The sequence below is a fragment of the Mesoplodon mirus genome (assembly GCF_964341445.2).
Source record: "Mesoplodon mirus genome assembly, contig: HAP1_SCAFFOLD_34, whole genome shotgun sequence".
Taxonomy (NCBI): domain Eukaryota; kingdom Metazoa; phylum Chordata; class Mammalia; order Artiodactyla; family Ziphiidae; genus Mesoplodon; species Mesoplodon mirus.
In genome coordinates, this window is record NW_028295813.1 from 1,881,467 (window position 1) to 1,953,555 (window position 72,089).

A 72,089-nucleotide genomic window follows, 5' to 3' on the forward strand; every position below is an offset into this window, starting at 1 on the left:
ACAAAAAAAAAACAGGGAAATTCTTTACAATTCCTTCAGGGTCTCTGTTGAAACATGGAATAACCCTGTCTACAATGACAGCTGGATGTGGCATAAGGCTGGACACTTGGGACTGAGAGGATTGGTGAGATTGGGTGAGCAGATGCAGACCCTTTAAAGCAATAATGCATGGCACCCATTCCATGGGTCCCAACTCTCCAGGTTGAAGGGAATATTACTACAGCTATAACATGTACGGGAAACCTAGAGAATGGACACACTGTGAATAGGAAAGGTCTCTAAAACTCACTGAATACTCCCTCTCCTGGTGTTCCGGTTTGACTTTCCAACTGATTTACTATCAATCTCCCAACTTGGAGAGACAGCCCCTTTAACCTCCTGGTTCTCACAGGTTGTCATTTTGGCAGAGGATGAAAGGGAAGAGGGAGAACCAATGAGAGAGTAGCTGTTAGGCATTTGGACGGGCATATATCACTCTAATTTCCCGGCAGGAAGAAGAATTAACCAAAGTCTCAGCCACCCACCGTGAACCAGTATAGATCCTGAACCAAAATTTTGGACATGCGTTCAGCTCACAAAAAACGAGTTGAAAAATGGAGCTCAAGGGCACAGTAATTCACAAATTGGCAGAGTAATAAAGGACAACTATCATCCCAAAATATGTTGAGGGAAGGAAACGAGGTGGACTTGAAAGCGAGGCAGAATAGCAGGAAACAGATTTCAAGAGGTACGTTGGAATCACCTGTAAAGCACAGGAAGAGGGTCACAACTTCGACAATGATGCACTTGGCCAAAAAGGTCGTATGCATTTTCTCCTGAATATATGCAGGAGAAAACGCATACGCCCCTTTTTGGCCAAGCAAGCAAGCTGGCAATGCAAATCTGCACTACAAAGAAGTATCACTTCCCACCGGTCAAAAGAGACATCCACAAAATGTGTAAATATCTGAAAGGCAAGACAGGCCCTGGAGAACAGGGAGCCTTGTTATGCTGATGGGCGGGATGTAAACTGCCAACTGTCTCTCTGCAGGAGTGCATTGTGTTCCCTAAAACAAGTAAACAACAGAGCTACAGAGCCAAGGGCACTTCCAGTCTAGGGAATATATCTTGGGAAAACTGAAAATCAATAAGACAGAGCCACCCTCAAATTTAGGGCTGCACTGCTTACAAGAACCTCAACTGGGTACACCTGAAATATCCCAAGAAAGATAAAAAATGGTTCAAAAAATTGTTGTACTTACGTACGATGGAATATCAATCAGCCATGAAATCAATGTCATAAGACCAGTAGCAGCAAAATGAGTGGATTCAGGTACGATCATTCTAAGTGAAATAAGTGACACAGAAAAAGAAGCTTATCATAAGATATCACTTATGAAGATCCTGTAAACATGGCTACACATGAACTGAGTTAGGAAAGAGAACAGAGTCTCACATTTAGAAAACACTCTTATGCCTGCTTAAAGGGGAAGGAGAGCTGGGGTGATACATAAAACCAGAGTTTGATATAAGCACAGGTACCGTTCCAAAAACCAACTATGGAATAGACAAGACCTACCTAAACCTTCCTCAGTGAAAGGGACTCAAAACCCCATATTTCTTGCAGAGGAATATATCTGACTAGTAAGAATATTAAAAGCTATGTATTGATATGTCTCCGTAAGGGAATCAAGTGTGTCTAGCCTGGCATAAACATCGCAGCGAGAATCAGCTCAAACCGACTATAAAAATGAATTTAAAAAACAAAACAAAAAAACTGTGAAATTCTTTACAATTCCTTCAGGGTCTCTGATGAAACGTGGAATGTCCCTGTCTACAATGACAGCCGGATGTGGCATAAGGCTGGACACTTGGGACTGAGAGGATTGGTGAGATTGGGTGAGCAAATGCAGACCCTTTAAAGCAATAATGCATGGCACCCAGTCCATGGGTCCCAACTCTCCATGTTGAAGGGAATGTTACTACAGCTATAACATGTACGGGAAACCTAGAGAATGGACACACTGTGAATACGAATGGTCTCTAAAACTCAACGAATAGCCCCTCTCCTGGTTCTCCGGTTTGACTTTCCAACTGATTTACTATCAATCTCCCAAATTGGAGAGACAGCCCCTTTAACCTCCTGGTTCTCACAGGTTGCCAATTTGGCAGAGGATGTAAGGAAAGAGGGAGAACCAATGAGAGAGTAGCTGTTAGGCATTTGGACGGGCATATGTCACTCTAATTTCCCGGCAGGAAGAAGAATTAACCAAAGTCTCAGCCACCCACTGGGAACCAGTATAGGTCCTGAACCAAAATATTGGACATGCGTTCAGCTCACAAAAAACGAGTTGAAAAATGGAGCTCAAGGGCACTACAATTCCCAAACTGGCAGAGTAATAAAGGACAACTATCATCCAAAAATCTGTTGAGGGAAGGCAACGAGGCAGACTTGAAAGCGAGGCAGAATAGCAAGAAACAGATTTCAAGAGGTAGGTTGGAATCACCTGTAAAGCACAGGAAGAGGGGCACAACTTCGACAATGATGCACTTGGCCAAAAAGGGCGTATGCATTTTCTCCTGAATATATGCAAGAGAAAACGCATACGCCCTCTTTGGCCAAGCAAGCAAGCAGGCAATGCAAATCTGCACTACACAGAAGTATCCCTTCCCACCGGTCAAAAGAGACATCCACAAAATGTGTAAATATCAGAAAGGCAAGACAGGCCCTGGAGAACAGGGAACCTTGTTATGCTGATGGGCGGGATGTAAATTGCCAACTGCCTCTCTGGAGGAGTGCATTGTGTTCCCTAAAACAAGTAAACAACAGAGCTACAGAGCCAAGGGCACTTCCAGTCTAGGGAATATACCCTCGGAAAACTGAAAATCAATAAGACAGAGCTACCCTCAAATTTAGGTCTGCACTGCTTACAAGAACCTCAACTTGGGTACACCTTAAATATCCAAGGAAATATAAATATGGTTCAAAAAATTGTGGTACTTACGTATGATGGAATATCCGTCAGCCATGAAATCAATGTCATAAGACCAGTAGCAGCAAAATGAGTGGATTCAGGTTCGATGATTCTAAGTGAAATAATCACACAGACAAAGAAGCTTATTATAAGATATCACTTATGAAGATCCTGTAAACATGGCTACACATGAACTGAGTTAGGAAAGAAAACAGAGTCTCACATTTAGAAAACACTCTTATGCCTGCTTAAGGGGGAAGGAGAGGTGGGGTGATGCATAAAACCAGAGTTTGATATAAGCACAGGTACCGTTCCAAAAACCAATTATGTAATAGACAAGACCTACCTATACCTTCCTCAGTGAAAGGGACTCAAAATCCCATATTTCCCGCAGAGGAATATATCTGACTAGTAAGAATCTAAAAACCTATGTATTGATATGTCTCCATAAGGGAATCAAGTGTGTCTAGACACGCATAAACATGGCAGCGAGAATCAGCTCAAACCCACTATAAAAAGGAATTTCAAAATCAAAACAAAAAAACAGGGAATTTCTTTACAATTCCTTTAGGGTCTCTGATGAAACGTGGAATGACCCTGTCTACAATGACAGCTGGATGTGGCATAAGGATGGACACTTGGGACTGAGAGGATTGGTGAGATTGGGTGAGCAAATGCAGACCCTTTAAAGCAATAATGCATGGCACCCATTCCATGGGTCCCAACTCTCCAGGTTGAAGGGAATATTACTACAGCTATAACATGTACGGGAAACCTAGATAATGGACACACTGTGAATACGAAAGGTCTCTAAAACTCACCGAATAGTCCCTCTCCTGGTGCTCCGGCTTGACTTTCCAACTGATTTACTATCAATCTCCCAACTTGGAGAGACAGCCCCTTTAACCTCCTGGTTCTCACAGGTTGCCAATTTGGCAAAGGATGAAAGGGAAGAGGGAGAACCAATGAGAGAGTAGCTGTTAGGCATTTGGACGGGCATATGTCACTCTAATTTCCCGGCAGGAAGAAGAATTAACCAATGTCTCAGCCACCCAACATGAACCAGTATAGGTACTGAACCAAAATTTTGGATATGGGTTCAGCTCACAAAAAATGACTTGAAAAATGGAGCTCAAGGGCACAGCAATTCACAAACTGGCAGAGTAATAAAGGACAACTATCAGCCCAAAATCTGTTCAGGGAAGGCAACGAGGTGGACTTGAAAGCGAGGCAGAATAGCAGGAAACAGATTTCAAGAGGTACGTTGGAATCACCTGTAAAGCACAGGAAGAGGGTTACAACTTCGACAATGATGCACTTGGCCAAAAAGGGTGTATGCATTTTCTCCTGAATATATGCAGGAGAAAACGCATACGCCCCTTTTTGGCCAAGCAAGCAAGCGGGCAAAGCAAATCTGCACCACACAGAAGTGTCACTTCCCACCAGTCAAAAGGGACATCCACAAAATGTGTAATAACCAGAAAGGCAAGACAGGCCCTGGAGAACAGGGAGCCTTGTTATGCTGATGGGCAGGATGTAAATTGCCAACTGCCTCTCTGGAGGAGTGCATTGTGTTCCCTAAAACAAGTAAACAACAGAGCTACAGAGCCAAGGGCACTTCCAGTCTAGGGAATCTACCTTGGGAAAACTGAAAATCAATAAGACAGAGCCACCTTCAAATTTAGGGCTGCAGTGCTTACAAGCACCTCAACTGGGTACACCTGAAATATCCCAGGAAAGATAAAAATGGTTCAAAAAATTGTGGTACTTACGTACGATGGAATATCCCTCAGCCATGAAATCAATGTCATAAGACCAGTAGCAGCAAAATGAGTGGATTCAGGTACGATGAGTTCAAGTGAAATAAGTCACACAGAAAAAGAAGCTTATCATAAGATATCACTTATGAAGATCCTGTAAACATGGCTACACATGAACTGAGTTAGGAAAGAGAACAGAGTCTCACATTTAGAAAACACTCTTATGCCTGCTTATGGGGGAAGGAGAGGTGGGGTGATGCATAAAACCAGAGTTTGATATAAGCACAGGTACCGATCCAAAAACCAACTATGGAATAGACAAGACCTACACCTTCCTCAGTGAAAGGGAATCAAAAACCCCATATTTCCCACAGAGGAACATATCTGACTAGTAAGAATCTTAAAACGTATGTATTGATATGTCTCCATAAGGGATTCAAGTGTGTCTAGACTGGCATAAACATGGCAGCGAGGACTTCCGGGTAAGATGGCGGAAGAGTAAGACGCGGAGATCACCTTCCTCCCCACGGATACACCAGAAATACAGCTACACGTGGAACAACTCCTACAGAACACCTACTGAACGCTGGCAGAAGACCCCAGACCTCCCAAAAGGCAAGAAACTCCCCACATACCTGGGTAGGGCAAAACGGAGAGATCCGCACACAGAGGATCGGTGCCGAGCGGCACTCACCAGCCCGAAAGGCTTGTCTGCTCGCCCGCCGGGGCGTGCAGCGCTGGAAGCTGAGGCTCGGGCTTCGGTCAGAGCGCAGGGAGAGGACTGGGGCTGGCGGCGAGAACTCAGCCTGAAGGGGGCTAATGTGCCACAGCTAGCCGGGAGGGAGTCCGAGAAAACTCTGGAGCTGCCGAAGAGGCAAGAGACTTTTTCTTCCCTCTTGGTTTCCTGGTGCGCGAGGAGAGGGGATTAAGAGCGCTGCTTAAAGGGGCTCCACGGACGGGCGCGAGGCGCGACTGAAAGCGTGGAGCCCAGTGACAGGCGTGGGACGCTGGGCCTCCTGCTGCCGCCGCCAAGAAGCCTGTGTGCGAGCGCAGGTCACTGCCCACACCGCCCTTCCGGGAGCCTGTGCAGCCCGCCACTGCCGGGGTCCCGGGATCCAGGGGCGGCTTCCCTGGGAGAACGCACGGCGCGCCTCGGGCTGGTGCAACGTCACGCCGACCTCTGCTGCTGCAGGCTTGCCCCGCACTCCGCGCCCCTCCCTCCCTCCCGGCCTGAGTGAGCCAGAGTCCCCGAAGAGGCTGCTCCTTTAACCTTGTCCTATCTGAGCGAAGAACAGACGCCCTCCCGCGACCTACACGCAGAGGCGGGGCCAAATCCAAAGCTGAGACCCAGGAGCTGTGAGAACAAAGAAGAGAAAGGGAAACCTCTCCCAGCAGCCTCAGAAGCAGCGGATTAAAGCTCCACAATCAACTTGATGTACCCTGCATCTGCGGAATACATGAATAGACAACACATCATCCCAAATTGAGGAGCCCGGAGTCAGTGCTGTGCCTCTGAGGTGGGAGAGCCAACTTCAGGACACTGGTCCACAAGAGACCTCCCAGCTCCACATAATATCAAACGGCGAAAATCTTCCAGAGATCTCCATCTCAACACCAGCACACAGCTTCACTCAACGACCAGCAGGCTACAGTGCTGGACACCCTGAGCCAAACAACTAGCAAGACAGGAACACAACGCCACCCATTAGCAGAGAGGTGGCCTAAAATCATAAAAAGTCCACAGACACCCCAAAACACACCACCAGACGTGGACCTGCCCACCAGAAAGACAAGATCCAGCCTCATCCACCAGAACACAGGCACTAGTCCCCTCCACCAGGAAGCCTACACAACCCACTAAACCAACCTTAGCCACTGGGGACAGACACCAAAAACAACGGGAACTACGAACCTGCAGCCTGCAAAAAGGAGACCCCAAACACAGTAACATAAGCAAAATGAGAAGACAGAAAAACACACAGCAGGAGAAGGAGCAAGATAAAAACTCACCAGACCTAACAAATGAAGAGGTAATAGGCAGTCTACCTGAAAAAGAATTCAGAATAATGATGGTAAAGATGATCCAAGATTCTATTTCCCAGATCCAAAATCTTGGAAATAGAATAGACAAAATGCAAGAAACAGTTAACAAGGACCTAGAAGAACTAAAGATGAATCAAGCATCGATTAAAAACACAATACATGAAATAAAAAATACTCTAGATGGGATCAATAGCAGAATAACTGAGGGAGAAGAACGGATAAGTGAGGTGGAAGATAAAATAGTGGAAATAAGTGCTGCAGAGCAAAATAAAGAAAAAAGAATGAAAAGAACAGAGGACAGTCTCAGAGACCTCTGGGACAACATTAAACGCACCAACATTCGAATTATAGGGGTTCCAGAAGAAGAAGAGAAAAAGAAAGGGACTGAGAAAATATTTGAAGAGATTATAGTTGAAAACTTCCCTAATATGGGAAAGGAAATAGTTAATCAAGTCCAGGAGGCACAGAGAGTCCCATACAGAATAAATCCAAGGAGAAATACGCCAAGACACACATTAATCAAACTGTCAAAAATTAAACACAAAGAAATCATATTAAAAGCAGCAAGGCAAAAACAACAAATAACACACAAGGGAATCCCCATCAGGATAACAGCTGATCTCTCAGCAGAAACTCTACAAGCCAGAAGGGAGTGGCAGGACATACTTAAAGTGATGAAGGAGAAAAACCTGCAACCAAGATTACTCTACCCGGCAAGGATCTCATTCAGATTTGATGGAGAAATTAAAAAGTTTACAGACAAGCAAAAGCTGAGAGAGTTCAGCACCACCAAACCAGCTTTACAACAAATGCTAAAGGAACTTCTCTAGGCAAGAAACACAACAGAAGTAAAAGACCTACAATAATGAACCCAAAACAATTAAGAAAATGGGAATAGGAACATACATATCGATAATTACCTTAAATGTAAATGGACTAAATGCTCCCACCAAAAGACACAGAGTGGCTGAATGGATACAAAAACAAGACCCATCTATATGCTGTCTACAAGAGACCCACTTCAGACCTAGAGACACATACAGACTGAAAGTAAGGGGATGGAAAAAGATATTCCATGCAAATGGAAACCAAAAGAAAGCTGGAGTAGCAATTCTCATATCAGACAAAATAGACTTTAAAATAAGGACTACTAGAAGAGACAAAGAAGGACACTACATAATGATCAAGGGATCGATCCAAGAAGAAGATATAACAATTGTAAATATTTATGCACCAAACATAGGAGCACCTCAATACATAAGGCAAATACTAACAGCCATAAAAGGAGAAATCGACAGTAACACAATCATAGTAGGGGACTTTAACACCCCACTTTCACCAATGGACAGATCATCCAAAATGAAAATAAATAAGGAAACACAAGCTTTAAATGATACATTAAACAAGATGGACTTAATTGATATTTATAGGACATTCCATCCAAAAACAACAGAATACACATTTTTCTCAAGTGCTCATGGAACATTCTCCAGGATAGATCATATCTTGGGTCACAAATCAAGCCTTGGTAAATGTAAGAAAATTGAAATTGTATCAAGTATCTTTTCCGACCACAATGCTATGAGACTAGATATCAATTACAGGAAAAGAGCTGTAAAAAATACAAACACATGGAGGCTAAACAATACACTACTTAATAACGAAGTGATCACTGAAGAAATCAAAGAGGAAATTAAAAAATACCTAGAAACAAATGACAATGGAGACACGACGACCCAAAACCTATGGGATGCAGCAAAAGCAGTTCTAAGAGGGAAGTTTATAGCAATACAATCCCACCTTAAGAAACAGGAAACATCTCGAATAAACAACCTAACCTTGCACCTAAAGCAATTAGAGAAAGAAGAACACAAACATCCCAAAGTTAGCAGAAGGAAAGAAATCATAAAAATCAGATCAGAAATAAATGAAAAAGAAATGAAGGAAACGATAGCAAAGATCAATAAAACTAAAAGCTGGTTCTTTGAGAAGATAAACAAAATTGATAAACCATTAGCCAGACTCATCAAGAAAAAAAGGGAGAAGACTCAAATCAATAGAATTAGAAATGAAAAAGGAGAAGTAACAACTGACACTACAGAAATACAAAAGATCATGAGAGATTACTATAAGCAACTCTATGCCAATAAAATGGACAACCTGGAAGAAATGGACAAATTCTTAGAAATGCACAACCTGCCAAGACTGAATCAGGAAGAAATAGAAAATATGAACAGACCAATCACAAGCACTGAAATTGAAACTGTGATAAAAAGTCTTCCAACAAACAAAAGCCCAGGACCAGATGGCTTCACAGGCGAATTCTATCAAGCATTTAGAGAAGAGCTAACACCTATCCTTCTGAAACTCTTCCAAAATATAGCAGAGGGAGGAACACTCCCAAACTCATTCTACGAGGCCACCATCACCTTGATACCAAAACCAGGCAAGGATGTCACAAAGAAAGAAAACTACAGGCCAATATCACTGATGAACATAGATGCAAAAATCCTCAACAAAATACTAGCAAACAGAATCCAACAGCACATTAAAAGGATCATACACCATGATCAAGTGGGGTTTATTCCAGGAATGCAAGGATTCTTCAATATACGCAAATCAATCAATGTGATACACCATATTAACAAATTGAAGGAGAAAAACCATATGATCATCTCAATAGATGCAGAGAAAGCTTTCGACAAAATTCAACACCCATTTATGATAAAAACCCTGCAGAAAGTAGGCATAGAGGGAACTTTCCTCAACATAATAAAGGCCATATATGACAAACCCACAGCCAGCATCGTCCTCAATGGTGAAAAACTGAAACCATTTCCACTAAGATCAGGAACTAGACAAGGTTGCCCACTTTCACCACTCTTATTCAACCTAGTTTTGGAAGTTTTAGCCACAGCAATCAGAGAAGAAAAGGAAATAAAAGGAATCCAAATTGGAAAAGAAGAAGTAAAGCTGTCACTGTTTGCAGATGACATGATACTATACATAGAGAATCCTAAAGATGCTACCAGAAAACTACTAGAGTTAATCAATGAATTTGGTCAAGTTGCAGGATACAAAATTAATGCACAGAAATCTCTGGCATTCCTATATACTGATGATGAAAAATCTGAAAGTGAAATCAAGGAAACACTCCCATTTACCATTGCAACAAAAAGAATAAAATATCTAGGAATAAACCTACCTAAGGAGACAAAAGACCTGTATGCAGAAAATTATAAGACACTGATGAAAGAAATTAAAGATGATACAAATAGATGGAGAGATGTACCATGTTCTTGGATTGGAAGAATCAACATTGTGAAAATGACTCTACTACCCAAAGCAATCTACAGGTTCAATGCAATCCCTATCAAACTACCACTGGCATTTTTCACAGAACTAGAACAAAAAATTTCACAATTTGTATGGAAACACAAAAGACCCCGAATAGCCAAAGCAATCTTGAGAACGAAAAATGGAGCTGGAGGAATCAGGCTCCCTGACTTCAGACTATACTACAAAGCTACAGTAATCAAGACAGTATGGTACTGGCACAAAAACAGAAAGATAGATCAATGGAACAGGATAGAAAGCCCAGAGTTAAACCCACGGACATATGGTCACCTTATCTTTGATAAAGGAGGCAGGAATGTACAGTGGAGAAAGGACAGTCTCTTCAATAAGTGGTGCTGGGAAAACTGGATAGGGACATGTAAAAGTATGAGATTAGATCACTCCCTAACACCATACACAAAAATAAGCTCAAAATGGATTAAAGACCTAAATGTAAGGCCAGACACTCTCAAACTCTTAGAGGAAAACATAGGCAGAACACTCTATGACATAAATCACAGCAAGATCCTTTTTGACCCACCTCCTAGAGAAATGGAAATAAAGACAAAAATAAACACATGGGACCTAATGAAACTTCAAAGCTTTTGCACAGCAAAGGAAACCATAAACAAGACCAAAAGACAACCCTCAGAATGGGAGAAAATATTTGCAAATGAAGCAACTGACAAAGGATTAATCTCCAAAATTTATAAGCAGCTCATGCAGCTCAATAACAAAAAAACAAAGAACCCAATCCAAAAATGGGCAGAAGACCTAAATAGACATTTCTCCACAGAAGATATACAGACTGCCAACAAACACATGAAAGGATGCTCAACATCTTTACTCATTAGAGAAATGCAAATCAAAACTACAATGAGATATCATCTCACACCAGTCAGAATGGCCATCATCAAAAAATCTAGAAACAATAAATGCTGGAGAGGGTGTGGAAAAAAGGGAACACTCTTGCACTGCTGGTGGGAATGTGAATTGGTACAGCCGCTATGGAGAACGGTATGGAGGTTCCTTAAAAAACTACAAATAGAACTACCATATGACCCAGCAATCCCACTACTGGGCATATACCCTGAGAAAACCATAATTCAAAAAGAGACATGTACCAAAATGTTCATAGCAGCCCTATTTACAATAGCCCGGAGATGGAAACAACCTAAGTGTCCATCATCGGATGAATGGATAAAGAAGATGTGGCACATATATACAATGGAATATTACTCAGCCATAAAAAGAAATGAAATTGAGCTATTTGTAATGAGGTGGATAGACCTAGATTCTGTCATACAGAGTGAAGTAAGTCAGAAAGGGAAAGACAAATACTGTATGCTAACACATATATATGGAATTTAAGAAAAAAAAAATGTCATGAAGAACATAGGGGTAAGACAGGAATAAAGACACAGACCTACTAGAGAATGGACTTGAGGATATGGGGAGGGGGAAGGGTAAGCTGTGACAAAGTGAAAGAGCGGCATGGACATATATACACTACCAAACGTGAGGTAGATAGCTAGTGGGAAGCAGCCGTATAGCACAGGGAGATCAGCTCGGTACTTTGTGACCGCCTGGAGGGGTGGGATAGGGAGGGTGGGAGGGAGACGCAAAAGGGAGGGGATATGGAAACATATGTATATGTATAACTGATTAAATTTGTTATAAAGCAAAAAAATAAAATAAAATAAATTAAAAAAAAAAAAAAAAAAAAAAACATGGCAGCGAGAATCATCTCAAACCGACTATAAAAAGGAATTTCAAAAACAAAACAAAAAAACAGGGAAATTCTTTACAATTCCTTCAGGGTCTCTGATGAAACCTGGAATGAACCTATCTACAACTACAGCTTGATGTGGCATAAGGCTTGATACTTGGGACTGAGAGGATTGGTGAGATTGGGTGAGCAAACACAGACCGTTTAATGCAATAATGCTTGGTCTCCATTCCATGGTTCCAAACTCTCAAGGTTGAAGGGAATATTACTACAGCTAAAACAGGTACGGGAGACCTAGAGAATGGAAACACTGTGTATAGAAAAGTTCTCTAAAACACAACTAATTGTCCCTCTCCTGGTGCTCCACTTTGACTTTCCAACTGCTTTACTATCAATCTCCCAATTTGGAGAGACAGCCCCTTTCTCCTCCTAGAAAACACAGGTTGCCAATTTGGCAGAGGATGAAAGGGAAGAGGGAGAACCAATGAGAGAGTACCTGTTAGGCATTTGGACAGGCACATGTCACTCTAATTGCCTGGCACCAAGAAGAATTAACCAAAGTCTCAGCCACCCACCGGGAACCAGTATAGGTCCTGAACAAAAATTTTGTACTTGCGTTCAGCTCACAAAAAACGAGTTAAAAAATGGAGTTCAGGGGCACAGCACTTCACAAACTGGCAGAGTAATAAAGGATAACTATCGTCCAAAAATCTGTTGAGGGAAGGCAAAGAGGCAGACTTGAAAGCGAGGCAGAATAGCAGGAAACAGATTTCAATAGGTACGTTGGAATGGCCTTTAAAGCACAGGAAGAGGGGCACAACTTCGACAATGATGCACTAGGCCAAAATGGGCATATGCGTTTTCTCCTGAATATATGCAGGAGAAAATGCATACGCCGTTTTTGGCCAAGCAAGCAAGCGGGCAATGCAAATCTGCAGTACAAAGAAGTATCTTTTCCCACTGGTCAAAAGGGACATCGGCAAAATTTGTAAAAACCAGAAAGGCAAGAGAGGACCTGGAGAACAGGGAGCCTTGCTATGCTGATGGGCGGGATATAAGTTGGCAACTGCCTCTCTGGAGGAGTGCACTGTGTTCCCTAAAAGAAGCAAACAACAAAGCTACAGAGCCAAGGGCACTTCCAGTCTAGGGAATATACCTTGGGAAAACTGAAAATCAATAAGACAGAGCCACCCCAAAATTTAGGGCTGCACTGCTTACAAGAACCTCAACTTGGGTACACCTTAATTATCCCAGGAAAGTTAAAAAAATTACAAAAAATTGTGGTACTTACGTACGATGGAATATCCCTCAGCCATGAAATCAATGTCATAAGACCAGTAGCAGCAAAATGAGTGGATTCAGGTATGAGGATTCTAAGTGAAATAAGTCACACAGAGAAAGAAGCTTATCATAAGATATCACTTAAGAAGATCCTGTAAACATGGCTACACATGAACTGAGTGAGGGAAGAGAACACAGTCTCACATTTAGAAAACACTCTTATGCCTGCTTAAGGGGGAAGGAGTGGTGGGGTGATGCATAAAACCAGAGTTTCATATAAGCACAGGTTCCGTTCCAAAAACAAACTATGGAATAGACAAGATCTATACCTTCCTCGGGGAAAGGGACTCAAAACCGCATATTTTCCGCAGAGGAATATATCTGACTAGTAAGAATCTTAAAACCTATGTATTGATATGTCTCCATAAGGGAATCAAGTGTGTCTAGACTGGGATAAACACGGCAGTGAGAATCAGCTCAAACCCACTATAAAAAGGAATTTCAAAAAAAAAAAAAACAACAAAACAGGGAAATTCTTTACAATTCCTTCAGGGTCTCTGATGAAACCTGGAATGACCCTGTCTACAACTACAGCTTGATTTGGCATAAGGCTGGATACTTGGGACTGAGAGGATTGGTGAGACTGGGTAAGCAAACACAGACCGCTTAAAGCAATAATGCGTGGCCTCCATTCCATGGTTCCAAACTCTCCAGGTTGAAGGGAATATTACTACAGCTATAACATGTACGGGAAACCTAGAGAATGGACACACTGTGTATACGAATGGTTTCTAAAACTCAACTAATTGTCCCTCTCCTGGTGCTCCAGTTTGATTTTCCAACTGCTTTACTATCAATCTCCCAACTTGGAGAGACAGCCCCTTTAACCTCCTGAATAACACAAGTTGCCAATTTGGCAGAGGATGAAAGGGAAGAGGGAGAACAAATGAGAGAGAAGCTGTTAGGCATTTGGACGGGCACATGTCACTCTTATATACGGGGAGGAAGAAGAATTAACCAAAGTCTCAGCCACCCACCGGGAACCAGTATAGGTCCTGAACCAAAATTCTGCACTTGTGTTCAGCTCACAAAAAACGAGTTAAAAAATGGAGCTCAGGGGCACAGCACTTCACAAACTGGCAGAGTAATAAAGGACAACTATCGTCCAAAAATCTGTTGAGGGAAGGCGACGAGGTGGAGTTGACAGCGAAGCAGAATAGCAGGAAACAGATTTCAATAGGTACGTTGGAATCGCCTTTAAAGCACAGGAAGAGGGGCACAACTTCGACAATGATGCACTTGGCCAAAAAGGGCGTATGCGTTTTCTCCTGGATATATCCAGGAGAAAACGCATACGCCCTTTTTGGTCAAGCAAGCAAGCGGGCACTGCTAATCTGCACTCCAAAGAAGTATCACTTCTCACCAGTCAAAATGCATATCCCCAAAATGGATAAAAACCAGAAAGGCAAGACAGGCCCTGGAGAACAGGGAGCCTTGTTATGCTGATGGGCGGGATGAAAATTGCCAACTGCCTCACTGGAGGAGTGCATTGTGTTCCATAAACAAGTAAACAACCGAGCTACAGAGCCAAGGGCACTTCCAGTCTTGGGAATATACCTTGGAAAACTGAAAATCAATAAGACAGAGCCACCCCAAAATTTAGGGCTGCACTGCGTACAAGAACCTCAACTTGGGTACACCTTAATTATCCCAAGAAAGATTAAAATGGTTCAAAAAATTGTGTTACTTACATAAGATGGAATATCCCTCAGCCATGAAATCAATGTCATAAAACCAGTAGCAGCAAAATGAGTAGATTCAGGTACGAAGATTCTAAGTGAAATAAGTCACACAGAAAAAGAAACTTATCATAAGATATCACTTATGAAGATCTTGTAAACATGGCTACATATGAACTGAGTTAGGAAAGATAACAGAGTACTGAATCTTATCATAAGATATCACTTATAGTGGGAATGTACACGTGGCTATGAATGATCTGAATTACAATCACAACAGAGTCAAACACTTAGAAAACAATATTCTCCCTGCTTAAGGTGAAAGGCGAGGTGGGTTGATGCATAAAACCACAGTTTTAAATTAGCACAGATACCGTTACATAAACCAAGTATGTAATAGACATGACCTACTCCCCGCACAATGATCTCGACTCAACACCCCCTATTCATTGCAGAGGAATATATCCTACTCCAAGAATTTTAAAACATATGTATTATCATGTCTCCATAAAGGAGTCATGTGTGTGTATAATGGCATGAACACAGCACTGAAATTCAGCTAAACACCCTTATAAAAATAAATTTCAAAAGCAAAATGCAAAAACAGCGAAACAGTGGGAAAGCCTTAAGAATTACGTTCAGGGCCTGTGATGCAACCTGGATTGTCCACCTTTACACCCACAGCTGGATGAGACATAAAACTGGACACTTGGGGCTGACAAGATTGTTGAGGTTGTGTGAGCAAAAGAACACCACTTTGAGCAATACTGTGTACTACCCATTCTAGTGGTCCCAACTCTCCAAGTTTAAGGGAATCTTCCTACAGTTAAAGCATGCATGGGAAACCCAGTGGATGGTACACTGTGTAATTGGGAAAGTTTTCTAAAAGGTACCTCATTTTTCCTTTTGTCGTGCTCGGCTTCGCCATTCCATCTGCATTACTAAAAATCTCCCCACTTGGAGTGTCAGCGCCTTTACCCTCCTGTTATGCACAGTTTGAAAATTGTGCAGAGGATGAACAGGAAGAGGGGAAACAAATGAGAGATTAGCTGTAGGTGTTTGGATGGGCACATGTCACTCTAGTTTCCCATCAGGATGAAAAATTAATCAAAGGCTCAGCCTGACACCCCGGAAACAGACTAGGGCCTACAGCCATGCTGCGGTATTGCCAGCTCACAAAGAGGCGAGTTGAAAAATGGAAATCAGGGGCACAGCAATTCACAAACTTGCAGAGTTATAAAGGACAACTATCATCCAGAAATATATTGAGGTAAGGCAGTGAAGAGGATTTGAATGCAAGGCAGAATTGAAGGAAACAGATTTCAAGAGGTAGATTGGAGTTGTCTTTAAAGCACATGAAAAGCGACAGAACTTCGACAATGTTGCCCTTGGCCGAAAAGGGAGTATGTGTATTTTCTTGAATATATTCGGGAAAAAATGCATATGCCCTTTTTGGCCAAGCAAGCCATCAGGCATTGCAAATCCACACTACATAGAAGTGTCCCTTACCTCCAGTCAAAAGGGCCATCCACAAATAGTGTAAAAGCCACAAATGCAGGACAGGCCATGGAGAAAAGGGAGCCTGGTTACGCTGATGGTCAGGATGTAAATTGCCAACAGCCTCTCTGGAGAACTGTATGTTGTTTTCTAAAACAGAGCTACAGAGCATAGCACACTTCCACTCATGGGCGTGTATTTTGGGAAAACTAAAAATCCACCACACACAGCCAGCCCAAACTTTAGGGCTGCTCTGTTTACACGAACCTCGACTTCGGTACACTTTAAATATCCCAGGAAAGGGAAAAAAATGGATATAGATGTTGTGGTACTTATATACAATGGAATGTCACTCAGACATATAATCAATGTCATAAGGCCAATAGCAGCATAATGAGTGGCTTTAGGCATGATGATGCTAAGTGAAATGAGCCACCAAGAAAAAAAAATATTGTAATATATCACTTATAGAGGGAATGTAAACATGGCTACACATGAACTGAACTTCAAATGTGAACAGAGTTACACATTTAGAAAACACACTTATTCCTCCTTAAGGGGAAAGGTGACGTGGGGTGATGTGTAAAAGCAGAGTTTGAAATTAGCACAGATCCCATTCCATATACCAAATATGTAATAGACAAGACCTACTCCTTTCTCAATGAACTGGACACAAAACCCCCTATTCACTGAAGAGGAATATATCTGACTGGTAATAACCTTGAAACCTATGTATTTATATATCTGCATAATGGAATCAAGTGTATGTAGATTGGCATAAACACAGATCAATGGAACAGGACAGAAAGCCCAGAGATAAACCTACATACCTATGGCTATCTCATCTATGACAAAGGAGCTAAGGATATACAATGGAGAAAAGACAGTCTCTTCAGTAATTGGTGCTGGGAAAACTGGACCCCTACACATAAAAGAATGAAATTAGAACACTCCATAACACCATACACAAAAATAAACTCTAAATTGATTAGAGATCTAAATATAAGACCAGACACTATAAAACACTTAGAGGAAACCATAGGCAGAACACTCTTATGACATAAATCACAGCAAGATCCTTTTTGACCCGCCTCCTAGAGAAATGGAAATAAAAACAGAAATCAACAAAAGGGACCTAATGAAACTTAAAAGCTTTTACACAGTACAGGAAAACATAAACAAGATGCAAAAACAACCCTCAGAATGGGAGAAAATATTTTCAAATGAAGCAATTGACAAAGGATTAATCTCCTAACTTACAAGCACCTCATGTAGCTCAATATCACAAAAACAAACAACCCAATCCAAAAACTGGCAGAAGACCTAAATAGACATTTATCCAAAGAAGATATACAGATTACCAAGAAACACATGAAAGGATGTTGAACATTACTAATCATTAGAGAAATCTAAATCAAAACTACCCTGAGGTATCACCTCACAGCAGTCAGAGTGGCAATCATCAAAAAAATCTACAAAACAATAAATGCTGGAGAGGTCTTTATTGGAGAAAAGGGAACACACTTGCACTGTGGGTGGGAATGTAAATTGATATGGGCACTAGGGAGAACAGTACGGAGGTTCCTTTAAATAACTAACAATAGAAGTACCATATGACACAACAATCCAATTACTGGGCATTTGCCTTGTGAAAACCATAATTCAAAAAGAGTTACGTAGAAAAATGTTCATTGCAGCTCTATTTGCATTAGCCAGGACATGGAAGCAACCTAAGTGTCCATCGACAGATGAATGTTTAAAGAAGATCTGGCACATATATACAATGGAGTATTACTCAGCCATAAAAAGAAGCAAAACTGAGTTATTTGTTCTGAGGTGGATGGACTTAGAATCTGTCCTACAGAGTGAAGTCAGAAAGGGAAAAACAAATACTGTATGTTAACAGAGATATACGGAATCTAATGAAGAAAAAAAAAAGATTTTGAAGAACCTAGTGGCAGGACAGGATTAAGGACACAGACATAGAGAAAGGACTTGAGGACACCGGAAGGGGGATGGGTAAGCTGGGATGAAGAGAGAGATTGGCATGGATATAAATACATTACCAAATGTAACACCGATAGGTACTGGGAAGCAGCCACATAGAACAGGGAGATCAGCTCGGTGCTTTGTGACCACATAAAGGGGTGGGATATGGGGTGTGAGAGGGAGATGCAAGAGGGAGGGTATCTGGTGATATTTGTATACGTATAGCTCATTCATTTTTTTATACAGCAGAAACGAACACTCCATTATAAATCAATTACACTCCAATAAACGTGTAAAAGGAAAAAAAAAGAAAGCACAGGGATAAACCTACACATCTATGGTCACCTAATCTATGACAAAGGAGGCAAGACTATACAATGGAGATAAGACAGTCTCTTCAATCATTGGTGCTGGGAAATATGGACAGCTACATGTAAAAGAATGAAATTAGAACACTCCCCAACACCATACATAACAATATATTCAAAATGGATTAGAGACCTTAATGTAAGACCGGATAGTATAAAACTCTGAGAGGAAAACTTACGAAGGATACTCTGACGTAAATCACAGCAAGATCTTTTTTGATCCACCTCCTATAGTAATGAAATAAAAAAGAAAACTAAACAGATGGGACCTAATGGGACGTAAAAGCTTTGGCAAAGCAAAGGAAACTACAAACAAGACGAAAAGACAACCCTCAGAATGGAAGAAAATATTTGCAGACGAATCAATGGACAAATGATTAATCTCCAATATATATAGACAGCTCATGCAGCTCAATATTAATAAAACAAACAACCCAATACAAAAATGGAAGAAGATATAAATAGACATTTCTTCCAAGAAGACATAGAGGTGGCCAGTACGCACATGAAAATCTGCTCAATATCACTAATTATTAGAGAAATGGAAATGGAAACTACAATGAGGTGTCATGTCACACCTGTTAGAATGGGCATCAACAGAGAATCTACAAACAACAAATGCTGGAGAGGGTATGGAGGAAAGGAACCTTCTTCCACTATTGTTGGGAATGTAAATTGATACAGTCTCTATGGGGAACAGTATGGAGGTTCCTTAAAAAAGTAAAAATAGAATTACCATATAATCCAGCAATCCCACTACTGGGCATATACCCAGAGAAAACCATAAATCAAAAAGACACATTCACCACAATGCTCACTGCAGCACTATTTACAATAGACAGGTAATGAAAGCAACCTATGTGCCCACAGACAGACGAATGGATAAAGATGTGGTACATATATACAATGGAATATTACTCAGCCATACATAGGAATGAAATTGGGTCATTTGTAGAGACCTTAATGGATCTAGAGACTGTCATACGGAGTCAAGTAAGTCAGAAAGAGAAAAACAAATATTGTATATTAATGCATATATGTGGAACCAAGAAAAATGGTACAGATGAACCGGTTTGCAGGGCAGAGATAGAGACACAGATGTAGAGAACAAACATATGGACACCAAGGGGGAAATGCCATGCGAGGGTGGTGGTGGGATGAATTGGGTGACTGGGATTCACATGTGCCCACTTATATGTATAAAATAGATATCCAATAAGAACCTGCTGTATAAAAGAAATAAATTTAAAAAAATAAAAATAAATAGCATTTAATAAAAGAAAACAGAAAAAAAGTATTTCCCTTCACATAGACGTCTTTATATTAATGCATTATTTACATGTTTATATCTGCAAATTAAAAAAAAGAGGAATAAATAAAATCTACCTTGAACCAAAAAGAAAAAAAAAAAAAAAAAAAAAAAAAAACAGAACCCACCAGTTATACAGAGGAAAATCTTATCAGGGCACTTGCTCCAGTGGTAAAATATTCTTAAGTTGGTCAGAGGTGGGAAATCGTCTCCCATGCAGTCAGCAGCGCTCTCCCCCACAAGGAGCATCCTCATTGCAAAGCTGGGGGACTGTGTCGAGGCGTCTGTAAGTAAATGTGAGCTGAGCCCCAGTCCTGCTGCAGCTGAACTCTTCCCACCCTTTCCAGGTAAAACACCTGAATATGTACAAGCACTTGCAAGCCTAGAGGAAGGGCTGTGGAACCACACCAGTGACAGCACGCAGGCCGACTTGGTGCCTGCAGGCCAGTCAGGATGGTCCTGGCCCCAGATGCTCTTCTGGAAGCTTTCCATTTCCCTGCCTGAGATACCCATCCTGCCACGGCACCCACTGCTTTTTTACTTCCTCACCTCTGCCTGGGGAGAAATTCAAGAGGCAGGTATGGATGACACATCCTCTTCTTTAGCAGGTGGCAGCCTAGCAACTCCTGTGGAAAGTCCAGCAGAGCCCCACTCACACTGGGCCACCCACAAAGCCACGGCCCCTCACTCCCTCCCACCACCCCAGCCCCGACACTGCTGACGGGGCAGAGAATATGGCGTCAGGCACAGCTACAGGGGCTCTTGCTGACTGGAGAGGTGTTTATATTGACCTCAACCCAGGCACACCTGGGGAGGGCAGGCAGGCAGTGTCAGGCTGCCCAAATCAGCCAATCCTCACCCCTCAGGGGCTCACAGTAGCAGAAAATGAACCTTGCTAAACGGGCCAGGCCCAAGGAACAGGTGTGGGCCATTCAGAGTCAGGCTAGACAAGGGGCTGCAGCTGCCGCTTCTTTTCTTATCATTTTATCTGGTCCATGAGTGGAAAACAACTTCAAGAAGACCCTATCCTAATGAGAGGAACCCTGAGGTCAGGGAGAGGAGTGATGGTGGGTGGAGACAGAGGCCTGGTGCCCTGGCTGCAGTGGAAGTGTCTGGAAGACCAGGCAGAGAGAGACTGCACAGAGTGATAGCCAGGGTCACAGACCTGTCAGAGCTGCTGTTTGTTAGTTCAAGTCCTGCTCTGAGGTGTTCTGTGTCAGCTGTGAGCGACAGGTGATCTGGGGGTTCTCTGCAAGGTGGGCTATGTGCACAGTTCCTGTGTGTCCAGCCTTGCTTGGGTACCTGCCCAGGGGAGCTCTGTATCCTGGGAAGGGCCTGACTATGAGAGCCCCATGGGCTGCTGGGTAGCTGCACAGGGGAGCTCCATACCCAGGGAGGGACTTGAACACGAGAGCCCCGTGGGCTGTGGGGATGGGTGGCGCAGCCCAGGTGAGCTCCATATCTTGGGATTGGCCTGACCACGACAGCCCCATGGGCTGCTGGAGACCTGGTAAAGGATATCAGGACAGTCAGTGAAGCCACAGAGGATATACATCCAGTAGCTCCTATTTCCTACACCCTGCTGCTGATTCTACCATCCACCAGGCCATGGCATTCTGTATTATACTTCAATGATGCCTTCTTCTGTATTCCATTCATCTCAGAGTCACAAGAATTTTTGGCTTCTGAGTGGCAGGACACAACATGCAACAAAACCAATAATGCTGGGCCGTCCTGCCACAACGGTACAAAAATCCCCACACCATCATTGGGGAAATGACCTCTAAAGACCTAAACGTTCTACCTCTGTAAAAGGGAACCCTCCTTCAATATGCAGATGACATTCTGATCGCCAGGCCTACTAAAGACGCCTCTGAACTACCTAGCCAAGAAAGGATAGAAGGTGTACAAGATAAAGGCTCAAATATCACAGGCTCAGGTGACATGCCTGGGCTTCATTCTCACAGATATTCAGAGAAACGCATCCCAGGATAGGGAAGAAGCCATTTGCAGCCTTACCTCTTCTAAAACTAGAAGACAGCTTAAGGGTTCCTGGGGAGTCCAAGGTTTTCTGCATCTGGATCCCTAACTACAGTCTAATAGCTGGGCCTCTACATGAAACACTGACACGAAAAGATGATGATCCTTTTCTATAGAATCCAGAAGCAACCTTTCAAGAATGGAAAGAGCAGTCAATTCAGATCCTTGCCCAGGAACTCCCTAATTTAGCTAAACCCTTTGACCTTTACATACCCGGTCAACGGTTAATTGCCCTTGGAGCCTTAGTGCAAAAACTAGGACCTCTTGAAATGGAGCAACACAAGAATGCCCTTCAGGTATGATAAACTATGGTCACCAAGGGCTTTGCCCACTGACTCATCAGGCCAGGATACTGGGGTATCTAAAAAACAAGAAATCAGCAGCCCACAAGGCCAGCTCCCTCCTAAGGGAAAAGGACCCCACGTGGTGATCCTAACCACCCATCATGTCCTGAAGTTGCAGGGGTCGCTCTGTGGACACACTGACTTCGAGTGAGGAGGCCCTCCAACTCCAACCTCCAGAGAGACAAATGGGGGCAACGGTCCCCCAAGATGACTCGTGTGACCATCACTTGACCTGGAGTTTCTCTCAGAAAACAACAAGACTGTGTCCCGAAAGAGCAGACTACTGCTTCCAGGACTTACTGCACCCAGAGGGGAGCTAATAAGCTTGGCGGGGGAAACGTATATCACGCTTTCACCATAGAAAACCCTACAGACAACGCGGTGATGGTGGCGAATATGACCGGCAGGACTGCTGGCTACTTCTAAAGGCCGTTGACTCAGTGGACGTCATGGTCCTGGATCACCACTGACCCTGGACTGTCTGGGAGTTGCGCGGGCAGGGTTCTGACACATGGTGCTGTTTGTACATTAATTCAGGGACCTAATTAAAGAAAGCACAGACTACTGGTCAGAGCATCTAGGCTGGCAAAAACCGTCAGCCTAAGGTCGCCAAACAAATGTGGGGTGGGGTGAAACCTGCCACCTCAGCATCTCTGTGCATCTCTTTCCTGGACCCTTAGAGGTCATTAGAATCTATAACACTTCCAATGCTGGTGCTCATGCAGACGAGAAGTGAGGCAGGAGGCCTTGGGACAATCAACCTCACCTGGAGGCTGGTGGGGAGACGTTTTGCCCCTCCCCTCAGGTATCAGGGCACCCACCACAGCATGAAGCAGTTACAAAAGAGGGGTCTGCACCCTCAACACCCCAAGAATGGGGAACGGAACAAAAAGCAGAGGAGGGGTTCGTCTCCGGCAACATTCATTAAAAATTCCTGTGAGATAAAAAGAGAATCTGGGCAATAAAATAAAGTCTAACCTGCTTTTCCTTTGTGCTTTGTCTAATTTCACGTGCTCCTAGGGTTCCGCATGCAGAGGTCCCACACCCGGCACTTCAGACCCGATTTCCTAGTGCAGAATGGCTGGGTCGACACCTCAGCTAGCGGGGTCAAATGCAGACTCCACGGCATAGATCCTGAGCTGCAGCCAAACCAGTCCTCGAGAGCTCCATCCCCTCCCTCCCACTGAAGCTGCTGGGATCCCTACACAGCAGACTAGCCCACAGCCCGTGGGGGACTGCACGCTCTCACCTCTCCATTCGGTTTTCAAAATAATGTTTCCTTTGCTTCTGAAGCAAACTCAGTCTTGATCTCTTGGCTCCAATGACACTGGGCACGGGGACTCCTGTTGGGGTCCACTCTGGAGGATCAGTAACAGAAATTGAGAACATTGTAACTTCAATGAACAGATGTGTGAGCCAAACTGTAGTTAACATAGAGCAGTGTGTAATGCTCGGGTAAAATAAGATGTTTCTAAGACTTATATTTGATATTTCCATCACTTTACTATAAGCAAGTTCAGTGAAGACGTCTGTCTTATTTGTCAGGTCAACATTAGAGAAATGAAGTGATTTATTTCCATGGATGTACATCGAATACTCTTGGCTGAAGCTTCAATCTTGTTTTGAATGCTTTTACATTGAAAAGGATACCTCTCTTTCAGCTCCCCCATTTCTGAGAAGTATAAAATCTTATAATTTATTATTACCAAAGGGGAAAGGTAGGAGAAGGGATAAATTAACAGTTTGGGATTAACACATACACACTGCTATGTATAAAATAGATCATCAACAAGGAACTACTGTATAGCACAGGGAACTACACTGAATATTTTGCAATAACCTATAAGGGGAAATAATCTGAAAAATAATAGATATTTTTATTGACATCATCTATCAATGACAGATAAAATGTAACCTAAGCAAGGCCCATGGTGAACGCTTCTGACCCTGAAGATTTCAATCATCTAAAATTTGGGCTCTGCCTATTTCCCAAGGCCTTTAATGAACATACGTGTAGCTGTAGCTTAAAAATTCACCAGTTTGGGGTACGGGGAGGCACTGATTTGGAAAAATCCCTGGTGTTCTCCTTCCATGCACGGGACCCTTCCTACAGCTAAAACATGCCTGTCACACCTAGAGGATGGTACACCGTTTGATCGGAAAGAGTTTGGAAAAGGCACCTCATCTCCTCATCGCCTGGTGCTCGGGTTCACCCCTCCAGCATATTTTCTAACAATCTCCTCACTTGGGGATATCAGCACCGTTAACATCCTGTTGCACACAGTTTGGAATTTGTCCAGAGGATGAAGCGGAAGGATGAGAAAATTTTAGAGACAAGTCTTAGTTGTTTTGACAGGCACATGCCACTCTAATTTCCAATCTGGAAGACAAATTCATCAAAGGCTAGAATTGCCCACGGAAACAGAATAGGGCTAGAGGAAATCCCGCTGTTTTGTGTCCAGTTTCCAAAAACACAAGTTGAAAAATGGAACTCAGGGGCACTAAAATTCATGAAACTGCAGAGTTGAAAATATCTATCGTCGAAAAATGTCTTGAGGTAAGTCACAGAAAAGGAGTTGTAAGCAAGGGAGAGTGGCAGTAAAGAGATTTGAAGAGGTAGAAAGGACTCCCCATTAAAGCACAAGAAAAGGGGCTGAACATCGCCAATGATGCAGTTGGCCCAAAAGGGCGTATGCATTTTTTCTGAATATATTCAAGTAAAGGCCATACACACTTTTTATCCAACCAAACAGGTGGGCACTGGAAATCAATACTACAAAATGTATCACTTCACATCAGTCAGAAGGGCCATCCACATAAAGTGTAAACACCAGAAATGCAGGACAGGGCGAGGAGAAAAGGGAGCCCTGTGAGGCCGATAGTGGAAATGTAATTTGCCAATGGCCACTCTGGAGAAGTGTATTGTGTTTGCTAAGACATCTAAAAGATGAGCTACAGAGCATAGTGCACTTGCACTCATGGGCGTATACCTTGGGAAAAACAAAAAATGGACAGAAAACAGGCACCCCAACGTTTACCACCTCTCTGTTAAAAAGGGCCTCCACTTGGATATAACCTAAATGTCCCTGGAAGGATAAAATGGATAAAAGAGATGGGGTACTTATGTAGAGTGGAATATTACTCATCCCAAATCAATGAAATAAGGCCAGTTGGAACAACTCTGGAGGAGTTACATACGATCATTCTAAGTGACATATGTCAGAAAGAAAAATACACATATCATAAGATGTCACTTAAAGGTGGAATCAAACATGGCTACACATGAAATAAACTACAAAACAGAAACATAGTCAAATATGTAGAAAATAGACATAAGGCTGCTAAATGGGAAAGGTGGGGAATGGTGAGGTATTATCCAGGAGGTTGAAATTAGCAAATATACCATTCCAAGTACCAAATTGAATAACTGATAAGGCCTACACGGTACCTCAAAGAACTGCACTCAGCCCACTCAAGTCACTGGACAATAATACATATGACTCGTAAGCATCTGAAAAATAATTTATTTTTGTCTCACAGTACATGAATCAAGTGGATGTACAGCAGCAAAAAACAGAGCTTTGAAAATCAGCTGTAACAAATATAAAAATAAATTTAAAAATATTTATAAAAACGGTGAGACAGACAAAAATCCTTACAACTTTTGTTGAAGGGCTACGATGTAACATGGATTGAACACATGTAGACCCACAGCAGGATGATATATAAGGCTGGAAGCTATGCACGCTAAGAGATGTTAGAGAGGCTGGGTGAGGAAATGCAGACCTTTTAAAGTAATACTGCCTGGTACCCATTCCATGGGTCCCAAATCGGCAGGTTCAAGGGAATCTTCTGACAGCGAAAACATGCCTGCGAAACCGAGATGAATGTACACCATGTGCTCAGGAAAGGTGTCTAAAATGCACCTCATTTTTGATCTCCTGGTGCTGGGGTTCGCCATTCCAGCCACATTATTAACAATATCCCTTCTTGGAGAATCAGCACCTTTAACCTCCTGTTTCACACAGTTTGCAATTTGTGCAGAGGATAAATGAGAAGAGGGGGAACCAATGAGAGATTAGCGGTAGGAGTTTTGACAGGCACATGTCACTCTAATTTCCCATTAGGAACAAGAATTAACCAAAGGCTCAGGCTGTCTCCTCAGAACCAGAATAGGGCCAGAAGCAATCCAATGGTTTGGCGGCGAGCTCACAATAAAAGCGAGTTGCAAAATGGAGCTCAGGAGCAGACAATTCAAAGACCTGCAAAGATATAAATGATAACCAACGTCCAAAAATATATTCAGGTAAGGCAACGAAGGGGATCTGAATGAGAGGCAGAATTGCAGGAAACAGATTTCAAAAGGTAGATTGTACTCACATTTAAAGCATATGAAAACCAGCAGAATTTCTAAAATGATGCAGTTGGGCAAAAGGGTGTATGCCTTTTTTTTCATGAATATCTTCAGGAAAAAAACACATACAGAGTTTTTGGCCAACCAAGCAAGCGGGAAATGCAAATCCGCACAACAAAGAAGTCTCAATTTCCACTGCTCAGAAAGGCCATCCAAAAAATGTGTACAAACCAGAAATGCTGGAGAGGCCATGGAGAACAGGGAGCCTAGTCACGCTGATGGGTGGGGTATAAATATCCAAGAGCCACTCTGAAGAAGTGTATGCTGTTTCCTAAAACATTTAAATACAAAGCCCCCGAGCAAAGGGGACTTCAACTCATAGACATATAACTTGGGAAGACTAAATATCGACAACACACAGGCACCCCAAAGTTTAGGGCTGCTCTGCATACAAGAACCTCAACTTCGGTACACCTAAAATATCCCAGGAGAAAGAGAAATGCATAAATTACTTGTGGTAATTTTGTACAACGGAATATCACTCAGACGTGAAATCAATGTCATAAGGCCAGTAGCAGCATAAAGAGTGGATTTAGGTATGATGATTCTAAGTGAAATTAGTCACACAGAAAAAGAATCTTATCATAAGATATCACTTACAGAGGGAATGTCAACATCACAACACATGTAATGAATTAAGAAAGAGAACAGAGTCTCACATTTAGAAAACACTCTTATGCCTGTTTAATGGGAAAGGAGAGGTGGGGTGATGCATAAAACCAGAGTTTGATATTAGCACAGGTACCATTCCATAAACCAAATAGAGAACAGACGAGACCTACCCCTTCCTCAGTGAACGGGACTCAAACCCCCTATTCCCCACAGAGGAATATATCTGAATAGTGAGAATCTTAAAACCTATGTATTGATTTGTCTCCATAAGGGAATCAAGTGTGTCTAGACTGGCATAAACACGTCAGTGAAAATCAGCTCAACCCCATTATAAAAATGAATTTCAAAAACAAACAAAAAAAACAGCGAAATTCTTACACAATTCCTTCAGGGGTTCTGATGAAACCGGGACTGACCCTATCTGCAAAGACAGCTGGATGAGACATAAGGCTGGACACTTGGGACTGAGAGGACTGGTGAGATTGGGAGAGAAAATGCAGACCCTTTAAAGTAGTAATGCATGCCACGATTCCATGGATACCAAATCTCCAGGTAATAGGGAATATCACTACAGTTATAACATGTATGGGAAACCTAGAGAATGGACACCCTGTGATGGTGAAAGGTTTCTAAAAGTCTCCTAATTTTTCCTCTCCTTGTGCTCCAGTTTGGCATTCCAACTGCTTTACTATCAATCTCCCAACTTAGGAGAGCCAGCCCCTATAACCTCCTGGTTCGCACAGTTTGCTAATTGTGCCGAGGATGAAAGGGAAGAGGGAGAACCAATCAGAGAGTAGATGTAGGCATTTGGACGGGCACATGTCACTGTAAATTCCCGTCAGGAAGAAGAATTAACCAAAGCCTCAGACACCTGCAGGGAAGAGTATAGCCACCCCTGGAACAAGTATAGTTCCTGAAGCAAAATTGTGGATTTGCAGTCAGCTCCCAAAAATGGGATTTGAAATTTGGAGCTCACGGGCACAGCCATTCACAAACCTACAGTTATAAAGGACTACTGTCTTCCAAAAATCTGTTGAGGGAAGGCAACGAAGCTGACTTGAAAATGAGGCAGAATTGCACAAAACATATTTCAAGAGGTAAATTGGAATCACCTTTAAAGCACAGGAAAAGCATCACAACTTCGACAATGATGCACTTGGCCAAAAAGGGCGTATGCGTTTTCTCCTGAATATATTCAGGAGAGAACGCATACGACCTTTTTGGACAATCAAGCAAGCACGCAATGCAAATCCACACTACAAAGAACTGTCACTTCCCACGGCTCAAAAGGGACATCCGAAAATCTGTAAAAACCAGAAAGGCAAGAGGGAGATGACAAGGGCATGAAGCAATATGATCCAAAGTGTCATGAAGGATTGTGATGACAAGCGCATGGAGCATTGTGATGACAAGATTATGTAGCATATTGCTGACAAAGGCATGGAGCATTGTGAGGACAAGGTTCATGGAGCACTGTGATGACAAGCGTCACGGAGCATTGTGATTACAGGGGTCATGAAGCATTGGGATGACATGGGCATGGATCATTTTCATGACAAGAGTCCCGAATCATTGTGTTGTCAGGGTTCATGGATCGTTGTGATGACAGGAGTCATGGAGCATTGTGATGACAGGGGTCATGGAGCATTGTGATGAGAAGGTCAAGGAGCATTGGGCTGAAAACGTTCATCGAGTATTGTGATGACAGGGGCCAAGGAGGCTTGTGATGACAAGGTACTGGAGCATTGTGATGAGAAGACCATGGAGACTTGTGATGACAAGTCTCATGGAATATTCTGATGAAAAGGGGCATGGAGCATTGTGATTACAGGGGTCTTGGGTCATTGTGATGACAAGGGCTTGGAGCATTGGGATGAGATGGCCATGGAACGTTCTGATGACATGCATCATGGAGCTTTGTGATGACAAGGGCATGGAGCATTGTGATGAAAAAGGCATGGAGACTTGTCATGACATGGTTCAAGGAGCATACTGAGGACAAGTGTCAGGGAGCATTGTGATGACAAGTGTATTGAGCATTGTGATGAAAAAGGTCATGGAGCATTGTGATGAGAAGCCCATGTATAATTGTGATGACGAGCATCATGGGACGTTGTGATGATGAGTGTTATGGAACATTTTGATCACAAGGATTTGGAGCATTGTGATGACAGAGATCATGGAGAATTTTGATTTCATTGTGATGACAATAGCATGAAGCATTTTGATGATGGGCATGGTGCATTGTGATGACCGGGTTCATGGATCATTGAGATGAAAAGGGGCATGGAGCATTGTGATTACAGGGATCTTGGAGCATTGTGATTAGAAGGGTCATGGAGCCTTGTGATGACAAGGCCATGGAACATCGTGATGGCAGGGGTCATGGAGCATTGTTATGACAGGGTAAATGGAGAATTGTGATGGCAAGGGCATGGAACATTGTGATGAGAAGGCCATGGAGCATTCTGATGACATGTGTCATGGAGCTTTGTGATGACAAGTTCATGGAGCAATGTGATGAGAGCGTTCATGGAGCATTGTGATGACAATGACATTGAGCATTTTGATGAAAAGTTCATGGAGCATTGTGGGGACAAATTTCACAAAGCCTTGTGATGATGAGGGCATTGACTTTTGTGGTGACACAGGTCATGGAGTCTTGTGATGACGGGACACACGGAGAATTGTGATGACTGGGGTCATGTAGCATTGTGATGACAGGAGCATGGAGCATTGGTCTGACAAGTTTCATGGATAATTGTGTTGACAGAGGGCATGGCACATTGTGATGACCAGGGAATGGAGCATTGTGATGACAAGGTCATGGATTATTGTGAAGACAGGTGTCAGGGAGCATTGTGATGGCATATTTGATGTTCCATTTTGATGACAATGGCATGGAGCATTGTGATGCCGAGTGTTATGGAGGATTGTGATGAAAAATGTAATGGAGCATTGTGATGACAAGGGCTTGGAGCATTGTGATGACAAGGGCCATGGAGCATTGTGATGACAAGGGCATGGAACATTGTGATGACAACGGCCTTTGAGAATTTTGATGAAAAGGTCGTGAAGCATTGTGATGACAATGGCATGGAGCTTGCTATGACAGGGGTCATGGGACATTGCGATGACAAGTGCATGGAGAATTGTGATGACAAGAGCATGTAACATGGGGATGAGAAATGCCATGGAGCATTGTGATGACAAGGACCTGGAGAATTGTGATGACAAGGGACATGGAGCATTGTGATGACCAGGGCATGGAGCATTGTTATGGCAAGACCGTGGAGCACTGTGATGAGAAGACCATGGAAAATTCTGGTGACGAGCATCATGGAGCACTGTAATGACAAGGGGCATGGAGCATTGTGATGATAGGTCTCATGGAGCATTGTGATGACAGGGGTCATGGATCATTGTGATGACAAGGGTCATGGAGTATTCTGATGACAAGCTTGTGCAGTATTGTGATGACAAAGCTTTTAACACTGTGATGGGAAGTGTCATGGAACATAGAGATGCCAAGAACGTGGAGAATTGTGATGAAAGGGAACATAGAGCATTGTGATGACCAGGGCATGGAGCATTGTGATGGCAAGACCGTGGAGCACTGTGATGAGAAGACCATGGATAATTGTGATGACGAGCGTCATGGAGGGCTATAATGACAAGCGGCATGGAGCATTGTGTTTACAGGGGTCTTGGAGCATTGTGATGACAAGGGCATGGAGCATTGTGAAGAGAAGGCCATGAAGCATTCTGATGAATGCGTCATGGAGCACTGTGATGACAAGTGCATGGAGCATTGTGATTACAGGTGTCTTTGAGCATTGTGATGAAAAGGGCATGGATCATTGTGATGAAAAAGGCATGGAGCCCTGTCATGACAGTGTTCAAGGAGCATACTGATGACAAGTGTCAGGGAGCATTGTGATGACAAATGTTATGGAGCACAGTGATGAGAAGACCATGGATAATTGTGATTATGAGCATCATGGGGTGTTGTGATGAGAAGTGTTATGGAACATTGTGATCCCAACGGTTTGGAGCATTGTGATGACAGAGGTCATGGAGCATTTTGATTTCATTGTGAGGAAAATAGCCTGAAGCATTATGATAATGGGCATGGTGCATTGTGATGATAGGATTCATGGAGCTTTGAGATGAAAAGGGGCATGGAGCACTGTGATAAAAATTGTCTTCGAGCATTGTGATGAGAAGTCCATGGAACATTCTAATGACATGTGTCATGGAGCTTTGTAATGACAAGGGCATGGAGCATTGTGATTACAGGGGTCTTGGAACATTGTGATGACATGTGTCACGGAGCCTTGTGAATGACAAGGCCGTGGAACTTTGTGATGTCAGGGGTGATGGAACATTGTTATGACAGGTGTAATGGAGCATTGTGATGAGAAGGACAGGAAGCATTGGTGTGAAATGTTTCATGGATTATTGTGATGAGAGTGGACATGGAGCATTGTGATGACAAGAGCACGGAACACTGTGATACAATGGTCATAGAGGATTGTAATGACAAGGGCATGGAGCATAGTAATGAGAAGGGCATCGAGCATTGTGATGACATGTGTCATGGAGCTTTGTGATGACAAGGGCATGGAGAAATGTGATGAGAATGTTCATGGAGCATTGTGATGACAATGACATGGAGCATTGTGATGTCAAGGGTCAAGGAGATTTGTGATGACAAAAGTCACGGAGCATTTTGATGACAAGGGCGTGGTGCATTGTGATGAGAATGCCAGGGAGCATTTTGATGACAGTTTGATGCAGTAATTTGATGAAAATTGTAATGGAATATTTTGATGACAGTGGTTATAGAACATTGTGATGTCAGGGGTCATGGATCTTTGGGATAAAAAGTGTCATGGAGCATTTTGATGACAGGGGTTGTGGAACATTGTGATGTCAGGTGTCATGGAACATTGTGATGATAAGGGGATGTAGCATTGTGATGACAGGGGTCATGGAACATTGTGATTACCGGGTCTTGGAGCATTGTGATGAGAATGGTCATGGAGCCTTGTGATGACAAAGCCATGGAACATCGTGATGGCAGGGGTCATGGAGCATTGTTATGACAGGGGTAATGGAACATTGTGATGGCAATGGCATGGAGGATTGTGATGAGAAGGCCATGGAGCATTCTGATGACATGTGTCATGGAGCTTTGTGATGACAACGGCATGGAGCAATGTGATGAATGCGATCATGGAGCATTGTGATGAAAATGACATGGAGCATTGTGATGCCAAGGGTCATGGATCTTTGTGATGACAAAGGTCATGGAGGATTTTGATGACAAGGGCGTTGTGCAATGTGATGAGAAGGGCAGGGAGCATTGTGATGACACGGTCATGGATCAATTGGATGAAATGTGTCATGGAACATTTTGATGACAGGGGTTATTGAACATTGTGATGCCAGGGGTCATGGAGCATTTTGATGAAAAGGTTTTGGGAGCATTTTGATGACAGTGGTTATGGAACATTGTGATGTCAGGGGTCATCGAACATTGTGATGATATGTGCATGTACAATTGTGATGACAGGAGTCATGGATCATTGTGATGACAAGGGTGAGGGAGTATTGTGACGAATAGTGATGTAACATTGTGATATCAGTGGTGAGAGAGCATTTTGATGAGAAGTGCATGGAGCATTGTGATGACAAGTTTTACGGAGCATTGTGATGACAAGATTGTGGAGCACTGTGATGACAAGCGCATGGTGCATTTTGATGACATGTGTCATGGAACATTGTGCTGACAAGCGCATGGAGCATTGTGATGAGAAGTGTCATGGAGCATTGTGCTGAGAAAGTCAGAGAGGATTGTGATGACAAGGGTCAAAGAGAATTGTGATGAAAAGTTCATGGAGCATTGTGGTTAAAATGGTCACAGAGACTGTTGATGACGAGGGCATGGACCATTGAGATGACAAAGGTCATGAAGCATTGTGATGAATGAATTCACGGAGCATAGTAATGACAGGGGTCATGGAACAATGTGATAACAAGGGCATGGAGCATTGTGATGACAGGTGTCATGGAGCACTATGATGACAACCATCACGGAGCATTGTGAATACAGGGGTCATGGAGCATTGGGATGACAAGGGCATGGAGCATTGGGCTGAATATGTTCATGGAGTACTGTGATGACAGGGGTCATGGAGCATTTTGATGAGAAGGTCAAAGAGCATTGGGCTGATAATGTTCATGGAGTATCGTGATGACAGGGATCATGGAGCATTATGATGACAAGTTCCTGGAGCACTTTTATGAGAATACAATGGAGACTTGTGATGACAAGTCTCATGGAGCATTCTGATGAAAAGGGACATGGATCATTGTGATTACAGGAGTCTTGGAGCTTTGTGATGACAAGGGCAAGGAGCATTGTGAGGAGAAGGCCATGGAGCATTCTGATGACATGCGTCATTGAGTTTTGTGATGACAAGAGCATGGAGCATTGTGATTACAGGGGTCTTGGAGCATTGTGATTAAAAGGGCATGGATTGGGCCTCCCTGGTGGTGCAGTTGTTGAGATTCCGCCTGCCGATGCAGGGGATACGGGTTCGTGCCCCGGTCTGGGAGGACCCCATATGCCGCGGAGCGGCTGGGCCCGTGAGCCATGGCCGCTGGGCCTGCGCATCCGGAGCCTGTGCTCCGCAACGGGAGAGGCCACAACAGTGAGAGGCCCGCATACAGCAAAAAGAAAAAAAAAAGGGCATGAATCATTGTGATGAAAAAGGCATTGAGACGTGTCATGACAGAGTTAATGGAGCAGACTGATGACAAGTGTCAGGGAGCATTGTGATAACAAGTGTACTGAGCATTGTGATGACAAAAGTCATGGAGCATTGTGATGACAGGACCATGGATAATTGTGATGATGACCGTCATAGGGTGTTGTGATGATAAGTGTTATGGAACATTGTGATCACAAGGGATTGGAGCATTGTGATGACAGAGGTCATGGAGCATATTGATTTCATTGTGATGAAAATAGCCTGAAGCATTATGATGATGGGCATGGTCCATTGTGATGACAGGGTTCATGGAGCATTGAGATGAAAAGTCTCATGGAGCATTTTGATTAAAAGGGTCTTGGAGCATTGTGATGAATAGGGCATGGAGCATTGTGGTGACAGGGCCATGGAACATTCTGATGACATGTGTCATGTAGCTTTTTGATGAAAAGGGTATGGAGCATTTTGATTAGAGGGGTCGTGGAGCATTGTGATGACAAGTGTCATGGAGCCTTGTGATGACAAGGCCGGGGAACATTGTGATGGCAGGTGTCATGGAGCATTGTTATGACAGAGGTAAAGGAGCATTGTGATGAGAAGGGCATGGAGCATTGGTCTGAAATGTTTAATGGATTATTGTGATGAGAGTGGGCATAGAGCATTGTGATGATAAGGGCATGGAACACTGTGATACATGGGTTATGGAGGATTGTAATGACAAGTTCATGGGGCATTGTGATGAGAAGGGCATCGAGCATTGTGATGAGAAGTGTAATGGAGCTTTGTGATGACAAGGGCACTGAGCAAAGTTATGAGAGGGTTCATGGAGCATTTTGATGACAATGACATGGAGCATTGTGATGCCAAGTGTCATGGCGCTTTGTGATGACAAAGGTCATGGAGCATTTTGATGATAAGTGCATGGTGCAATGTGATGAGAAGGGAAGGGAGTATTTTGATGACAGGGTCATGCAGCAATATGATGAAAAGTGTATTGGAACATTTTGATGACAGGGGTTATAGAATATTGTGATGTCAGGGGTCATGGAACATTGTGATGATAAAGGGATGTAGCATTGTGATGACAGGGGTTATGGGACATTGTGATTACAGGGGTGAGGGAGTATTGTGACGACTAGTGATGGAACACTGTGATATCTCTGGTGAGAGAGCATTTTGATGAGGATTGTATGGAGCATTGTGATTACAAGGTTTATGGAGCATTGCAATGAAAATTTTCTGGACCGTTGTGATGAAAAGTGAATGGCACATTGTGATGATAAGGGTCATGGAATATTTTTCAGACAAAGGCATGGAGCATTGTGATGACAATGGTGACGGAGCATTGTCATGAAAATGGAATGGGGCATTGTGATGAAAAAGGCATGGAGCCTTTTCATGACAGGTTTCAAGGAGCATTCTGATGACAAGTGTCAGGGAGCATTGTGATGACAAGCGTACTGAGAATTGTGATAACAAAGGTCATGGAGCATTGTGATGAAAAGGGCGTGGAATTTTGTGATGACAAGCATCATGGAGCATTGTGATGACAAGTGTTATGGAAAATTGGGATCACAAGTGTTTGGAGCATTGTGATGACAGTGGTCATGGATCATTTTGATTTCAAGGAGCATGGAGCATTATGATGACAAGCACATGAAGCAATGTGATCCCAAGGTTCATGGAGGATTTTGATGACAATAGAAATGGAGTATTGTGATGACAGGCGCATAGAGCATTGTAATGACAAGGTCATGTAGCATTTTGCTGACAAAGTCATGGAGCCTTGTGATGACAGGTGTCATGGAGCACTGTGATGACAAGCGTCACAGAACATTGTGAATACAGGGGTCATGGAGCATTGGGATGACAAGGGCATGGATCATTGTGATGACAAGGGTCATGGAGAATTGGGCTGAATATGATCATGGAGTATTGTGATGACAGGGGTCATGGAGCATTGTGATGACAGAGGTAATGAAGAATTTTGATTTCATTTTGCTGACACTATCAAGAAGCATTATGATGATTGGCATGATGCATTGTGATGACAGGGTTCATGGAGCATGGAGTTGAAAAGGGGCATGGAGCATTGTGATTACACAGGTCTTGGAGCACTGTGATGACAAGGACATGGAGCATTTTGATGAGAAGGCCATGGAACATTCTGATGACATGTGTCATGGAGCTTTGTGATGACAAGGGAATAGAGCATTGTGATTACAGGGGTCTTGGAGCATTGTGATGACAAGTGTCATGGAGCCTTGTGATGACAAGGCCATGGAACATCGTGATGGAAGGGGTCATTGAGCATTGTTATGACAGGGGTAATGGAGCATTGTGATGAGAAGGGCATGGAGCATTGTGATTACAAGGTTTATGGAGCAATACCATGACAAATTTGTGGACCGTTGTTATGAAAAGCCCATAGCACATTGTGATGACCAGTTTCATGGAGCATTTTTCTGACAAAGGCATGGAGCATTTTGATGACAAGGGTCATGGAGCATTGTGGTTATAAAGGTCACAGAGCCTTGTGCTGACGCGGGCAAGGACCATTGTGATGACAAATGTTATGAAGCATTGTGATGACTGGAGTCAAGGAGCATTGTGATGACAGGGGTCATGGAGCATTGTGATGACAAGGGCATGCAGCATTGTGGTGACAGGGGCATGGAGCATTGTTCTGACAAGTTTCATAGATTATTGTGATGACAGTGGACATGGTGCATTGTGATGACATGGGCATGGATTATTGTGATGAGAAGTTCATGGAGTATTGTGAAGACAGGTGTCAGGGAGCATTGTAATGACATATGTCATGGTCCATTGCAATGACAATGGCAGGGAGCATTGTGATGCCAAAAATAATGGAGGATTTTGATGACAAATATAATGGAGCATTGTGATGACTAGGGCTTGGAGCTTTATGATGACAAGGGCCGTTGAGAATTTTCAAAACAAGGTCGTGAAGCATTGTTATGAAAATGTCCTAGAGCACTGTGATGAGAAATCCATAGAGAGTTGTTATGACAAATCTCATGGAGCATAGTGATGAAAAGGGGCATAGAGCATTGTGATTACAGGGGTCTTGGAACATTGTGATGACATTGGCATGGAGCATTGTGAGGAGAAGGCCAAGGAGCTTTCTGAAGACATGATTCATTGAGCTTTGTGATGACAAGGGCATGGAACATTGTGTTTAAAGGGGTCTTGGTGCATTGTGATGAAAAGGGGATGGATCATTTTGATGAAAAAGCCATGGAGCCCTGTCATGGCAGGGTACAATGAGCATACAGACAACAAGTGTCAAGGAGCATTTTGATGACAAGTGTATTGAGCATTGTGATGACAAAGGTCATGGAGCATTGTCATGAGAAGACCATGGATAATTGTGATGACGAGCGTCATGGGGCACTGTGAGGACAAGTGTTATGGAACATTGTGATCACAAGGGTTTGGAGCATTGTTATGACTGATGTCTTGGAGCATTTTGATTTCATTGTGATGACAGTTACATGAAGCTTTATGATGATGGGCAAGGTGCATTGTGATGACAGGGGTCTTGGAGCATTGTGATGAGAAGGGTCATGGAGCCTTGTGATGAAAAGTCCACGGAACATCATGATGGCAGGGGTCATGGAGCATTGTTATCACAGGGGGAATGGAGCACTGTGACAGCAAGGGCATGGAGCATTGTGATGAGAAGGCCATGGAGGATTATGATGACATGTGTCATGGATCTTTGTGATGACAATGGCATGGAGCAATGTGATGAGAGTGTTCATGGAGCATTGTGATGACAATGACATGGAGCATTGTGATGCCAAGGGTAATGGACCTTTGTGATGACAAAGGTCATGGAGCATTTTGATGACAAGGGTGTTGTGCATTGTGATGAGAAGGGCAGGGAGCATTGTGATGACAGGGTCATGGAGCAATTTGATGAAAAGTTTCATGGAAAATTATGATGACAGGGGTTATGGAACATTGTGATGACAGGGGTCATGGAGCATTATGATGAAAAGGGTCATGGAGCATTTTGAAGAAAGGGGTTATGGAGCATTGTGATGTCAGGGGTCATCGATCATTTTGATGATAAGTGCATGTAGCATCGTGATGACAGGAGTCATGGAACATTGTGATAACAAGGGTGAGGGTGTATTGTGACGAATAGTGATGTAACTTTGGGATATCTGTGGTGAGAGAGCATTTTGATGAGAAGTGCATGGAGCATTGTGAATACAAGGTTTATGGAGCATTGTGATGACAAGATTGTGGAGCACTGTGATGACAAGCGCATGGTGCATTGTGATGACATGTGTCATGGAGCATCATGCTGAGAAGCGCATGGAGCATTGTGATGACAAGCGTCATGGAGCATTGTGCTGAGAAAGGCATAGAGCATTGTGATGACAAGGATCAAAGAGCTTTGTGATGACAAGTCTCATGGAGCATACTGATGAAAAGGGGCATGGAGCATTGTGATTACAGGGGTCTTGGAGCACTGTAATGAAAAGTGCATGGAGTATTTTGATGAGAAGACCATGGAACATTCTGATGACATGTGTCATGGAGCTTTGTGATGACAAGGGCATGGAGCATTGTGATTACAGGGGTCTTGGAGCACTGTGATGGCAAGTGTCACGGAGCCTTGTGATGACTAAGCCGTGGAACACTGTGATGACAGGGGTCATGGAGCATTGTTATGACAGTGGTAATGGAGCATTGTGATGAGAAGGGCATGGAATATTGGTCTGAAATATTTTATGGATTATTGTGATGAGACTGGGCATGGAGCATTGTGATGACAAGGGCACGGAACACTGTGATACATGGGTCATGCAGGATTTTAATGACTAGGGCATGGAGCATTGTGATGAGAAGGGCATCGAGCATTGTGATGACAAGTGTCATGGAGCTTTGTGATGACAAGGGCATGGAGCAATGTGATGAGAGGGTTCATGGAGCATTGTGATGACAATGACATGGAGCATTGTGATGCCAAGGGTCATGGAGTTTTGTGATGACAAATCAAGGAGCATTTTGATGACAAGGGAATGGTGCATTGTGATGAGAAGTGCAGGGCGCATTTTGATGACCGGATCATGCAGCAATTTGATGAAAAGTGAAATGGAACATTTTAATGGCAGGGGTTATAGAACATTGTTATGTCAGGGTTCTTGGAACTTTGGGATGAAACGGGTCATGGAGCATTTTGATGACAGGGGTTATGGAACATTGTTATGTCAGGGGTCATGGAACATTGTGATTATAAGGGGATGTAGCATTGTGATGACAGGGTCATGGAACATTGTGATTACAGGGGTGAGGGAGTATTGTGATGACTAGTGATGGAACATTGTGATGTCTCTGGTGAGAGAGCATTTTGATGAGATGTGCATGGACCATTGTGATTACAAAGTTTATGGAGCATTGCAATGATAAGGTTGTGGACCGTTGTGAAGAAATGTGCGTGGCACATTGTGACGACAATGGTCATGGAGCATTGTTCTAACAAAGAAATGGAGCATTGTGATGACAATGGTCACAGTGAATGGTGATGAAAAGTTCATTGAGCATTGTGGTTACAAATGTCACAGAGCCTTGTGATGACGCGGGCATGGACCATTGTGATGACAAACGTTATAAAGCATTGTGATGACTGGAGTCACGGAGCATTGTGATGACAAGGGTCATGCAGCATTGTTATGACAAGGGCATGGAGCGTTGTGATGAGAAGGTCATGGAATATTGTGAAGACAGATGTCAGGGAGCATTGTGATGACATATGTCATGGTCCATTGCAATGACAATGGCATGGAGCATTGTGATGCCATATGTAATGGAGGATAGTGATGACAAATATAATGGAGCATTGTGATTATTAGGGCTTGGAGCATTATGATGACAAGGGCCATTGAGAATTTTCATGACAAACTCGTGAAGCATAGTGCTGACAAGGTCCTGGAGCATTGTGATGACAAAACTGTGGAGCCTTGTGATGACAAGTCTCATGGAGCATACTGATGAAAAGGGGCATGGAGCATTGTGGTTACAGGGGTCATGGAACATTGTGATGACAAGGGCATGGAACATTGTGAGGAGAAGACCAAGGAGCATTCTGATGGCATGCGTCATTTAGCTTTGTGATGACAAGAGCATGGAGCATTGTGATTACATGGGTCTTGGAGCTTTGTGATGAAAAGGGCATGGATCATTGTGATGAAAAAGGCATGGAGCCTTGTCATGACAGGGTTCAAGGAGCATACAGACAACAAGTGTCAGGGAGCATTTTGATGACAAGTGTATTGAGCATTGTGATGACAAAGGTCATGGAGCATTGTGATGAGAAGACCATTGATAATTGTGATGACGAGCTTCATGGGGCATTGTGATGACAGGTGTCATGGAGCACTGTGAGGACAAGCGTCACGGAGCATTGTGAATACAGCAGTCATGCAGTATTGGGATGAGAAGGTCATGGAGCATTGGGCTGAAATGTTCATTGAATATTGTGATGACAGGGGTCCTGGAGCATTGTGATGACAAGGTCCTGGAACATTGTGATGAGAAGACCATGGAGACTTGTGATGACAAGGCTCATGGAGCATTCTGATGAAAAGTGGCATGGAGCACTGTGATTACAGGGGTCTTGGAGAATTGTGATGACAAGGGCATGGAGTATTTTGATGACAGGAATCATGGAGCGTTGTGATGACAAGTGTTATGGAACAATGTGATCACAAGTGTTTGGAGCATTGCGATGACAGAGGTCATGGATCATTTTGATTTCAGGGAGCATGGAGCATTGTGATGACTAGGGCATGAAGCAATGCGATCCCAATGTTCTTGGAGGATTGTGATGACAATGGTAATGGAGTATTGTGATGACAAGCACATAGAGCATTTTAATGACATGATCATATAGCATTTTGCTGACAAAGGCATGGAGCTTTGTGATGACAGGTGTCATGGAGCACTGTGATGACAAGCGTCACGGAGCATTGTGAATACAGGGGTCATGGAGCATAGGGATGACAAGGGCATGGATCATTGTGATGACAACTGTCATGGAGCACTGGGCTGAAAATGTTCATGGAGTATTGTGATGACAGGGGTCATGGAGCATTGTGATGACAAGGGAATGAAGCACGGTGATGACAAGGTCCTGGAGCATTGTGATGAGATGACCATGGAGACTTGTGATGACAAGTCTCAAGGAGCATTCTGATGAAAAGTGGCATCGAGCATTGTGATTACAGGGGTCTTGGAGCATTGTGATGACAAGAGTCCCGGATCATTGTGTTGTCAGGTTTCATGGAGTGTTGTGATGACAGTGGTCATGGAGCATTGTGAAGATATTGGTCATGGCACATTGTGATGAGAAGGTCATGGAGCATTGGGGTGAAAATGTTCATGGAATATTGTGATGACAGGTGTCATGGAGCATTGTGATGACAAGGGAATGGAGCGTGGTGATGACAAGGTCCTGGAGCATTGTGATGAGATGACCATGGTGACTTGTGATGACAAGTCTCATGGAGCATTCTGATGAAAAGGGGCATGGAGCATTGTGATTACAGGGGTCTTGGAGCATTGTGATGACAAGGGCATGGAGCACTGTGAGGAGAAGGCCATGGAATATTCTGATAACTTGCGTCAGGGAGCTTTGTGATGACAAGGGCATGGAGCATTGTGATTACAGGGTTCTTGGAGCATTGTGATGACAAGGGTCATGCAGCCTTGTGATGAAAAGGCCATGGAACATTGTGATGGCAGGGGTCATGGAGCATTGTTATGACCGTTGTAATGCAGCATTGTGATGAGTAGGTCATTGAGCATTGGTCTGAAATGTTTCATGGATTATTGTGATGAGAGTGGGCATGGAGCATTGTGATGACTAGGGCATGAAGCAATGCGATCCCAAGGTCCATGGAGGATTGTGATGACAATGGTAATGGAGTATTGTGATGACAAGCGCATAGAGCATTGTAATGACAAGGTCATGTAGCATTTTGCTGACAAAGGCATGGAGCTTTGTGATGACAGGTGTCATGGTGCACTATGATGACAAGCATCACGGAGCATTGTGAATACAGGGGTCATGGAGCATAGGGATGACAAGGGCATGGATCATTGTGATGACAAGTGTCATGGACCATTGGGCTGAAAATGTTCAAGGAGTAATGTGATGACAGGGGTCATGGAGCATTGTGATGACAAGAGTCCCGGATCATTGTGTTGTCAGGTGTCATGGAGTGCTGTGATGACAGTGGTCATGGAGCATTGTGATGATATTGGTCATGGAGCATTGTGATGAGAAGGTCATGGAGCATAGGGCTGAAAATATTCATAGAGTATTGTGATGACAGGGGTCATGGAGCATTGTGATGACACGGGAATGGAGCAGGGTGATGACAAGTTCCTGGAGCATTGTGATGAGATGACCATGGAGACTTGTGATGACAAGTCTCTAGGAGCATTCTGATGAAAAGGGGAATGGAGCATTGTGATTACAGGGGTCTTGGAGCATTGTGATGACAAGGGTCATGGAGCCTTGTGATGACAAGGCCATGGAAAATTGTGATGGCAGGGGTCATGGAGCATTGTTATAAGAGTTGTAATGGAGCATTGTGATGAGTAGGGCATTGGGAATTGGTCTGAAATATTTCATGGATTATTGTGATGAGAGTGGGCATGGAGCATTGTGATGACAAGGGCACGTACACTGTGATACATGGGTCATGGGGGATTGTAATGACAAGGGCATGGAGCATTGTGATGAGTAGGGCATCGAGCACTGTGATGACAAGTGTCATGGAGCTTTGTGATGACAAGGGCATTGAGCAATGTGATGAGAGGGTTCATGGAGCCCTATGATGACAATGACATGGATAATTGTGATGCCAAGTGTCATGGAGCTTTGTGATGACAAATGTCATGGAGCATTTGGTGACAAGTGTGTGTTGCATTTGATGAGTAGGGCAGGGAGCATTTTGATGACAGGGTCATACAGTAATTTGATGAAAAGTGTAATGGAATATTTTGATGACAGTGGTTATAGAACATTGTGATGCAAGGTGTCATGGATCTTTGGGATGAAAAGTGTCATGGAGCATTTTGATGACAGGGGTTATTGAATATTGTGATGTCAGGGATCATGGAACATTGTGCTGATAAGGGGATGTAGCATTGTGATGACAGGGGTCATGGAAAATTGTGATAACAGGGGTGAGGGAGGATTATGATGACAAGTGATGGTACATTGTGATATCCCATGTGAGAGAGCATTTGGATGAGAATTGCATGGATCATTGTGATTACAAGGTTTATGGAGCATAGCGATGACAAAGTTGTGGATCATTGTGTTGAAAAACGCATGGCACATTGTGATGACAAGGGTCATGTAGGATTGTTGTGACAAAGACATGGAGCATTGGGATGACAAGTGTCACGGAGCATTGTGATGAAAAGTTCATGGAGCATTGTGGTTACAAAGGTCACAGAGTCTTGTGATGACGCGGGCATGAACCGTTGTGATGACAAACGTTATGAAGCATTGTGATTACTGGAGTCACGGATTATTGTGATGACAGGGGTCATGGTGCTTTGGGATGAAAGGGGTCATGGAGCATTTTGATGACAGGCCTTATGGAACACTGTGATGTCAGAAGTCATGGAACATTGTGCTGATAAGGGGATGTAGCATTTTGATGACAGGGGTCATGGAACATTATGATAACTGGGGTGAGGGAGGATTTTGATGACTAGTAATGGAACATTGTGATATCTCATTTGAGAGAGCATTTGGATGAGAAGTGCATGGAGCATTGTGATTAGAAGGTTTATGGAGCATAGCGATGACAAGGTTGTGGATCACTGTGATGAAAAACGCATGGCACGTTGTGATGACAAGTGTCATGGAGCATTGTTGTGACAAAAACATGGAGCATTGTGATGACAAGGGTCAAGGAGCATTGTGATGTAAAGTTCATGGAGCATTGTGGTTACAAAGGTCACAGAGCCTTGTGATGACGCGGGCATGGACCGTTGTGATGACAAACGTTATGAAGCATTGTGATGACTGGAGTCACGGAGCATTGAGATTACAGAGGTAATGGAGCATTGTGATGACAGGGGCATGGAGCATTGTGATGACAGGGGCATGGAGCATTGGTCTGACAAGTTTCATAGATTATTGTGATGACAGTGGACATGGTGCATTGTGATGACAAGGGCATGGAGCATTGTGAAGACAAGGGCATGGATTATTGTGAAGACAGGTGTCAGGGAGCATTGTGATGACATATGTCATGGTCCATTGCGATGACAGTGGCATGGAGCATTGTGATGCCGAATGTAATGGAGGATTGTGATGACAAATATAATGGAGCATTGTGATGACTAGGGCTTGGAGCATTATGATGACAAGGGCCATTGAGAATTTTCATGACAATGTCGTGAAGCATTGTGATGACATTGTCCTGGAGAATTGTGATGAGAAAACCATGGAGCCTTGTGATGACAGGTCTCATGGAGCATACTGATGAAAAGGGGCATTGAGCATTCTGATTACAGGGGTCTTGGAACCTTGTGATAACAAGGGCATGGAGCATTGTGATGACAAGGCATGGAGTACTGTGATGACAGGCATCATGGAGCGTTGTGATGACAAGTGTTATGGAACATTGTGATCACAAGGTTTTGGAGCATTGCGATGACAGAGGTCATGGATCATTTTGATTTCAAGGAGCATGGAGCATTGTGAGGACTAGGGCATGAAGCAATGCGATCCCAAGGTTCTTGGAGGACTGTGATGACAATGGTAATGGAGTATTGTGATGACAAGCGCATAGAGCATTGTAATGACAAGGTCATGTAGCATTTTGCTGACAAAGGCATGGAGCTTTTTGATGACAGGTGTCATGGAGAACTGTGATGACAAGCATAACGGAGCATTGTTAATACAGGGGTTATGGAGCATAGGGATGACAAGGGCATGGATCATTGTGATGATAATTGTCATGGAGCCTTGGGCTGAAAATGTTCATGGAGTATTGTGATGACAGGGGTCATGGAGCATTGTGATGACAAGAGTCCCGGATCATTGTGTTGTCAGGTGTCATGGAGTGCTGTGATGACAGTGGTCATGGAGCATTGTGATGATATTGGTCATGGAGCATTGTGATGAGAAGGTCATGGAGCATAGGGCTGAAAATATTCATAGAGTATTGTGATGACAGGGGTCATGGAGCATTGTGATGACACGGGAATGGAGCATGGTGATGACAAGATACTGGAGCATTGTGACGAGATGACCATGGAGACTTGTGATGACAAGTCTCTAGGAGCATTCTGATGAAAAGGGGCATGGAGCATTGTGATTACAGGGGTCTTGGAGCATTGTGATGACAAGGGCATGGAGCACTGTGAGGAGAAGGCCATGGAACATTCTGATAACATGCGTCATGGAGCTTTGTGATGACAAGGGCATGGAGCATTGTGATTACAGAGGTCTTGGAGCATTGTGATGACAAGGGTCATGGAGCCTTGTGATGACAAGGCCATGGAAAATTGTGATGGCAGGGGTCATGGAGCATTGTTATGACAGTTGTAATGGAGCATTGTGATGAGTAGGGCATTGAGCATTGGTCTGAAATGTTTCATGGATTATTGTGATGAGAGTGGGCATGGAGCATTGTGATGACAAGGGCACGTACACTGTGATACATGGGTCATGGGGGATTGTAATGACAAGGGCATGGAGCATTGTGATGAGAAGGGCATCGAGCTCTGTGATGACAAGTGTCATGGAGCTTTGTGATGACAAGGGCATTAAGCAATGTGATGAGAGGGTTCATGGAGCATTGTGATGACAATGACATGGAGCATTGTGATGCCAAGGGTCATGGAGCTTTGTGATGACAAAAGTCATGGAGCATTTTGATGACAAGTGTGTGGTGCATTGTGATGAGCAGGGCAGGGAGCATTTTGATGACAGGTTCATGCAGTAATTTGATGAAAAGTGTAATGGAACATTTTGATGACATGGGTTATAAAACATTGTGATGCCATGGGTCATGGAGCATTGTGATGAAAATGGCATGGAGTATTGTGATGACAGTCATCATGGAGCGTTGTGATGACAAGTGTTATGGAACATTGTGATCACAAGGGTTTGGAGCATTGCGATGACAGAGGTCATGGATACTTTTGATTTCAAGGAGCATGGAGAATTGTGATGACTAGGGCATGAAGAAATGGGATCCCAAGGTTCATGGAGGATTGTGATGACAAGCGCATAGAGCATTGTAATGACAAGGTCATGTATCATTTTGCTGACAAAGACATGGAGCATTGTGATAACAGGTGTCATGGAGCACTGTGATGACAAGTGTCACGGAGCATTGTGAATACAGGTGTCATGGAGCATAGGGATGACAAGGGCATGGATCATTGTGATGACAAGGGTCATGGAGAATTGGGCTGAAAATGGTCATGGAGTATTCTGATGACAGGGGTCATGGAGCATTGTGATTACAGGGGTCTTCGAGCATTGTGATGACAAGAGTCCCGGATCATTGTGTTGTCAGGTGTCATGGACTGTTGTGATGACAGTGGTCATGGAGCATTTTGATGATATTTGCCATGGAGCATTGTGATTAGAAGGTCATGGAGCATTTGGCTGAAAATGTTCATGGATTATTGTGATGACAGGTGTCATGGAGCATTGTGATGACAAGGGAATGGAGCATGGTGATGACAAGGTACTGGAGCATTGTGATGAGATGACCATGGAGACTTATGATGACAAGTCTCATAGAGCATTCTGATGAAAAGAGGCATGGAGCATTGTGATTACAGGGGTCTTGGAGCATTGTGATGACAAGGGTCATGGAGCCTTGTGATTACAAGGCCGTGGAGCATTGTGATGGCAGGGTTCATGGAGCATTTTTATGACAGAGGTAATGGAGCATTGTGATGAGAAGGACATTGAACATTGGTCTGAAATGTTTCATGGATTATTGTGATGAGAGTGGGCATGGAGTATTTTGATGAGAAGGGCACGGTACACTGTGATACATAGGTCATGGGGGATTGCAATGACAAGGGCATGGAGCATTGTGATGAGAAGGGCATCGAGCATTGTGATGACAAGTGTCATGGATCTTTGTGATGACAAGGTCATGGAGCAATGTGATGAGAGGGTTCATCGAGCATTGTGATGACAATATCATGTAGCATTGTGATGCCAAGGGTTATGAAGTTTTGTGATGACAAAGGTCATGGAGCATTTTGATGACAAGGGTGTTGTGCATTGTGTTGAGAAGGGCAGGGAGCATTTTGATGACATGGTCATGCAGCAATTTGATGAAAATTGTAATGGAACATTTTGATGACAGGGGTTATAGAACATTGTGATGCCATGGGTCATGGAGCTTTGCGAAGAAAAGGGTGATGGAGCATATTGATGACAGGGTTTATGGAACATTGTGATGTCAGGGGTCATGGAACATTTTGCAGATAAGGGTATGTAGCATTGTGATGACAGGCATCATGGAACATTGTGATAACTGGTGTGTGGGAGGATTGTGATGACTAGTGATGGAACATTGTGATACCACCTGTGAGAGAGCACTTGAATAAGAAGTGCATGGAGCATTGTGATTACAAGGTTTATGGAGCATAGCGATGACAAGGTTGTGGATCATTGTGATGAAAAGGACATGGCACATTGTGATGACAAGGGTCATGGAGCACTGTTCTGACAAAGACATGGAGCATTGTGATGACAAGGTTCACGGAGCATTGTGATGAAATGTTCATGGCGCATTGTGGTTACAAATGTCACAGAGCCTTGTGTTGACGCGGGCATGGACCGTTCTGATGACAAACGTTATGAAACATTGTGGTGACTAGAGTCACGGAGCATTGTTATGACAGGGGTCATGGGGCATTGTGATGATAAGCGCATGGGGCTTTGCTCTAATAAGTTTCAGGGATTATTGTGATGACAGTGGGAATGGCGCATTGTGATGACAAGGGCATGGAGCATTGTGAGGACCAGGTCATGCATTATTGTGAAGAGAGGTGTCAGGGAGCATTGTGATGACATATGTAATGGCCCATTGTGATGACAATTGCATGGAGCATTGTGATGCCAAGTGTCATGGAGGATTCTGATGACAATGGAAATGGAGCATTGTGATGACAATGGCTTGGAGCATTGTGATGACAAGGGTCAGGGAGCATTGTGCTGACAAGTGCATGGAGAATTGTGATGACAAGCGTCATGGAGCATTCTGATGACAAGCTTGTGGAGTATTTTGATGACAATGGCATGGATCATTGTGATGAAAACGGCATGGGCATTGTGATGAGAAAGGCATGGAGCATTTTCGTGAAAGGTTTCAAGGAGCATGCTGACGACAAGTGTCAGGGAGCATTGTGATGACAAGTGTATTGAGAATTGTGATGACAATGTTCATGGAGCATTGTGATGAAAAAGGCATGGAGTAATGTGATGACAGGCATCTTAGAGCGTTCTGATGACAAGTGCTATGGAACATTGTGATCACAAGATTTTGGAGCACTATGATGACAGAGGTCATGGATCATTTAGATTTCAAGGAGCATGGAGCATTGTGATGACAAGGGCATGAAGCAATGTGATCCCAAGGTTCATGGAGGACTGTGATGACAATGGGAATGGAGTATTGTAATGACAAGCGCATAGAGCATTGCAATGACCATGTCAGGTAGTATTTTGCTGAAAAAGGCATGGAGCATTGTGATGACAGGTGTCATGGGGCCCTGTGATGACAAGCTTCACGGAACATTGTGAATACAGGGTTCATGGATCATTGGGATGACAAGGGCATGGGTGATTGTGATGACAAGTGTCATGGAGCATTGGGCTGAAAATGTTCATGGAGTATTGTGATGACAGGGGTCATGGAGCATTTTGATGTCAAGTTCCTGGAGCACTTTGATGAGAAGACAATGGAGACTTGTGATGACCAGTCTCATGGAGCATTTTGATGAAATGGACATGGAGCATTGTGATTACAGGGGTCTTGGAACATTGTGATGACAAGGGCATGGAGCATTGTGATGAGAAGGCCATGGAGCATTCTGATGACATGCATCATTGAGCTTTATGATGACAAGGGCATGGAGCATTGTGATTACAGGGGTCTTGGAGCATTGTGATTAAAATGGCATGGATCATTGTGATGAAAAAGGCATGGAGACGTGTCATGACAGGGTTAATGGAGCATACTGATGACAAGTGTCAGGGAGCATTGTGATAACAAGTGTAATAAGCATTGTGATGACAAAGGTCATGGAGCATTGTGATGAGAAGACCATGGATAATTGTGATGATGAGCGTCAAGGGGTGTTGTGATGATAAGTGTTATGGAACATTGTGATCACCAGGGTTTGGAGCATTGTGATGACAGAGGTCATGGAGCATTTTGATTTCATTGTGATGACAATAGCCTGAAGCATTATGATGATGGGCATCGTCCATTGTGATGACAGGGTTCATGGTGCATTGAGATGAAAAGACGCATGGAGCATTTTGATTAAAAGGGTCTTGGAGAATTGTGATGACAAGGGCATGGAGAATTTTGATGACAGGGCCAAGGAACATTCTGATGACATGCGTCATGTAGCTTTTTGATGACAATGGCATGGAGCATTTTGATTAGATGGGTCGTGGAGCATTGTGATGACAAGTGTCATGGAGCCTTGTGATGACAAGGCCGTGGAACATTGTGATGGCAGGTGTCATGGAGCATAGTTATGACAGAGGTAAAGGAGCATTGTGATGAGAAGGTCATGGAGCATTGGTCTGAAATGTTTCATGGATTATTGTGATGAGAGTGTGCATAGAGCATTGTGATGATAAGGACGTGGAACACTGTGATACATGGGTCATGGAGGATTCTAATGACAAGGGCATGGGGCATTGTGATGAGAAGGGCATCGAGCATTATGATTACAAGTGTAATGGAGCTTTGTGATGACAAGGGCATGGAGAAATGTGATGAGAGGGTTCATGGAGCATTGTGATGACAATGACATCGAGCATTGTGATGCCAGGGGTCATGGAGCTTTGTGATGACAAAGGTCATGGAGCATTTTGATGACAAGTGCATGGTGCATTGTGATGAGAATGGCAGGGAGTATTTTGATGCCAGGGTCATGCAGCATTTTGATGAAAAGTGTATTGGAATATTTTGATGACAGGGGTTATACAACATTGTGATGTCAGGGGTCATGGAACATTGTGATGATAAGGGGATGTAGCATTGTGATGACAGGGGTCATGGGACATTGTGATTACTGGGGTGAGGGAGTATTGTGACGACTAGTGATGAAACACTGTGATATCTCTGGTGAGAGAGCATTTTGATGAGAAGTGTATGGAGCATTGTGAATACAAGGTTTATGGAGCATGGCAATGACAAGTTTCTGGACCGTTGTGATGAAAAGCGAATGGCACATTGTGATGAGAAGGGTCATGGAACATTTTTCAAACAAAGGCATGGAGCATTTTGATGACAATGGTCACGGAGCATTGTGATGAAAACGGCATGGGGCATTGTGATGAAAATGGCATGGAGCCTTTTCGTGACAGGTTTCAAGGATCATTTTGATGACAAGTGTCAGGGAGCATTTTTATGACAAGTGTACTGAGCATTGTGATGACAAAGGTCATGGAGCATTGTGAAGAAAAGGGCATGAAATTTTGTGATGACAGTCATCATGGAGCATTGTGATGACAAGTGTTATGGAACTTTGGGATCACAATGGTTTGGAGCATTGTGATGAGAGAGGTCATGGATCATTTTGATTTCAAGGAGCATGGAGCATTGTGATGACAAGGGCATGAAGAAATGTGATCCCAAGGTTCATGGCGGATTGTGATGACAATGGAAATGGAGTATTTTGATGACAAGCACATAGAGAATTGTAATGACAATGTCATGTAGCATTTTGCTGACAAAGGCATGGAGCATTGTGATGACAGGTGTCATTGAGCACTGTGATGACAAGCGTCACGGAGCATTGTGAATACAGGGGTCATGGAGCATTGGGATGACAAGGGCATGGATCATTGTGATGACAAGGGTCATGGAGCAGTGGGCTGAAAATGTTCATGGAGTATTGTGATGACAGGGGGCATGGAGCATTGTGATGACAGAGGTCAAGGAGAATTTTTTTTTTTTTTTTTTTTTTTTTTTTTTTTTTTTTTTTTTTTTTTTTTTTTTTTTTGCTGTACGCGGGCCTCTCACTTGTTGTGGCCTCTCCCGTTGCGGAGCACAGGCTCCGGACGCACAGGCTCAGCAGCCATGGCTCACGGGCCCAGCCGCTCCGCGGCATATGGGATCCTCCCAGACCGGGGCACGAACCCGTATCCCCTGCATCGGCAGGCGGACTCTCAACCACTGCGCCACCAGGGAGGCCCCAAGGAGAATTTTGATTTCATTGTGCTGACAATAGCCGGAAGCAATATGATAATGGGCATGATGCATTGTGATTACAGGGTTCATGGAGCATGGAGATGAAAAGGGGCATGGAGCATTGTGATTACAGGTGTCTCGGAGCACTGTGATGACAAGGGCATGGAGCATTTAATGAGAAAGCCATGGAACATTCTGATGACATGTGTCATGGTGCTTTGTGATGACATGGGCATGGAGCATTGTGATTACAAGTTTTATGGAGCATTGCAATGAAAAAATTGTGGACCGTTGTGATGAAAAGTGTGTGGCAAATTGTGATGAAAGGGGTCATGGAGCATTTTTTTGATAAAGGCATGGAGCATTGTGATGACAAGTATCACGGAGTATTGCAATGAAATGTTCATGGAGCATTGTGGTTACAAACGACACAGAGCCTTGTGATGACGCGGGCATGGAGCATTGTGATGACAAATGTTATGAAGCATTGTGATGACTGGAGTCACGAAGCATTGTGATGACTGGGGTCATGGTGCATTGTGATGACAAGCGCATGGAGCATTGTGATGACAGGGGCATGGAGCATTCGTCTGACAACTTTCATAGATTATTGTGAGGACAGTGGACATGGTGCATTGTGATGACAAGGGCATGGATCATTGTGATGAGAAAGTCATGGAGTATTGTGAAGACAGTTGTCAGGGAGCATTGTGATGACATATGTCATGGTCCATTGCAATGACAATGGCAGGGAGCATTGTGATGCCAAATGTAATGGAGGATTGTGTTGACAAATATAATGGAGCACTGCAATGACTATGGCTTGGAGCATGATGATGACAAGGGCCATTGAGAATTTTCAGGACAAGGTCGTGAAGCATTGTGATGACAAAGTCCTGGAGCATTGTGATGAGAAAAACATGGAGCCTTGTGATGACAAATCTCATGGAGCATACTGATGAAAATGGACATGGACCATTGTGATTACAGGCGTCTTGGAACATTGTGATGACATGTGCATGGAGCATTGTGAGGAGAAGGCCAAGAGCATTCTGAAGACATGCGTCCTTTAGCTTTGTGATGACAAGGGCATGGAGCATTGTGATTACATGGGTCTTGGAGCATTGTGATGAAAAAGCATGGGGCCTTGTCATGACTGGGTTCAAGGAGCATACAGACAACAAGTGTCAGGGAGCATTTTGATGACAAGTGTATTGAGCATTGTGATGACAAAGGTCATGGAGCATTGTGATGAGAAGACCATTGATAACTGTGATGATGAGCGTCATGGTGCATTGTGATGACAAGTGTTTTGGAATATTGTGATCACAAGCGTTTGGAGCATTGTTATGACAGAGATCATGGAGCATTTTGATTACATTGTGATGACAATAGCATGAAGCATTATGATGATGGTCATGGTGCATTTTGATGACAGGGTGCATGAAACATTGAGATGAAAATGGGCATGGATCATTGTGGTTACAGGGTTCTTGGAGCATTGTGATGAGAAGGGTCATGGAGCCTTGTGATGACAAGGACATGGAACATCGTATTGGCAGGGGTCATGGATCATGGGTATGACAGGGATAATGGAGCATTGTGAGGGCAGGGCAAGGAGCATTGTGATGAGATGGCCATGGAGCATTCTGATGATATGTGTCATGGAGGTTTGTGATGACAAGGATATGAAGCACTGTGATGAGAACCTTAATGGAGCATTGTGATGACAATGACATGGAGCATTGTGATGACAAGGGTTATGGATCTTTGTGATGACAAAGGTCATGGAGCATTTTGATGACAAGGGCGTTGTGCATTGTGATGAGAAGGATAGGGAGCATTGTGATGACAGGGTCATGGAGCAATTTGATGAAAAGTGTCAAGGAACATTTTGATGACAGTGGTTATGAAACATTGTGATGCCAGGGGTCATCGAACATTGTGATGATAAGTGCATGTAGCATTGTGATGACAGGAGTCATGGCAAATTTTGATGACAGGGGTGAGGGAATATTGTGACGAATATTGATGTAACATTGTGACATCAGTGGTGAGAGAGCATTTTGGTGAGAAGTCCATGGAGCGTTGTGATGAAAAGGTTCATGGAGCATTGTGATGTCAAGATTGGGGAGCACTGTGATGACAAGCGCATGGTGCATTGGGATGACATGTGTCATGGAGCATTGTGCTGACAAGCGCAAGGAGCATTGTGATGACAAGGGTCATAGAGCATTGTGCTGAGAAAGGCATAGAGCATTCTGATGACAAAGGTCAAAGAGCATTGTGATGAAAAGTTCATGGAGCATTGTGGTTAAAAAGGTCACAGAGACTGTTGATGACTAGGTCATGGACCATTGTGATGACAAAGGTCATGAAGCATTGTGATAACTGGAGTCACGGAGCATTGTGATGACAGGGGTCATGGAGCATTGTGATAACAAGGGCATGGAGTATTGTGTTGACAAGGGCATGGAATATTGGTCTAATAAGTTTCATGGATTATTGCGATGACAGTTGGAATGGCGCATTGTGATGACAAGGGCAAGGAGCATTGTGATGACCAGGTCATGCAGTATTGGGAAGACAGGTGTCAGGGAGCATTGTGATGACATATGTCATGGCCCATTGTGATGACAATGGCATGGAGCATTGTGATGCCAAGTGTCATGGAGGATTCTGATGACAAAGGTAATGGAGCATTGTGATGACAATGGCTTGGAGCATTGTGATGACAAGGGTCAGGGAGTATTGTGCTGACAAGTGCAAGGAGAATTGTGATGAGAGGGTTCATGGAGCATTGAGATGAAAAGGGGCATGGAGCATTGTGATTACAGGGGTCTTGGAGCATTTTGATGACAAGGGCATGGAGCATTGTGTGGAGAAGGACATGGAACATTGTGATGACATGTGTCATGGAGCTTTGTGATGACAAGGGCATGGAGCATTGTGCTTACAGGAGTCTTGGAGCATTGTGATGACAACTGTCATGGAGCCTTGTGAAGACAAGGCCTTGGAACATTGTGATGGCAGTGGTATTGGAGCATTGTTATGACCGGGGTAATGGAGTATTGTGATGAGAAGGGAATGGAGCATTGTGATTTCAAGTTTTATGGAGCATTGCGATGACAAATTTGTGGACCGTTGGGATGAAAAGCGTGTCGCACATTGTGATGACAAGGGTCATGGAGCATTTTTCTGACAAAGGCATAGAGCATTGTGATGACAAGTGTCACGGAGCATTGTGATGAAAAGTTCATGGAGCATTGTGTTTACAAAAGACACAGAGCCTTGTGATGACATGGGTATCGACCATTGTGATGACAAATGTTATGAAGAATTGTGATGACTGGAGTCACGGAGCATTGTGATGACAGGGGTCATGGAGCATTGTGATGAAAAGGGCATGTAGCATTTTGCTGACAAAGGCATGGAGCATTGTGATGACAAGTTTCATGGAGCACTGTGATGACAAGTGTCATGGAGCATTGTGAATACAGGGGTCATAGAGCATTGGGATGACAAGGGCATGGATAATTGTGATGACAAGGGTCATGGAGCCTTGGGCTGAAAATGTTCATGGAGTACTCTGATGACAGGGGTCATGTAGAATTTTGATTTCATTGTGCTGACAATAGCCGGAAGCATTATGATGATTGGCATGATGCATTGTGATGACAGGGTTCATGAAGCATTGAGATGAAGAGGGGCACGGAGCATTGTGATTACAGGGGTCTTGGAACATTGTGATGACAAGGGCATTGAGCATTTTGATGAGAAGTACATGGAACATTCTGATGACGTGTCATGGAGCTTTGTGATGACAAGGGCATGGAGCATTGTGATTACAGGGGTTTTGGTGCATTGTGATTACAGGGGTCTTGGAGCCTTGTGATGACAAGGGCATGGAGCATTGTGAGGAGAATGCCATGGAACATTCTGATGACATGCGTCATGGAGCTTTGTGATGACAAGGGCATGGAGCATTGTGATTACAGGGGTTTTGGTGCATTGTGATGACAAGGGTCATGGAGCCTTGTGATGACAAGGCCGTGGAACATTGTGATGGCAGGGGTCATGGAGCATTGTTATGACAGAGATAATGGAGCATTGTGATGAGAAGGGCATTGAGCATTGGTCTGAAATGTTTCATGGATTATTGTGATGACAGTTGGAATGGCGCATTGTGATGACAAGGGCATGGAGCATTGTGATGCCAAGTGTCATGGAGGATTCTGATGACAAAGGTAATGGAGCTTTGTGATGACAATGGCTTGGAGCATTGTGATGAAAAGGGTCAGGGAGCATTGTGCTCACAATTGCATGGAGAATTGTGATGACAAGGGTCATGGAACATTCTGATGACAAGATTGTTGAGTATTTTGATGACAATGGCATGGAGCATTGTGATGAAAATGGCATGGGGCATTGTGATGAAAAAGGCATGGAGCCTTTTCGTGACAGGTTTCAAGGAGTATTCTGATGACAAGATTCAGGAAGCATTGTAATGACAAGTGTATTTAGAATTGTGATGACAATGGTCATGGAGCATTGTGATGAAAAGGCCATGGAGTATTGTGATGACAGGCATCATGGAGCGTTGTGATGACAAGTGTTATGGAACATTGTGATTACAAGGGTTTGGAGCATTGTGATGACAGAGGTCAAGGATCATTTTGATTTCAAGGAGCATGGAGCACTGTGATGACAAGGGCATGAAGCAATGTGATCCCAAGGTTTATGGAGGATTGTGATGACAATGGTAATGGAGTACCATGATGACAAGCGCATAGAGCATTGTAATGACAAGGTCATGTAGCATTTGCTGACAAAGGCATGGAGCATTGTGATGACAGGTGTCATGGAGCACTGTGATGACAAGCGTCACGGAGCATTGTGAATACAGGGGTCATGGAGCATTGGGATCACAAGGGCATGGTTCAATGTGATGACAAGTGTCATGGAGCATTGGGCTGAAAATGTTCATGGAGTATTGTGATGACAGGGGTTATGGAGCATTGTGATGACTAGGGAATGGAGCATTTTGATGACAAGATTTCCGGATCATTGTGTTATCAGCTGTCACGGAGTGTTGTGATGACAGTGGTCATGGAGCACTGTGATGATATTGGGAATGGAGCATTGTGATGAGAAGGTTGTGGAGCATTGTGATTACAGGTGTCTTGATGCATTGTGATGAAATGGGCATTAAGCCTTGTCATGACAGGGTTCAAGAAGCATACTGACGACAAGTGTAAGGGAGCATTGTGATGACAAGTGTATTGAGCATTTGATGACAAAGGTCATGGAGCATTGTGATGAGAAGTCCATGGATAATTGTGATGATGAGCGTCATGGGGTGTTGTGATGATAAGTCTTATGGAACGTTGTGATCACAAGGTTTTGGAGCATTATGATGACAGAGGTCATGGAGAATTTAGATTTCATTGTGATGACAATAGACTGAAACATTATGATGATGGGCATGGTGCATTGTGATGACAGGGTTCATGGAGCATTGAGATGAAAAGGGGTATGGAGCATTGTGATTACAGTGGTCTTGGAGCATTGTGATGACAAGGGCATGGAGCATTGTGAGGGGAAGTCCATGGAACATTCTGATGACATGCGTCATGGAGCACTGTGATGACAAGGGCATGGAGCATTGTGATTACAGGGGTCTTGGAGCATTGTGATGACAAGGGTCATGGAGCCTTGTGATGACATGCCGTTGAGCAATGTGATGGCACGTGTCATGGAGCATTGTTATGACAGAGGTAATGGAGCATTGTGATGAGAAGGGCATTGAGCTTTGGTCTAAAATGTTTCATGGATTATTGTGATGAGAGTGTGCATGGAGCATTGGAATGACAAGGGCACGGAACACTGTGATACATGGTTCATAGAGGATTGTAATGACAAGGGCATGGGGCATTGTGATGAGAAGGGCATCGAGCATTGTGATGACAAGTGTCATGGAGCTTTGTGATGACAAGGGCATGGAGCAATGAGATGAGAGTGTTCATGGAGCTTTGGGATGACAATGACATGGAGCATTGTGATGGCAATGATCATGGAGATTTGTGATAACAAATAACAGGGAGCATTTCGATGACAATGATGTGGTGCATTGTGATGAGAAGGGCAGGGAGAATTTTGATGACAGGGTCATGCAGCAATTTGATGAAAATGTAATGGAATATTTTGAGGGCAGTGGTTATAGAACATTGTGCTGCCAGGGATCATTTAGCTTTGGGATGAAAAGGGTCATGGTGCATTTTGATGACAGGGGTTATGGAACATTGTGATGTCTTGGGTCATGGAACATTGTGATGATAAGGGTTTGTAGCACTGTGATGACAGGGGTCATGGAACATTATGATTACAGGGCTGAGGGGTATTGTGATGACTAGTGATGGAACATTGTGATATCTCATGTGAGAGAGCATTTGGATGAGAATTGCATGGAGCATTGTGATTACAAGGTTTATGGAACATAGCGATTACAAGGTTGTGGACCGATGTGATGAAAAGCACGTGGCACATTGTGATGACAAGTGTCATGGAGCATTGTTCTGACAAAGGCATGGAGCATTGTGATGACAAAGGTCACGGAGTGTTGTGATGAAAAGTTCATGGAGCATTGTGGTTACAAAGGTCTCAGAGCCTTGTGATGACACAGGCAAGGACCCTTTTGATGACAAACGTTATGAAGCATTGTGATGAATGGAGTCACGGAGCATTGTGATGATAGGGGTCATGGAGCATTGTGATGACAAGGGCATGGAGCATTGTGGTGACCGGTGCATGGAGCATTGGTCTGACAAGTTTCATAGATTAATGTGATGGCAGTGGACATGGTGCATTGTAATGACAAGTGTATGGATCATGGTGATGAGAAGGTCATGGAGTATTGTGAAGACAGGTGTCAGGGAGCATTGTGATGACATATGTAATGGTCCATTGCGATGATAATGGCATGGAGCATTGTGATGCTAAATGTAATGGAGGATTTTGATGACAAATAAATTGGAGCATTGTGATGACTAGGGCTTGCAGCAATATGATGACAAGGGCTATTGAGAATTTTCATCACAAGGTCGTGAAGCATTGTGATGAATGGAGTCGTGGAGCATTGTGATGACAAGGGCATGGAGCATTGGTCTAATATGTTTCATGGATTATTGCGATGACAGTTGGAATGGCGCAGTGTGATGACAAGGCCATGGAGCATTGTGAGGACCACGTCATGCAGTATTGTGAAGACAGGTGTCAGGGAGCATTGTGATGAGATATGTAATGGCCCATTGTGATGACAATCGCATAGCGCATTGTGATGCCAAGTGTCATGGAGGATTCTGATGACAAAGGTAATGGAGCATTGTGATGACAATGGCTTGGAGCATTGTGATGACAAGGGTCAGGGAGCATTGTGCTGACAAGTGCATGGAGAATTGTGATGACAAGGGTCATGGAGCATTCTGATGACAAGCTTGTGGAGTATTTTGATGGCAATGGCATGGAGCATTGTGATGAAAACGGCATGGGGCATTGTGATGAAAAAGGCATGGAGCCTTTTCGTGACAGGTTTCAAGGAGCATTCTGACGACAAGATTCAGGAAGCTTTGTAAAGACAAGTGTATTTAGAATTGTGATGACAATGGTCATGGAGCATTGTGATGAAAAGGCCATGGAGTATTGTAATGACAGGCATCATGGAGCGTTGTGATGACAAGTTTTATGGAACATTGTGATTACAAGGGTTTGGAGCATTGTGATGAGAGAGGTCATGGATCATATTGATTTCAAGGAGCATGGAGCACTGTGATGACAAGGGCATGAAGCAATGTGATCCCAAGGTTCATGGAGGATTGTGATGACAATGGTAATGCAGTACTCTGATGACAAGCTCATAGAGCATTGTAATGACAAGGTCATGTAGCATTTGCTGACAAAGGCATGGAGCATTGTGATGACAGTTGTCATGGAGCACTGTGATGAGAAGCGTCACAGAGCTTTGTGAATACAGGGGTCATGGAGCATTGGGATGACAAGGGCATGGTTCAATGTGATGAAAAGGGTCATGGAGCATTGGGCTGAAAATATTCATGGAGTATTGTGATGACAGGGGTCATGGAGCATTGTGATGACTAGGGAATGGAGCATTTTGATGACAAGAGTTGCGGATCATTGTGTGGTCAGGTGTCATGGAGTGTTGTGATGACTGTGGTCTTGGAGCACTGTGATGATATTGGCCATGGAGCATTGTGATGAGAAGGTTGTGGAGCATTGTGATTACAGGTGTCTTGATGCATTGTGATGTAATGGGCATATATCATTGTGATGAAAAAGGCAATGAGCCTTGTCATGACAGGGTTCAAGAAGCATACTGACGACAAGTGTCAGGGAGCATTGTGATGACAAGTGTATTGAGCATTTGATGACAAAGGTCATGGAGCATTGTGATGAGAAGACCATGGATAATTGTGATGATGAGCGTCATGGGGTGTTGTGATGATAAGTCTTATGGAACATTGTGATCACAAAGGTTTGGAGCATTATGATGACAGAGGTCATGGAGAATTTAGATTTCATTGTGATGACAATAGCCTGAAACATTATGATGATGGGCATGGTGCATTGTGATAACAGTGTTCATAGAGCATTGAGATGAAAAGGGGCATGGAGCATTGTGATTACCGGGGTCTTGGAGCTTTGTGATTACAAGGGCACGGAGCATTGTGATGAGAAGGCCATGGAACATTCTGATGACATGCGTCATGGAGCACTGTGATGACAAGGGCATGGAGCATTGTGATTACAGGTGTCTTGGAGCATTGTGATGACAAGGGTCATGGAGCCTTGTGATGACATGCCGTTGAACAATGTGATGGCATGTGTCATGGAGCATTGTTATGACAGAGGTAATGGAGCATTGTGATGAGAAGGGCATTGAGATTTGGTCTAAAATGTTTCATGGATTATTGTGATGAGAGTGGGCATGGAGCATTGGGATGACAAGGGCACGGAACACTGTGATGCATGTTTCATGGAGGATTGTAATGACAAGGGCATGGGGCATTGTGATGAGAAGGGCATCGAGCATTGTGATGACAAGTGTCATGGAGCTTTGTGATGACAAGGGCATGGAGCAATGTGATGAGAGTGTTCATGGAGCATTGTGATGACAATGACATGGAGCATTGTGATGCCAATGGTCATGGAGATTTGTGATGACAAATAACAGGGAGCATTTCGATGACAATGGTGTGGTGCATTGTGATGAGAAGGGAAGGGAACATTTTGATGACAGGGTCATGCAGCAATTTGATGAAAATGTAATGGAATATTTTGAGGGCAGGTGGTTTAGAACATTGTGATGTCAGGGGTCATGGAGCTTTGGGATGAAAAGGGTCATGGTACATTTTGATGACAGGGTTTATGGAACATTGTGATGTCAGGGGTCATGGAATATTGTGATGATAATGGTATGTAGCACTGTGATGACAGGGGTCATGGAACATTATGATTACAGGGGTGATGGGTATTGTGATGACTAGTGATGGAACATTGTGATATCTCTGGTGAGAGAGCATTTGGATGAGAAGTGCATGGAGCATTGTGATTACAAGGTTTATGGAGCATAGTGATTACAATGTTGTGGACCGATGTGATGAAAAGCACGTGGCATATTGTGATGACAAGGGTCATGGAGCATTGTTCTGACAAATGCATGGAGCATTGTGATGACAAGGGTCACGGAGCGTTGTGATGAAAAGTTCAAGGAGCATTGTGGTTACAAAGGTCACAGAGCCTTGTGATGACACGGGCATGGACCATTTTGGTGACAAACGTTATGAAGCATTGTTATGACTGGATTCATGGAGCATTGTGATGATAGGGGTCATGGAGAATTGTGAGGACAAGGGCATGGAGCATTGTGGTGACAGGGGCATGGAGCATTGGTCTGACAAGTTTCATAGATTATTGTGATGACAGTGGACATGGTGCATTTTAATGACAAGTGTATGGATCATGGTGATGAGAAGGTCATGGAGTATTGTGAAGACAGGTGTCAGGGAGCATTGTGATGACATATGTCATGGTCCATTGCGATGATAATGGCATGGAGCATTGTGATGCTAAATGTAATGGAGGATTGTGATGACAAATAAAATGGAGCATTGTGATGACTAGGGCTTGGAGCAATATGAGGACAAGGGCTATTGAGTATCTTCTTCACAATGTTGTGAAGCATTGTGATAACAAGGTCCTGGAGCATTGTGATGAGAAATCCATGGAGCCTTGTGATGACAAGTCTCATATAGCATACTGATGAAAAGGGGCATGGACCACTGTGATTACAGGTGTCTTGGAACATTGTGATGACAATGGCATGGAGCATTGTGAAGAGAAGGCCAAGGAGCATTCTGAGGACATGCGTCATTGAGCTTTGTGATGACCAGCACATGGAGCATTTTGATTACAGGGGTCTTGTAGCAGTGTGATGAAAAGGGCATGGAACATTGTGATGAAAAATGCATGGAGCCTTGTCATGACAGGGTTCAAGGAGCATACAGACAACAAGTGTCAAGGAGCATATTGATGACAAGTGTATTGAGCATTGTGATGACAAAGGTCATGGGGCATTGTGATGAGAAGGCCATGGAGCATTCTGATGACATGTGACATGGAGCTTAGTGATGACAAGGGCATGGAGCAATGTGATGCCAAGGGTCATGGAGGATTCTGATGACAAATTTAATTGTGCATTGTGATGACAATGGCTTGGAGCATTGAGATGACAAGGGTCAGGGAGCATTTTGATGACGGGGGTTACGGAAAATTGTGATGTCAGGGGTCATCGAACATTGTGATGATAAGTGCATGTAGCACTGTGATGACAGGAGTCATGGAACATTGTGATGACAGGGGTGAGGGAGTATTGTGGCGAATAGTGAAGTAACATTGTGATATCAGTGGTGAGAGAGCATTTTGATGAGAAGTTCATGGAGCATTGTGATGACAATGTTTATGGAGCATTGTGATGACAAGATTGTGGAGCACTGTGATGACAAGCGCATGGTGCATTGTGATGACATGTGTCATGGAGCATTGTGCTGACAAGCGCATGGAGCATTGTGATGACAAGGGTCATGGAGCATTGTGCAGAGAAAGGCATAGAGCATTGTGTTGACAAGGGTCAAAGAGAATTGTGATGAAAAGTTCATGGAGCATTGTGGTTAAAAAGGTCACAGAGACTCTTGATGACGAGGGCATGGACCATTGTGATGACAAAGGTCATGAAGCACTGTGATGACTGGAGTCACGGAGCACTGTGATGACAGGGGTCATGGAGCATTGTGATGACAAGGGGCATGGAGCATTGTGATGAGAAGGGCATGGATCATTGGTCCCATAAATTTCATTTATTATTGTGAGGACTCTTGGAATGGTGCATTGTGTTGACAAGGGCATGGAGCATTGTGATGCCAAGTGTCATGGAGGATTCTGATGACAAATGTAATGGTGCATTGTGAAGACAATGGCCTGGAGCATTGAGATGACAATGGTCAGGGAGCATTGTGCTGACAAGTGAATGGAGAATTGTGATGACAATGGTCATGGAGCATTGTGATGACAAGCTTGTGGAGTATTTTGATGACAGTGGCATGGAGCATTGTGATGAAAACGGCATGGGGCATTTTGATGAAAAAGGCATGGAGCCTTTTCGTGACAGGTTTCAAGGAGCATTCTGACGACAAGTGTCAGGGAGCATTGTGATGACAAGTGTATTGAGAATTTTGATGACAACAGTCATGGAGCATTGTGATGAAAAGTGCATGGAGTATTGTGATGACAGGCATCATGGAGCGTTGTGATGACAACTGTTATGGAACATTTTGATCACAAGTTTTTGGAGCATTGTGATGACAGAGGTCATGGATCATTTTGATTTAAAGGAGCATGGAGAATTGTGATTACAAGGGCATGAAGCAATGTGAACCCAAGGTTCATGGAGGATTGTGATGACAATGGTAGTGGAGTATTGTGATGACAAGCGCATAGAGCATTGTAATGACAAGGTCATGAAGCATTTGGCTGACAAAGTCATGGAGCATTGTGATGACAGGTGTCATGGAGCATTGGGCTGAAAATGTTCATGGAATATTGTGATTACAGGGGTCTTGGAGCTTTGTGATGACAGGAGTCCCGGATCATTGTGTTGTCAGGTGTCATGGAGTGTTGTGATGACAGTGGTCATGGAGCATTGTGATGATATTGGTCATGGAGCATTGTGATGAGAAGGTCAAGGAGCATTGGGCTGAAAACGTTCATCGAGTATTGTGATGACAGGGGCCATGGAGGCTTGTGATGACAAGGTACTGGAGCATTGTGATGAGAAGACCATGGAGACTTGTGATGACATGTCTCATGGAATATTCTGATGAAAAGGGGCATGGTGCATTGTGATTACAGGGGTCTTGGGGCATTGTGATGACAAGGGCTTGGAGCATTGGGATGAGATGGCCATGGAACGTTCTGATGACATGCATCATGGAGCTTTGTTATGACAAGGGCATGGAGCATTGTGATGAAAAAGGCATGGAGCCTTGTCATGACATTGTTCAAGGAGCATACTGAGGACAAGTGTCAGGGAGCATTGTGATGACAAGTGTATTGAGCATTGTGATGAAAAAGGTCATGGAGCATTGTGATGAGAAGTCCATGTATAATTGTGATGACGAGGGTCATGGGACGTTGTGATGATAAGTGTTATGGAACATTTTGATCACACGGATTTGGAGCATTGTGATGACAGAGATCATGGAGAATTTTGATTTCATTGTGATGACAATAGCATGAAGCATTTTGATGATGGGCATGGTGCATTGTGATGACCGGGTTCATGGATCATTGAGATGAAACGGGGCATGGAGCATTGTGATTACAGGGGTATTGGAGCATGGTGTTTAGAAGGGTCATGGTGCCTTGTGATGACAAGACCATGGAACATCGTGATGGCAGGGGTCATGGAGCATTGTTATGACAGGGTTAATGGGGAATTGTGATGGCAAGGGCATGGAACATTGTGATTACAAGGTCATGGATTATTGTGAAGACAGGTGTCAGGGAGCATTGTGATGGCATATTTCATGATCCATTGTGATGACAATGGCATGGAGCATTGTGATGCCGAGTGTTATGGAGGATTGTGATGACAAAGGTAATGGAGCATTGTGATGACAAGGGCTTCCAGCAATGTGATGAGAGCGTTCATGGAGCATTGTGATGACAATGACATTGAGCATTTTGATGAAAAGTTCATGGAGCATTGTGGTGACAAATTTCACAGAGCCTTGTGATGAGGAGGGCATTGACTTTTGTGGTGACAGAGGTCATGGAGTCTTGTGATGACGGGACACACGGAGCATTGTGATGACTGTGGTCATGTAGCATTGTGATGACAGGAGCATGGAGCATTGGTCTGACAAGTTTCATGGATAATTGTGTTGACAGTGGTCATGGCACATTGTGATGACAAGGTCATGGATTATTGTGAATACAGGTGTCAGGGAGCATTGTGATGGGATATTTCATGTTCCATTGTGATGACAATGGCATGATGCATTGTGATGCCGAGTGTTATGGAGGATTGTGATGACAAAGGTAATGAAGCATTGTGATGACAAGGGCTTGGAGCATTGTGATGACAAGGGCCATGGAGCAGTGTGGTGACAAGGGCATGGAGCATTGTGATGTCAATGGCCTTTGAGAATTTTTATGAAAAGTTAGTGAAGCATTGTGATGACAAAGGCTTGGAGCTTACTATGACAGGGGTCATGGGACATTGCGATGACAAGTGCATGGAGAATTGTGATGACAAGGGCATGTAACATGGAGATGAGAACTGTCATGGAGCATTGTGATGACAAGGACCTGGAGAACTGTGATGACAAGGGACAAGGATCATTGTGATGACCAGGGCATGGAGCATTTTTATGGCAAGACCGTGGAGCACTGTGCTGAGAAGACCATGGATAATTCTGGTGACGAGCATCATGGAGCACTGTAATGACAAGGGGCATGGAGCATTGTGATTATAGGTCTCATGGAGCATTGTGATGACCGGGGTCATGGATCATTGTGATGACAAGGGTCATGGAGTATTCTGATGACAAGCTTGTGCAGTATTGTGATGACAAAGCTTTTAACACTGTGATGGGAAGTGTCATGGAACATAGTGATGCCAAGAACGTGGAGAATTGTGATGAAAGGGAACATAGAGCATTGTGATGACCAGGGCATGGAGCATTGTGATGGCAAGACCGTGGAGCACTGTGATGAGAAGACCATGGATAATTGTGATGACGAGCGTCATGGAGTGCTATAATGACAAGGGCATGGAGCATTGTGAAGAGAAGGCCATGGAGCACTGTGATGACAAGTGCATGGAGTATTGTGATTGCAGGTGTCTTTGAGCATTGTGATTAAAAGGGCATAGATCATTGTGATGAAAAAGGCATGGAGCAATGTAATGACAGTGTTCAAGGAGCATACTGACGACAAGTGTCAGGGAGCACTGTGATGACAAAGGTTATGGAACATAGTGATGAGAAGACCATGGATAATTGTGATTATGAGCATCATGGGGTGTTGTGATGAGAAGTGTTATGGAACATTGTGATCCCAACGGTTTGGAGCATTGTGATGACAGAGGTCATGGAGCATTTTGATTTCATTGTGAGGAAAATAGCCTGAAGCATTATGATAATGGGCATGGTGCATTGTGATGATAGGATTCATGGAGCTTTGAGATGAAAAGGGGCATGGAGCATTGTGATAAAAAGTGTCTTGGAGCATTGTGATGAGAAGTCCATGGAACATTCTAATGACATGCGTCATGGAGCTTTGTGATGACAAGGGCATGGAGCATTTTGAATACAGGGGTCTTGGAACATTGTGATGACAAGTGTCATGGAGCCTTGTGAATGACAAGGCCGTGGAACTTTGTGATGGCAGGGGTCATGGAACATTGTTATGACAGGTGTAATGGAGCATTGTGATGAGAAGGACAGGAAGCATTGGTGTGAAATGTTTCATGGATTATTGTGATGAGAGTGGACATGGAGCATTGTGATGACAAGAGCACGGAACACTGTGATACAATGGTCAAAGAGGATTGTAATGACAAGGGCAAGGAGCATAGTGATGAGAAGGCATCGAGCATTGTGATGACATGTGTCATGGAGCTTTGTGATGACAAGGGCATGGAGAAATGTGATGAGAATGTTCATGGAGCATTGTGATGACAATGACATGGAGCATTGTGATGTCAAGGGTCAAGGAGATTTGTGATGACAAAAGTCACGGAGCATTTTGACGACAAGGGCGTGGTGCATTGTGATGAGAAGGCCAGGGAGCATTTGATGACAGGGTCATGCAGCAATTTGATGAAAATTGTAATGGAATATTTTGATGACAGGGGTTATAGAACATTGGGATGTCAGGGGTCATGGAGCTTTGGGATAAAAAGTGTCATGGAGCATTTTGATGACAGGGGTTGTGGAACATTGTGATGTCAGGTGTCATGGAACATTGTGATGATAAGGGGATGTAGCATTGTGATGAGAGGTGTCATGGAACATTGTGATTACAGGGGTCTTGGAGCATTGTGATGAGAAGTGTCATGGAGCCTTGTGATGACAAGGCCATGGAACATCGTGATGGCAGGGGTCATGGTTCATAGTTATGAGAGGGGTAATGGAACATTGTGATGGCAATGGCATGGAGGATGGTGATGAGAAGGCCATGGAGCATTCTGATGACATGTGTCATGGAGCTTTGTGATGACAACGGCATAGAGCAATGTGATGAATGCGATCATGGAGCATTGTGATGAAAATGACATGGAGCATTGTGATGCCAAAGGTCATGGATCTTTGTGATGACAAAGGTCATGGAGGATTTTAATGACAAGGACGTTGTGCATTGTGATGAGAAGGGCAGGAAGCATTGTGATGACAGGGTCATGGATCAATTGGATGAAATGTGTCATGGAATATTTTGATGACAGGGGTTATTGAACATTGTGATGCCAGGGGTCATGGAGCATTTTGATGAAAAAGTTTTGGGAGCATTTTGATGACAGGGGTTATGGAACATTGTGATGTCAGGGGTCATCGAACATTGTGATGATATGTGCATGTACAATTGTGATGACAGGAGTCATGGATCATTGTGATGACAGGGGTGAGGGAGTATTGTGACAAATAGTGATGTAACATTGTGATATCTGTGGTGAGAGAGCATTTTGATGAGAAGTGCATGGAGCATTGTGATGACAAGGTTTATGGATCATTGTGATGACAAGATTGTGGAGCACTGTGATGACAAGTGCATGGTGCATTGTGATGACATGTGTCATGGAGCATCGTGCTGACAAGCACATGGAGCATTGTGATGACAAGGGTCATGGAGCATTGTGCTGAGAAAGGCATAGAGAATTGTGATGACAAGGATCAAAGAGCATTGTGATGAAAAGTTCATGGAGCATTGTGATGACACGGGTCATGGAGCATTGTGATGACAACGGCATGGAGCATTGGTCTAATAAGCTTCATGGATTATTGCGATGACTGTTGGAATGGTGCATTGTGGAGACAAGGGCATGGAGCATTGTGATGACCAGGTCATGCAGTATTGTGAAGACTGGTGTCAGGGGGCATTGTGTTGACCTACGTAATCGCCCATTGTGATGACAATGGCATGGAGCATTGTGATGCCAAGTGTCATGGAGGATTCTAATGACAAAGGTAATGGTGCATTGTGATGACAATAGCTTGGAGCATTGAGATGACAAGGGTCAGGGAGCATTGTGCTGACAAGTGCATGGAGAATTGTGATGACAAGTGTCATGGAGCACTGTGATGAGAAGGACATGGATCATTGTGATGAAAAAGGCATGGAGCCTTGTCATGACAGGGTTCGAGGAGCATACAGACAACAAGTGTCAGGGAGCATTTTGATGACAAGTGTAATTAGCATTGTGATGACAAAGGTCATGGAGCATTTTGATGAGAAGACCATGGATAATTGTGATGATGAGTGTCATGGGGCACTGTGATGACAAGAGTTATGGAATATTGTGGTCAGAAGGGTTTGGAGCATTGTTATGACAGAGGTCATGGAGCATATTGATTTCATTGTGATGACAATAGCCTGAAGCATTGTGATGATGGGCATGGTGCATTTTGATGACACTGTTCATGGATCATTGAGAAGAAAATGGGCATATAGCTTTGAGATTACAGGGGTCTTGGAGCATTGTGATAAGAAGGGTCATGGAGCCTTGTTATGACAAGGCCACGGAACATCGTGATGGCAGCTGTCATGGAGAATTCTTATGACAGGGGTAATGGAGCATTGTGATGGCAAGCACATGGAGCATTGTGATGAGAAGGCCATGGAGCATTCTGATGACATGTGTCATGGAGCTTTGTGCTGACAAGGGCATGGAGCAATGTGATGAGAGTGTTTATGGAGCATTGTGATGACAATGACATGGAGCATTGTGATGCCAAGGGTCATGGATCTTTGTGATGACAAAGGTCATGGAGGATTTTGATGACAAGGGCGTTGTGCATTGTGATGAGAAGGGCAGGGAGCATTGTGATGACAGGGTCATGGAGTAATTTGATGAAAATTGTCATGGAACATTTTGAAGCCAGGGGTTATGGAACACTGTGATGTCAGGGTTCATGGAGCATTTTGATGAAAAGGGTCATGGAGCATTTTGATGACAGTTGTTATGGAGCATTGTGATTACAGGTGTAATCGAACATTGTGATGATAAGTGCATGTAGCATTGTGATGACAGGGGTCATGGAACATTGTGATAACAGGGGTGAGGGAGTATTGTGATGAATAGTGATGTAACATTGTGATATCAGTGGTGAGAGAGGATTTTGATAAGAAGTGCATGGAGCATTGTGATGACAAGGTTTATGGAGCATTGTGATGACAAGATTGTGGAGCACTGTGATGACAAGCGCATGGTGCATTGTGATGACATGTGTCGTGGAGCATCGTGCTGACAAGCGCATGGAGCATTGTGATGACAAGGATCATGGAGCATTGTGCTGAGAAAGGCATAGAGCATTTTGATGACAAGGGTCAAAGAGCATTGTGATGAAATGTTCATGGAGCATTGTGGTTAAAAACGTCACAGAGACTGTTGATGATGAGGGCATGGACCATTGTGATGACAAAGGTCAAGAAGCATTGTGATGAATGGAGTCACAGAGCATTGTGATGACAGGGGTCATGGAGCATTGTAATAACAAGGGAATGGAGCATTGTGATGACAAGAACATGGAGCATTGGTCTAATAAGTTTCATGGATTATTGCGATGAGAGTTGGAATGGCGCATTTTGATGACAAGGGCATGGAGCATTGTGATGAACACGTCATGCAGTATTGTGAAGACAGTTGTCAGGGAGCATTGTGATGACATATATAATGGCCCATTGTGATGACAATGGCATGAAACATTGTGATGCCAAGTGTCATGGAGGATTCTGATGACAAAGGTAATGGAGCATTGTGATGACAATGGCTTGGAGCATTGTGATGACAAGGGTCAGGTAGCTTTGTGCTGAGAATTGCATGGAGAATTATGATGACAAGGGTCATGGAGCATTCTGATGACAAGCTTGTGGAGTATTTTGATGACAATGACATGTAGCATTGTGATGAAAACGGCATGGGACATTGTGATGAAAAAGTCATGGAGCCTTTCGTGACAGGGTTCAAGGAGCATTCTGACGACAAGTGTCAGGGAGCATTGTGATGACAAGTGTATTGAGAACTGTGATGACAAAGGTCATGGAGCATTGTGATGAAAAGGGCATGCAGTATTGTGATGACAGGCATCATGGAGTGTTGTGATGACAAGTGTTATGGAACATTGTGATCACAAGGGTTTCGATCATTGCGATGACAGAGGTCATGGATCATTTTGATTTCAAGGAGCATGGAGCATTGTGATGACAAGGGCATGAAGCAATGTGATCCCAAGATTCATGGAGGATTTTGATGACAATGGTAATGGAGTATTGTGTTGACAAGCGCATAGAGCATTGTAATGAAAATGTTATGTAGCATTTTGCTGACAAAGGCATGGAGCATCGTAATGACAGGTGTCATGGAGGACTGTGATGAAAAGCGTCACGGAGCATTGTGAATACAGGGGTCATGGAGCATTGGGATGACAAGAGCATGGATCATTGTGATGACAGGGATCATGGAGCATTGTGATGACAGAGGTCATGGAGAATTTTGATTTCACTGTGCTGACAATAGCCGGAAGCATTATGATGATGGGCATGGTGCATTGTGATGACAGTGTTCATGGAGCATTGAGATGAAAAGGGGCATGGAGCATTGTGATTACAGGGGTCTGGGAGCATTGTGATGACAATGGAATGGAGCATTTTGATGAGAAGGCCATGGAACATTCTGATGACATGTGTCATGGATCTTTGTGATGACAAGGGCATGGAACATTGTGATTACAGGTGTTTTGGAGCATTGTGATCACAAGGGTCATGGTGCCTTGTGATGGCAAGGCCATGAAACATTGTGATGGCAGGGGTCATGGAACATTGCTATGACAGTGGTAATGGAGCATTTTGATGAGAAGGGCATGGAACTTTGTGATTACAAAGTTTATGGAGCATAGCCATGACAAAGTTGTGGACCGTCGGGGTGAAAAGCGCGTGGCACATTGTGATGATAAGCGACATGGAGTATTTTTCGGAGAAATGCATGGAGGATTGAGATGACAAGCGTCACGGAGCAGTGTGATGAAAATTTCATGGAGCATTGTGGTTACAAATGTAACAGAGCCCTGTGATGACGCGGACATCGACCATTGTGATGACAAATGTTATGAAGAATTGTGATGACTGGAGTCAAAGAGCATTGTGATGACAGGGGTCATAGAGTATTGTGATGAAAAGGGCAAGGAGCATTGTGCTGAGAAAGGCATATAGCAATTTGAGGACAAGGGGCAAAGAGCATTGTGATGAAATAATCATGGAGCATTGTGGTTAAAAAGGTCACAGAGACGGTTGATGATGAGGGCATGGACCATTGTGATGACAAAGGTCATGGAGCATTGTGATGACTGGAGTCACGGAGCATTGTGATGACAGGGGTCATGGAGCATTGTGATAACAAGGGCATGGAGCACTGTGATGACAAGGGCCTGGAGCATTGGTCTAATATATTTCATGGATTATTGCGATGACAGTTGGAATGGCATATTGTGATGACAAGGGCATGGAGCATTGTGATGACCAGGTCTTGCAGTATTGTGAAGACAGGTATCAGGGTGCATCTTAATGACATAT